The sequence below is a fragment of the Hyla sarda genome, chromosome 11 (genome assembly GCF_029499605.1).
Source record: "Hyla sarda isolate aHylSar1 chromosome 11, aHylSar1.hap1, whole genome shotgun sequence".
Classification (NCBI taxonomy): Eukaryota; Metazoa; Chordata; class Amphibia; order Anura; family Hylidae; genus Hyla; species Hyla sarda.
Genome location: NC_079199.1, coordinates 106917667 through 106972303, shown reverse-complemented (window position 1 = coordinate 106972303; position 54637 = coordinate 106917667). Strand labels below are relative to the sequence as shown.

The 54637-nt window shown below is 44.7% G+C and overlaps 1 protein-coding gene across 1 annotated transcript; it reads left to right on the top strand.

Moving 5' to 3' along the window:
- The first annotated feature begins 17502 nt into the window (after positions 1-17502).
- On the top strand, positions 17503-30644 carry TUFT1 (tuftelin 1). The gene is made up of 13 exons (XM_056545971.1): positions 17503-17585; positions 19548-19622; positions 20099-20206; positions 22794-22880; positions 23401-23472; positions 23558-23632; positions 23731-23838; positions 23933-24061; positions 24546-24640; positions 25198-25303; positions 25421-25504; positions 26970-27070; positions 27227-30644. The coding sequence occupies exons 1-13, from the start codon at positions 17538-17540 to the stop codon at positions 27291-27293; spliced, it is 1155 nt and encodes a 384-aa protein (XP_056401946.1). The 5' UTR covers positions 17503-17537; the 3' UTR covers positions 27294-30644.
- The last annotated feature ends 23993 nt before the right edge of the window (positions 30645-54637 follow it).

Here is a 54637-nt window from a genome sequence, read left to right as displayed (position 1 = left end):
GTACACTCTGGTGAAAACCTTTTTTCTTTTAAATCAACTGGTGGTAGAAAGTTAAACATATTTGTAAATTAATTCTATTAAAAAATCTTAATCCTTCCTGTACTTATTAGTTACTGAATACTACAGAGGAAATTCTTTTATTTTTGGAATGCTCTGTGATGACATCACGAGCACAGTTCTCTCTGCTGACGTTATAATAATAATAACACTTTATTTATTGTTGTCCTTAGTGGGATTTGAACCCAAGTCCCCAGCACTGCAAGGCAGCAGTGCTAACCACTGAGCCACCATGCTGCCCTTAGCATACATTTACTATGCATGGTTGCTAAAATGGACAGAGATGTCAGCAGAGAGCACTGTGCTCGTGATGTCATCAGTGTTCCAAAAAGAAAGGAATTTCCTCTGTAGCATTCAGCAGCTAATAAGTACTGGAAGGATTAAGATTTTTTAATAGAAGTAATTCACAAATATGTTTAACTTTCTGCCACCAGTTGATTTAAAAGAAAAAAGGTTTTCACTGGAGTACCCCTTTAAGGGGTTAAGTGCACAGAGGCACGGTGTGTATATTCAGGGGCACAGTGCATGGTAGTACTATATTCAGGGGCACAGTGTGTGACTGTTATATTCAGGAGCAGTGGATGACAAGTAGCTCATTTTACCCTGTGATTTTTTAACAGGGTAATAATAATGTTCTGCAATAGGCAGTGCCTGCTTCTTACATAGTAGTGTGGTGGGAACCGGGCCTTAGTGTTAAGCTTGGACCTTCACCAGAGAGGTGAACCCTTAATAAAGGTAGCTGAGTACCTTTTCAATAGAGCATCATAAGAGATGGCACAGTTCATTAGGGGGACAGTGACACAGATTTTTATAGGGACAGTGGCACTGTTTATTAGGGGGCAGTGGCATAGTTCAAAAGGGAAGCAAGAAGTTCATTAAGGGCACAGTCTATTAGGGGTTAGTGGCATGATTATCAGTACTGGCACAGGGGCACAGTGTGTGGCAGTTCTACATTCAGAGGCAGAGTGTGTGACTGTATTATATTCAGGGACAGTGGATGACAGTACTCCGATTACAGCCTCCACACCTCAGTGGCTCATTTTACCCTGTGACATTTAAATAGGGTAATAATAATGTTCTGCAATAGGCAGTGCGGTGGGAACCAGTCTGTTTAGCTCGGACCATCAACTGATGGCAGACCAGGTAGCTGAGTATCCCTGCTATAGAGCATCATAAGAGACACATCTTCAGTCTTTTCCTCCGTTAGCTCTTACACACAGTAGATCAGTGTCAGGCTAGATTTCTAGGACACCCTGCAGCAGCCAGGCAGAGTGATAGAGTGATCAATGGAGATGTATAACTCTGCAGCTGAGAAAAACAGATGCTGGGAATTAGATCAAGTACAGAACTAGAGAAGTCTGTCCATATATACAGAATAATGGTAGATGATGAGAATTACACCCAGCATAAAGGACAGGAGAAGAGGTACTCTGCAGTGTACAAAATAAGAGCAGAAACTGAGGATTACCACACAGATTATGGACCAGTGGAAGGAAGATCAATTTCATATCATATTTACAATTGGTCACTACTGTGACCACGAAATTCTAATTTTACCATCCACCAAAATAAAACGTAACTTTTATTGTCTCATTTTAGATTAAAATTGTTTCCACCAATTCACTCTCAGTGTTATGTATCTCAATGCAAGATCTATGCTTGCTACGTATTTAGCGTACTGAAAGGCATTGTGGCTGCAGTCTACTTCCTACCTAATCATTCATGTTGGTGGAATTATTAAAATCACTTACGCAGATATCCGTCCGACATTTCACCACATCAGTGGCTTTGTCAAGGACTAAGGGCAAATGGCGTCCAAACAAGCCTGTCCTGGGTTTTTATAACTCCTATTGATGATGTCACAACTTCCTTTGACCAATCCTCATCACTGAGATAGTTAGTTTATTATTGCTTCATTGGTCAGAATGTGATTGACAGTGTAAATGTCCAAACCTTTTCTGGCATTTCCACCTATCCGTTGCTCCCATAATGCATTTCATTCCTTGCTGACCGAGATTGACACTCCATCAGACCAATTAAACATACTTTTGTTCAGTCCTGCCCATCATTGGAACAGAGTCCTGTGACATGCCTGCGCTGCCAGAGATGCGCAAACTAATAATTGTTTATTCCGTCGCTAAGTGATGTTGCGCATGTCAGCGCAGTAGTGAGCTGTGCGAGCTGTATGTACCGATATGTCATTGTGAGTATCTGCACATGACTGTGCCCCAGGGTTCTGCGCAAAGTGTTAGTCTCGTAAAGCTATTGATTTTATCCTGGTACTTGCATACTCACTCACAGCTCAGCTCACTCAAAGAGGACAGTCCTGTAATTTGTAAAGTTTATATAAAAACTAAACAGAGTGGTCTCAGCACCAGCCACCTGCTGCTGTTCAGAACAAGGCACTTTCCTGAAGGTCTATCGTATTCCCTGGAAGTCACACCTGTAGCCCATCTGGTGCTAGACACACCATATAAAGCAGTACAGTATAAAATATATTAACAGATGAGGAGCACTCACCAGATTCTTGAAACAGGAACTCCTTTATTCCTTATGAAAGGTAATAGCGGATTCACATACAGGGGAGCGAGATGGAATGCATGCGGGGGAATTCAAGCTGGCGATGGACTGTTTGTGCGCCGAGGCAATTCGTCTGACAATAAAAACTATTTTCTAGCATTTTACAGGATTTATATTTGTAGGGTTAACATAGATAATGCAAGGATCATTAAAGATTATTATGAACTATCCTTGTCTCATCATTACTTTGTTATTCTGTATCTAACTGTATGTTATTTAGCAATGTTATTTTTTATCATCTTATTTTATATTAAAAATTATTAATAAATCAAATTGATCCCGCATAGCTAGCTATCATCTCTATTTGGCCATGATGCGTTGCACTTCATATAAGAAATAATTGTATTAACAGTTGGTATTGAAACCTTTCATATTATTAGAGACAATATAATATACCAGTCCCCATTTCCAACGTCACAGGATTTTTTGTTATTGATTTATTCTAATTAGTGCACTAGGGGCTTTGATAATGATCTACAGTGTCATTGTTTATGCAATTGTTACAGGCTAGGGGGATATGGTTATTGTGACTTCTACACGACTATGAGACCTCCATATGATATTTTTATCATATATAGGTGAGATTTGTTATAAAAATGCTGAGTATGTAAATCCCTCATTGAGTGCATGAGGGCTCAATGCTCGAAGCCTATAAATCCAGCGTGCTTCTTCACGCAACAGTTTTTTTTATTCAGATTGCCTCATCGAGGTCCAAGCTTAACTTGGGTAATCCCCCAAAATTGAATTTCCAAATGATTATTTGCACATGTCTCTCATATGTCAAGAAAGTGGTGTATCTGTACGTGTATTGATGGTACTTATGTTTCAATATCCTCCTCCTTAACTCCTGTATTGTCTTACCTATATATAATTTTGGAAACTTGCACTGTGCTGCATATACTACTCCAGTCAACTGACAATTGATGAATTCCCGAATTTCATATGACTGCTGATCAACTGGATTGGTAAACTGTTTTGTCCGTGGTAGGAATTGACAAAAAGAACATCAACCACATGGATGCAACCCTTTTATAGATGACCTCAACCAGGTAGTTTCCCTTTCTTCCTCATAGTAACTATGGACAAGATATTCACGAAGATTTTCCCCCCTACGATATGTAATTGATGGATTAGGTGTTATAACTTCTGCCAATTCTTCATCCGAGGTCAAAAGAGGCCAGTACTTTCTTAGAATATGCAAAAAAATAGATCACTCAGTCCTCAGCATAACCACTCAAAAAAGATTGTACAGTGGATGTGTAGTCTAATATGGAAAAGAATTGTAGACTTCCAGACCAATATAATAATTAAAATGTTTAATACTAAAAGATTAGACAATATTAGACAATGTTAAAATTATGAAAAAATAAATCAATAAATAAAAAGAATTTGCAGCCGCAGGGCCCTACGGTTGCATATTGTAAACAAGAATTATTGTATAAATTCTATCACCGATTAAACCTTGGAGAGTGTAACTGTATGAATAGTAGTATTTTCACTATGATCGATCATGAAAACAGTGTTTGAAAATGTATACAAAAATATATGCTACACAATGTAACAAAATATAGATGTTGCAAAATAAGTAGCAATGGAAATAGCAATATTCAAACAACTGTAGCAGAAATGAACCTGTAAAGAAAAAAAGTGGTGCCCTCTGCGGGTATCAGCGTCCATTCTGGAGGGATGAAAGAATAAATACACAATGGGTATATTGTCCAGCAATGTATCTGGAGATTCTGTGTGGGGGATATTAAGCACCTATGGCGGGATGGCAAATAACTGGAAGTACGGCTGGAAGGACCTGCTGTGCCGAGGTGTTGAAAAGAAAGACACAGGCACTAATGTGCCACTCACCCACTCCGCGATGGAACCGGACCAATGATTGTTCTGCTCTAGCTAAGAATGGCTGGAGCACCGGCAAGTGCAACCGCCGCCGCGAGCTCCCAGCGTCTGACGAAGCGGGTGGGTGGTCACGTGTCTGGCAATCAGCTGATCGGATGGATTCGGCCTGCTCCACAGTGATATGGTGGTTGCGGCAATACTTGAGCGCTTGTGTGAATGGCAGCCAATAGAGGGTCCCCGCACAGCTGAATCCCTATAATGTGAATGCTAGAGGGTAGATCCAATAATCCGGTATAGCCGTTAAATGGCAAGCTGGAATGTCCTTTATGAGAACAAGTCCCCAATATTATGGTGGAAATAGGTGAATCCAGTAATCCGGCAATGAGATGGAACCAATAGTCCGGCAATAGCAAAATGGACAATGGTCCTAAGGGTTAAGTTGTTCCCCACAATGGTTTTGAGGATTAACCAATGTCTCTCCAAGGTAAAATCAAGACCACTTGATCTGTATATGCAAAAATGAAACCAACTAAATAAAATGAAATGAAATAAACACCAAACGTGTTTCGGGGTATGGGAATGAGCATAAACCGCTCCAACCCCTTCCTCAGTGGTGAGTGATATGGTCTAGACTACACAGCCACTGTACAATCTTTTTTGAGTGGTTATGCTGAGGACTGGGTAATCTATTTTTTGCACAACCTTTTTCTTCACCAATTCTCCTTTGGGTGTGAAAATATCTCAGTTAACCTCGTATATTTTTTCTGTGAGCTGCACACATCTATTTATTTATCTTTCTTAGAATAGCAAGAATTTTTTTTATTATTTTGATCGAATGTTCCAATACATCTTATTATTTTCCCGTTTCCTTCTGCAGTTTTAGTTTTTTCCGGTAATAATTGTTGCTGGGGAGTGGCTTTAGCTCTTGCATAGACCCAATGTAAAACTTTTTTGAGATACCCTCTTGTTATGAATCATTTATAGGAGTAATTGACATTAATTTTCAAATTCCATTTCATTACTGAAATTGCTTTTTGCCCTTAAATATTGTCTGACTGAAATCCCTCTTTTGAGTGGAGTCGGGCGGTAGCAACGCCAATCTAGAAAGCTATTTGTAGTGGTTGGTTTCTGATAAATATTAGTAGATACATGTCCTTGGTTATTGTTATAGTCAGATCTAAAAAGTTTAGTGATGATTCCTGAATTTCTGAGGTGAAGTGCATTCCTATGGTGTTAATGTTAAGTGCTTGAACAAATGTTTTAAAGTGATCCTTGGTGCCATTCCAAAAAATTATAATATCATCTATAAAATGTCCCCAAAATAATATGTGCTCAGTGAACTCTAAATGTGTGTCAGAAAAACCAATAGTGTCTTCCCACCACCCTAAGAAGAGATTAGCGTAATTTGGTGCACAAGGAATGCCCATAGCGGTGCCTTTTAATTGAAAATAATAATGGTGGTAAAAAAGAAAAAAAATTGTGAATCAAAAGAAATTGCAGTAGAGTGAGAACAAAGCGATTGTGCAAAGTGAACTGAGTGCCTTTTGTTTTCAAAAAGTGGTCAACTGCTTTTATCCCTAATTCGTGCTTAATATTTGTTTAAAGGGACTCTACGTCTAGGCTGGCGATAAGTGTGCCTGGTGGAAATGTCATTTCTTGTAACTTAAGTACTGCATCTTTTGTATCTCGGATAAAAGAGGGTAAACTTGACACAAATGGTGTAAAGAAGTAGTCCACATACTGACTGATATTTTGAGTTAAATTGTCACAACCTGAAACTATCAGGTGTCCTGGAATGGGGGTAACGCACTTGTGTAATTTAGGTAATGCATAAAAGGTCGCGATGGTCGGCATAGGATTAAACAAGAACTTGTGTTCATCTTCTGTGATCAGATTTTCTTCAGCATTTCATAACAGTTTTTTGAGTTCATCTAAGAATATTTTCTGAGGGTTTGATTCTAATTTCTGATAGGTTGAAGTATCATTAAGTAGCCGCATAACCATGTTTTTGTAATCTTGTCTATTCATCACTACTAAGGTTGCCACCTTTATCTGAAGGTTTGCACACTATTTGATTGTTTTGAATTTCTTTCAATGCCGCCCGCTCATCCTCTGAAAAGTTATTCACTTCAGCTGATCGATGCATTTTTATCTGAGACAGCTCAGCAGAAACAACTTTAACAAAAGTATCAATCATAGAATATTGGGATATCTGCAGAGAGAAGTGAGAAAATGGGGGACTTGCTGTTACTACCCCAGACCTGAAGGTCTTCCAGAGCTCTTATCGCTTGTCGTTCTCTTCTAGCTATTTGATCAGGCATGGTTTCTAAATTTTTGTGGAATTTATGTAAAGAAAATTTGCGTGCGAACAAATTAATATCTTTTGTCCATTCAAACACATCACATTTCGGTGTAGGAGTAAACGATAGGCCCCTTTGAAGAACTTTCATGTGGGAGTCTGTAAGGGGGAACGATGATAGATTGCAAATCTGCATATGATTTGCAGCTATTGCCTCTGTGGAGGGTTGTATGCCCATTTGTCCCTGTCCTTCAATTGGACTCCTGGATCTAAAAAAGGAGTAGTTGGTGGAAAAGTCAAATTTGGTATAGTTAAAAAGGAGTTGGAAAATTGGCATTTGGGATGTTGGTAGACATTATTGGTGCAGCTGTTGTTATCACAAGATGAGACATCATTGGATTGACTTGTAAAACTGTAGATACCGATGGAATTTGCTTTACACCACCATATGACCCAGATGGCCCAGTGGACTGTACTGTATTTGATTGCCATGTTGAATTTTGATAATGAGGTAGATTATTTTGCTGGATTGTATAATTGGTACAGGAGGGATTTGGACTTTTCTCTGTTAGTAACGTCTATTAAACTGTCTTTGTGGAGGTGCTCTATTTGGAGCTACACCTGCTTGGTTCTTATCTTCAGTACCCCGACACTTCTGAATCTTAAATGTCTGTATACCTAGATGAATACTGTTCTTTAGACTTTGGAGTGTAAATCAATCCTGTATCAAAATCTCTTTTGTCACGTATATACTTGCGGTGCTTTTTTTCCTTTATATCAATTTGGAAAGTTTCAATATATGCTTTTTAAGTCTCTGTTCAAATAATCCAAATTCAGGATTAGAGCGAAAATTATGAATTTCACCAATTTGAGTCTCTAATTGACTGACTGATTTTTACAAATGCACTTCTCTCGTATTTAAGTAAGTATTGTATTCAGTTAGCAGACGTTGCCACCCTTGTATAAAATCTAAATCGTTTTGATGTGAATTGGGGGTAATATTTATACGTAATCCCCTATAAACGATTTTTTGCGGTAAGTAAATCTCCAAGCTGGTTATTTCCCACCACGAGCAATAGTATTGTTTATACGTTTTTTCAGAGTTTTTCAAGAGGACAGTCCTGTAATTTGTAAAGTTTATATAAAAACTGTAAATTGCAAGACAATAGTTTTTATATAAATTTTACAAATTACAGACTGTCCTCTTGAAAAAACTCAAACAATACTCAGCGCAAATACTCACAATGACATATCGGTACATACAGCTTGCGCAGCTCACTACTGCGCTGACAGGAGCAACATCACTTAGCGATGGAATATACAACTATTAGTTCGCGCATCTCTGGCAGCGCAGGCATGTCACGGGACTCTGCTCCAATGATGGGCAGGACTGAACATAAGTATGTTTAATTGGTCTGATGGAGTGTCAATCTCAGTCAGCAAGAAATGAAATGCATTATGGGAGCAACAGATAGGTGGAAATGCCAGAAAAGGTTTGGACATTTACACTGTCAATCACATTCTGACCAATGAAGCAATAACAAACTAACTATCTCAGTGATGAGGATTGGTCAAAGGAAGTTGTGACATCATAAATAGGAGGTTATAAAAACCCAGGACAGGCTTGTTTGGATGCCATTTGCCCTTAGTCCTAGACAAAGCCACTGATGTGGTGAAATGTCGGACAGGTATCTTCGTCAGTGATCTTGCATTCAGATACATAACACTGAGAGTGAATTGGTGAAAACAATTTTAATCTAAAAAGAGACAATAAAAGTTATGTTTTATTTTGGTGGATGGTAAAATTAGGATTTAGTGGTCACAGTAGAAACTGAGGATTACACTCAGCATACAGGACAGGAGAAGCGGTACTGTGCTGTGTTCATATATACAGAATAAGAGGAGATACTGAGGTTTACACCCAGTATACAAGACAAGAGAAGTGATACTGTGCAGTGTTCATATATACAGAATAAAAGCAGATACTGAGGAACTCTTTTATTTTATATAAAGTACAAAACATAAACCAACATAACATCCATAACAATGATAATCAAATGAATATAAATAAACCTAATACATAACAAATCATAATAACACAAACACACACAAAATCCCTTCTGGTCCAGGACAACGCACACTACATACCTATATACACACACACTACATACCTATATATATATATACACACACTACATACCTATATACACACACACACACCACATTACTATATTTACACACCAAATCCATATAACTATATACACCACAAACCTATATAACTATATACACCACAACCTATATACACATCACATACCTATACACACACAGAACATATACCTATACAAATTTTTTTAATATACACACACAAATACAATAATCAATAACAAAATAAGAATTTACTTATAATATCCCCCACCTTTCCTATAACCTACAAAATAATATACACAAAATATAAATCAAATATTATAACCTTATTCATAATACTCTTAATACTCCTATACATATATACAACCCCTATACATATATACAACCCTTATACAATATACAACCCCCATACATATATACAACCCCCATACATATATACAACCCCTATACATATATACAACCCCTATACATATATACAACCCCCAAACATATATACAACCCCTATACAATATACAACCCCTATATATATATATATATATATATATATATATATATATATATATATACACAGCCCCTACACCATAACACCAACCCCTCAGGGCTCCGGTTCGATGTCTGTAAGCCGCCTACATCTTTATCAAAACAAAACAAAAATGTCTGGTGACAGCTTCAGCCCATTACCAGGGAGGAGATTACTCGGTTAGGGCACCTAAAAGGTGAACCCCCTTCACAGGGAAGAGGCTGTAAATGCCCCCAACCTTTCATACTCCAAAGAACGAACCTTCACCAGGTCACCGAGAGTGTTCCTACAAACCTCGTCCACGGGGAGGATTTTCTGTCTCGTCGACACTAAACACCTCGCTTGCCACGTGTGATACCTGACCACTACACTGACTAAAAAAAGAAGTGCACCGGTCCTGGACACCCAGATCTTTGAAGGCCCCATAAAGCCACCCAGCATAGGAAAGGGCAGCCAGCCGATGGAAGCTCCCACCCTTTGATATACCTCTATATTAAAAGGGCACTGAAGCAGGAAGTGGTCCATGTCCTCCAGCACACCCCCACACTCCTCCCGGGGGACAACCCTTTTCATCGGAGTTCCTGTACTTCAGATTGCCCCTTACATACAGCTTATCATGGAAGCCTCACCAGGCCAAGTCCCAAAACTTCAAGGGGATCCTAGGAGAATTTAAAAGAGCCAACCCAATCCCTTGATCCCAACCTGGGCAATCCTTGATGGCCAGTGGTTTCTTGAAATGAGTCAGCAAGACCCTGTTATCGAGGATTTTCCTCCACAGAGTTCTTACCTCCCCCATCCCCAGCCCCCACCTCCTGATGACCTTCAGAACCAGTACAGCATAAGTCGGGAGATGCACATGTGGCATGCGAAGTTCCTTCACTTGACCGCCTCTCTCCCATTCCTGGAAGAAAGGCTGAAACCATCTCCTGCAAGAGAATACCCACAGAGAAGCCCTCTCTGTCCAGAGGTTTGATATATTGGCCTTTAAAAAGGTATTCACTAGGAATACCACCGGGTTGACCATACCCAACCCGCCCCGCCTAGTCTCCTCGTGCGGTAAGTCACCTCCCTCTTAATTAGGTTCAGTCTGTTCCCCCACAACATTAGGAAGAACAGACTGTAGATCCGGGCCCAGAAAGGTTCTGGCAAAAGGCTGACATTGCCCAAATAGATTAACAACGGGAGCAAGAAAGACCTGATCAAGAAGACCCTTTCCCTAAAGGTCAAAGACCAACCTTTCCACTGTTCCACTCTTTTGGAGACATCTTCCAGTCTGCTTTCCCAATTTCGCGTGGGGTAATCCCCGGGACCAAATTCGATGCCCAGAATTTTTGCAGATTCCTGGGGCACAGGGAGGGTGTCCGGGAGACAAAACTCAGGGTCTCCACCTCCTAACCAAAGACTTTTGCACTTGTCCCGGTTGATCTTGGACCCGGATGCCTCTGAGTAGCAATCCACCTCCGACATCACCCACTCTGCCTCCCCTTGCGAAGAGACAAAAATGGAGACGTCATCAGCATATGCTACTACCCTTAAGTCAGCCCCTCACCCCCGCCAATGGTCCCCGATCGATCCTTCGAATGAAGGGGTCGATCATGAACACATAAAGCAAAGGGCTTAACGGACAGCCTTAACGCACACCAGACTCCACCCCAAAAGGGCAGCCAACCCAACCGTTTACCAATGGAAAAGTCTCAGCCCCTGCATACAATGTTCTCAGCCAATCCATAAACCCCCCCCCCCCCCCCCCGCAGACCGTATTTCATAAGAGTGGACCAGAGATACTCGTGATCAACTCGATCAAAAGCCTTTGCCTGGTCCAAGGACAGCATAAACCCCTTCCAGTGACCAGCCCGACTCTGCTCCACGGCCTAGTGCTACGATGGGGAACAGAGCAGTGCTGGGACCCCAAAAGGAGCTGGGGTGCAAATTTCACCAACCTGTTGAAGAGCACTTTTGTCAGGGTCTTTCTGTCCACATTGAGAAGCGCTATCGGACGCCAATTCTCAATGCGGGACGAGTCTTTAACCTTTGACAGGATGATCAGAGCCGACCTCCTCATTGACTTCGGCAGAGTGCCCGAGGATAGACACTCATTTATTACTTCGGTCAAGGGGAACCAAAGTGTCCTTAAAGGTCTTATAAAACTCGGATGTTAAGCCATCCGGCCCTGGCGACTTTTTGAGGGCAAGCCTCTCAATCGCCAGCTTCACTTCCTCTTCTCTGATCTTTTCTGTCAAAACATTAAGAGAGGGGTCTACTCCAGACTGGGAAATGGCATCAGCCAGGAAAGCTGACATCCTGCCCCGATCTAGATCCCTCTTCGCCAAGAGGTGCGAGTAAAAGGCTTTGACAACCTCCAGGATCCCCGTTCTGGACTTGTTCAGAGATCCTGTACTATCGATCAGGCCGGTCACTATCTTACAATCCACTGACATCTTACAGCTCCGGCAAGGGTCGGGCAAGCGGTACTTCCCGAAATCCCTCTCGAAAACCAAAGATGCATGTCTATCATGCTGGCATTCTTTAGCAATGATTTCACTCTGGAGATTTCCTCTTAGTCACCTCCAGTCGAGACCAGAACCTCGAGTTTCCTCCTTCGTTCCTGATAGAGGCGATCCCTATTCAGACTCCTAAGGTTTGCAGTCTGGTGGAAGAATCTCGCCGCCCGTTTTTTGAACATTTCCCACCACTCTGACTTAGTGCTGCATAAGTCCAGTAATGGTACCTGGCTCTGAAGAAACTCCTCAAAGGACCGTCTTATCTCCTTGACTTCCAGGAGGGATGAATTCAGCTTCCACAATCCCCTTCCCATCCTGGGGGTCTCTGAAACATTCAAAGAGAACATAATCAAACAGTGGTCGGAGAACTCCACCTCAACAACCTGTAAAGGTGAAGAGACAGACTCCTCCTTCCAAAAAAAACCTATCTATCCTAGACCTGATCTCTCTATCTCTAAAGTAAGTGAACCCGCTGTGACCTGGGTTGTGCCGGATTCTATTCAAGGCAACGCTATCATAATCTAGCCGATCCCTGGAGCCTCCCCTATCACCAGACCTTGTGACAGTATTAAAGTCTCCTTCAAAGATGACCTGCCGGCTAGTAAAAGTAGGGGCTTAATCCTCATAAAGAGACTTTTCCGGTCCCACCTAGACTGTGGACCGTAGATGTTTATAAGCCAGAGCTCTTGTCCCTTCATGAGGACATCTAATACCAGACATCTCCCCATTTCTAGCTCGATTACACGTCTGCATTCTACCTGAGCGGTTTTAAAAAGTACCGCCACCCCGCTATACGGCTGGGCCGCAAGAGACCAGTGAGAGGGCCCATGGCGCCACTCACGCTTCGCCTTATGGATACCGGTTAGATCTGTCAACCTGGTCTCCTGCAAAAATAAAATGTCGGCCTCAATTCGGCCGAGAAAATCAAAGGCCGCAAATCTTGCCGCATCTGACTTTATGCTGGCGACATTAATACTCGCCAGCGTCAACGGGGAGGGTGCCGCCAACATGTGTGATCAAGCTAGACAGCCCTCTTCTTTCCTCCCCCTCCCTTTTCCTTAGTGTCATCATCAGACTTACTCACTTTACCCCTTTTTAAGCACAGAGACATATCCATATTTACAGAATTTACAGAGTTTCCCTCTTTTCCAGAGCTCACCTCCTGCACCCCACCTGGTCCTGGGACAGCCCTCCCCCCCCCCCCCCCCGTTACCAGAGAGGAGGACTTGACGCTCCCAGAAGGCCTCACTTCAGAAACCGGCACCTCGTCCCCAGCCTCCTCATCAGAGGAAGAGATGTTATCCCTGAGGACTTGGTACCGGTTAGGGCTATCTACCAGAGGGGAGGCGGTGGTAGATCCTTCCGCTGGTACCTGGACAAGGGTGAGGGGGACTGAATGATCCCGCTCCAAAGAAGGGGACTCCTTCTCCTTGCTCCTCTTTTTTCTGGCACCCGATTTTCTCTTATTCTTTAGCCACTCTTTGCTCTGCTCATCCATACTCTCTCCTGGAGAGGAGGTAGCAGTGATGGCCCTCTTATCCTCCTCCTCCTCTATATCCAGTCTCCTGGCCTCCTCCTCCTGCCCACCATCGCTCAGATCCTCAGCAGAATCCACCATCTCAGGGTCAGGTAAAGCCCCCTCAGCTGCCACCAGAGGAGTCCCTTCCCTTTCCCTTTGGCGTGCCTCCAAACGCCTCAGCCTAGAAGGTGTCATTCTTTTCTTCCTTGGACCAGCAGTCTCCCTGCCTCCACCGATACCCTCCCCAGTGGAGTCAGCATCTCTGCTAACCCCAGCTGGAGATTCCACCGCATTGGCAAAAGAGAGCGGACAGCGGCTGAAGGGGTGACCAAGGTCACCACACAGGTGACAGCGAATGTCCCCACAGGTTGCGGCGAAATGTCCTAACCCTCCACACAACGCGCACTTCTGGACCTTACATTGTGCGCTGAAGTGTGTCGGGTCACTGCACCTATGGCAGACCTTCGGTTGTCCCTGGTAGAAAACCAGGATCCTGTCCCTCCCCAGAAAAGTGGAGGAGGGAATGTGGGTGACAGAATTACCCGAAACCTTCAACTTGACCATGAAGGTCCAGGCCCCCGACCAGATACCGAATTCATCCCTGTTCTTCTGGGGAATGCTGACCACCTCTCCATAACGCCCAATCCAGGTCATGATGTCTATGCAAGAAAGAGATTCGTTACACGTTATTACCGTCACTTTCTTGATGTTATTCTGGCGAGAAATTGCCAGGACAGCAAAGTCTCGCCACTCGGGTGCCATCTTTGCCAGCTCGTACCGAGACCAAAAGAGCTTGAGCCCTTCAGCCCGGACGAAGCTGACATTGAAAAATGGGGTACCATGAGGATGTATCAGGGCAAAGATGTCACCCGCCCTGAAATCCATCTTGAGGAGGAGCTCAACTACTTTTGTCCTGTTTGGACAGGTATCACTGCCCATCCACCTAAGACGGACCACATTCCTCCTGGTGACCCCAGACCCGGCTGTGGGGAGTGACCATGACTCCTCTCCTTTGCTCTCAGAAGGCCCAAAGGCCGTGCCTCTCTATCCAAAAGGACAATTCTATCCCTCTACACTCTACAGTGATAGATTTATCCACCTTCCGCAAGGCCTCCAGAAAGCGTCTCTGAAGGTCACTATGCCCAGGACCAGAAGGTGCAGGATTCCCATGAGGCCTACTTGCCCCGGCAGCAACGCTGGCATAACTCCTAGTGGGCACCGCTGCCGGGGGTTCAGGTGGAACAACATCACTCTCTACAGAAGCCATACTCTCCCCCCCTCTCACACTCACATCTCCTCCATCCATCCTGTCATCATCATTCCCATCCTCCCTCACTCCCTCTACCCCATTCACACCTCCACTCAGTCCTGGACCAGACCCCACATATGTACATTATTTACAGTATTTACATTATGTACACATGTGACCTCAGCTTCATCGGGTGCTCCTGACCAGTCTTGCCCCGCCCCAATAATAGACTCTGACTGGTCAGGAACCCCCTCCGCCTCCCTGGTCTCAGGAAAGTCCTTTGGGACAGGAGGCCGTCTAGCTGCAGGAACAGTTCCTATTTTGTCCATAGACCCTCCAGTCCCCACGGGTTTGAGGACAGTCCCTTTAATGTTCTCCACTGCTTTAGCAGCCGACATTGCCAGACCAGCCATGGCCGGTTTTATTATCCCTGACGAGGTGCCACCTGCCCCAACCGCAGATGAGGTTCCCCCACGAGATGCCTCTGCAGGTGACACCCCGACAGCAGACACCACTCCAGCCGCAGACTCCACCGCGGAGCCTACTTTACCACCAAGCGCCTGGTGGTGCCGCTTATCTCCGCCCTCGCTACTCATCTACGGTACAGGGACCAAAGCTTTACCACTGCCCGCCTTGCCCTGTCCCGAAGAAAAGCAGCCTCCCGCTGGACTGCTGACCTCACCAGACATGTCCGGCTTCACAGCCGAAATCGCCCCGACACTCTTACCGCTACTACAAGCTGAAACAGTGTCACATGACTTTCCCGTAGGGACCTCCATACTCTGCCCCCTGCTCTTCCCCTGCACAGAACCCACCGCAGGGCCCTGACTAGGTGGAGCTAGGGAAAGGGGGACATAGGAAAATGATACCGACTCACCCCCCTTCTGGTCATTCCTTTTCCTCCTCTCCCCATCATCCAGTACAGGGTCTTCTCCGAATGTGAAGCACTCCATGTGTACTGGAGACTCCATCTGCCTGATGACGGCCATGAGTCTCCCCCCGGGGTCACTGCTCTCCTCCTCCGAGCTCCTCCTGGATCCTGATGTTGAGGCTGGTGGTCCTTGTCCAGGACAGATCCCACTCTGAGACCCCTGCGATGAATCCTGGATGTTAATGGGGTCACTATCCTCCTCAGCAGGGGGGTCACTCTGGCTTGGCCCCTTCTGCCCCTCAAACCTCTCCTGGTTCAGCAGCTTCTTCAGGAAGGGGCCGCTGTGTGTCTGAATGTCCATCCTTTTTCTCTCCAAGATGTTTATTTCGGACTTAAGCTTTGTAATGTCCATATTAGCCTCTGCCCGCTTGCTCCCGGACGAGGTGTTTGCCCACACTCGGGCGCATCTCAGCTCCTCATGCAGCCTGAACAGTTCTTTGCCTTTCTGCTTGTAGGCCTGTGTATAATAACAATCCTGGAGCTGTAGTCGCTGACAGGCTCCCGGGGCCTCCGCACGCCCCAGCCCTTCACCTCCATATATCCTCCTGAAGCCTCGCGGCTTAGGTCAGGGTCCAGGGGGGGGCAGGAGAAACATTGCTGCTTCCCCCACCAGGTCTCCTTACCCCCTCCGAACAGGCCGGTCGCTGTGCATCCTCCATCCCCGCCGGCCTACTCCGGGAACCAAAAGCCTGGGACTTGCTTTCCCTCTGCATCCCAGAAACCCGCTCCCTCCCAGGGCAGAAGGGAGCAGGAGCCTGGAACTACCTGGATCGCTCCCAGCAGCAGCACTGACTCTAACGAGACACCCACTGATTGTGTTCACCTGAGGATTACAGTCAGTATACAGGACAGGAGAAGTGGTACTGTGCAGTGTGTATATATATATATATATACAGAATAAGAGCAGATACTGAGGATTACACCCAGTATACAGGACAGGAGAAGTGGAACTGTGCAGTATATATATACAGAATAACAGTAGATACAGAGGATTAAACCCAGCTTTGAGGACAGAAGTGGTACTGTGCAGTATATATATACAGAATAACAGAAGATAGAGGATTACACCCAGTATACAGGACAGGAGAAGTGGTACTGTGCAGCAATATGTATTTGATGTCATCCTTGGTGCTGCAGGGGGCCGTCTGCTACCTGCAGACAGGTGTGTCCCTCTTTGGGATCATCCCTCCCTCAGGCTGACACAGTCCTTATTAGGACAATCTGTCCTTTCTGCTGAGAGCTGAGTCATGGGGCCGCCCTCAATCCTTCTCCATGTAACACCAATGCCTGGTATTAAGCCGCTTCAGAATACCAGTTTATCCGGTATGCAGCGTAAATAGTGTGACATCATGCATCATGGAGCTGGCAGTGAGGTGCCCCACGCTATCACCTGAGGTGAAACCTCTTATACTTTTTAAAAGATAATGGTAAATGCTAAAAGCCAGTAAGATTTCTAAAATGCTGTAAACCAGGGAGGCCTGGCACGGCAGTGACCAAACCTCGTGTGCACCACCTGCACAATATAAGGGACATGCTTCGTAGCTGCAATAGATGAACCCAAACCAAGTGTATGATGGCTATAGTGATGAGCAGAGGCCAGATCCCTCTGCAGACACTGCTCTGGCAGGCTCTTGGTTAAGAGCTGCTGCTCCACAATGGAGGGGGCACAGTATCACCCTGTCCAGGTGTTGCCAACCTTGCCATGCTCCTTTGGCTCCCGATATATTCCTGGCAATGTTTGCAGGGTTTCCTGAGATCTCAGGGATAACTCCGCCCTGAGTGTTCAGGGCCAATCATCCAGATACAATAGTACAGGTCCTCCCAGTGACGTCAGCAGCCTCTTATAGAGAGACTGTTCAAGCTCCTCAATCATTGTGAGCAAAGAGCGACCATGAATGGCCTGTGCACCCTCCAGCAGCTCCAGCCGGAGCCCGAGCAGGTTAGTCACCAGAGATAAATACATGCTATACAATATACTGCCACAGAATATGTTGGAGCTTTATAGAGGCGGTTCTTTTGGTGGCCTGTACATCTTTCTATATAGATCCTACGTGTGGAAGTCATTATTACACTGTGGAAGTTGTTCTTACCTTGTAGCACTGTAAGAGTTGTAGTTGTTCCTAGACTGTAGTCTCCTAGTAGTAGTTATTAAACTGTATCGCTGTGAGTTTTTGTTACACTATCATTGTGAAAGTTGTTATTGTTAAACAGTATCACTGTGGGAGTTGTTGTTACACTGTACCTCTGTGAGAGTTGTAGTTTTTCTTACATTGTAATGCTGTGGGAGTTGTAGTTGTTCCTCTTACACTGTGGGATTTGTAGTTATTGTTATATGGTATCGCTGTAGGAGTTGTAGATGTTACAATGTAGCATTTTAGGAGTTGTAGTTGTTGTTACTCTGTATCACAGGAGGAGTTTTTTTTAGTTGTTACCCTGTATCACAGGGGGAGTTTTAGTTGTTAGCCTGTATCACAGGGGGAGTTTTAGTTGTTAGCCTGTATCACAGGGGGAGTTTTAGTTGTTAGCCTGTATCACAGGGGGAGTTTTAGTTGTTAGCCTGTATCACAGGGGGAGTTTTAGTTGTTAGCCTGTATCACAGGAGGAGTTTTTTTTAGTTGTTACCCTGTATCACAGGGGGAGTTTTTTTTAGTTGTTACCCTGTATCACAGGGGGAGTTTTAGTTGTTAGCCTGTATTGCTGTGGGAGTTGTAATTGTTGTTACACTGTATCGCTGTAAAGAAGCTGTCTTCTGAAATATGGGCACGTCCACCTGTTTGTTGCCTGTAAGGATAGATAATGTGAGGTTTAATGCTATGGGGGGGGGGGGGGGGCGGGGTTGTCCGTAAATTTTAGGGACCACTGGAAATGATACTCTGCAGCCATTTTATAGGAGGTAACCTCTGGGGATCTATGGCCTGTAGACCTCCACACTGTGTACACTGATCTGCAGAGGATCAGGAGTCCATTTATTACCTGCCTGAGGTGTCAGCACCCCCAGACATCACATCCACCCTCAGGAATGTCTGCATTCCTGTGGGAAAGGACTATTAACCCCTGCACTACCTGTTCATACATGGACATTACACGGTAATGGAGATAACATTCTGGTGTCTACTTACACAGTATTGTGATAAATATCATCACCAGGAATAGGGATGGGAGTGGGTGGCTGATCCAGAGGGGGAAGGAAGAGGAGAAACTTTCCCAGGCAAAGCAATATGGTTGGTGAAGACTTTTAGTTGCTGTTAAGAAGTTTATATAACAAGGTACACAAAGGGAAGTCCAGTTTGGGATCCTAATAGAAAGTAGTATAAAACATTTCTTTTTGCATCCACTATTTATTTGTTTTGGCTGAAAATACACATCTGATATGCAAGGTGTGAATCAGCAGTAAGAACTGACCAGCTGAGGTCAGTTATGAGGTCACCACGCAATGTCAAGTCACTCTTTGTGCCTAAAAGTGGGGTCCTGAGTGGGGGTCGATGACGGGTTCATAGTAACAGGGCAAGGAATGGGGGAATCAGCCTACAAGAGTTACAGGAGGGGTAAAAGGGTGGTGGAGACAGGACAATTGCTGCTTGTCTTCATATAGGTGAACATCAGAGGAAACCAGCAATTAACCCCTCTCTGTCCATGTCACCACCTATTCTGTTACAATGTTAATTACATGTACTCATTGAATGGTCATGATGGGCATCTATGACTATCAACAGTGACCTATTAAAGTGTGAGCTCACTGGGCAAGGGATGAAGTTTTACTGAGTAAAGTGCATTATGAGTTGAGTCATTGGGTGAATGTGTGGGGAGCGGGAGGATTGTGGCTGTAATTCCAGTTATATAGGTGAATCGGTTGGAGATGTTGGCTGAAGGGTCATTTTAGTGTATGGTTTTTGCCTCTCAGGACAGCATTAAAACGCTGCGTCTGACCCTACGGGACGACCATTCTCCCGAGAGGACGGACACTACTAAAGTAAAGGTGAGTCAAGCCACAGAAAGTTATTTCATATACCGTAAATACAAGATGCCGTTTCCTAATCTTTTTAATATTCTACTCAGTTCAGGACTGCTGAGTCCCCACCATTGTATCTAACAGATTTACCATTTATTCTTATCTGCATCGATCTGTAGCCATGTGGAAAAGGAGTATTTACTGCACAACTGGGCAGACTTGTATTGTATGAATGTTAATTGACAACATCTATAGTGTCTATGATTGTGGCATTCCAATGGTGAGTGAAGGGTTTTCACCTGTCTGGGCTCTTTCCCCAGTACACAACGTCACACACTGTTGATGTTATGATGCAGATGCCACATATTGACATTTGTCCATTGCATAGACGTCAGAGATAAAGCTAAATTTACCTCCCGTTCCCTGTAATATCTATTACAATGAGTGATATAGACCCTCCCTTGTGTCTACAGCTATCACTAAATATTTCTTGTTGTCCTCAGCCGGTGGGACGTGCCTTCGCCCTCATCTCCTCTCGCCCCCTCCGGGGGTCCCGGCCCCTCAACTCTGAACTGATCAAATCCAAAGATGGAGATGAAGAGATCATTAAGGTATGAGCCCTCCCACTTCTGGGGCCATATAATAAGAAATAACAGGGTTTGTCTATTTCCTGGTCATGCGTCACATACAGGGAACATAAGTTAGGTGGAGGCCGGTTATGTCACTGAGGAATGTCAATGTGATTTAAATGGATAAAGATTACATCCTCCTGCTGAGGGTAATGGAGATCCGCACACAGGAAGATTTATTATAGCTTAGATCCCGCCACATTGATCTCAGATAAAGTATCACGCAGACATATACCTCGTCTCCGCTCTGGTGGGGCCCGATGAGATGTATAATAGAGGTTTAGGTGTGCCTGTACACACACAAATCTGTTTGCACACTTACACTGTTGTATCGGTAGCTATGACTACTCTATTCCACACTGGGAAAATGGAGAACAGTCGTCTGATTCAGGTTTTCAACCTAATTGTATTTGTTACATGGTAGAAATAAAGGAGAACTAGTCACCTGGCATCACACATATTGGTTCTGCACTGGGTCACTATACATTGAAAGCACCATGAATGTCCCCATATATTGCCCAACCCAATGGGCCTGCTGGGGAAGCGACAACTTTTAGAAAAATGCTGTTTTTTTTTACAAAAAACCTGCAGCACTCCTTATGTGTAGTACTTTAACTCAGTCCCATTTACTTCAGTGGAACGGAGCTGCAATACCAGATACAACCTGTGGACAGATTTTTTTTTTAAATACTGAGCAACCCCTTTAAAGTCTACTGACCAGCTAATGCGTATTGTGCCCTCCCAAATTTTCTCTGACAACAAATGTTAATTTCCCTTGCACAATCTTTTGGTTATGGAGGTACGCCGTCCGCAGGGGTGTCTGGGAGAAGTTTTCTTCCATCGCCTTATTCAGTTTACATGCAGTAAGAGGGATCAGGAGCAATAGCTACAAGCTGACATATATGGCCAGCTTAAAGCAGAGCTAAATTTCTTTCAAAAACCGCTTCCCGTCTGTCTCCAGGTTGGGTTTGGCTCTGCAGCTCAGTTTAAATGAAGTGAATGGAAGTTGTAAAACCACACATAGAAGGCTGGTATGGGGGTGATTTCACAAGTATAAAAGAGTAAACCAAGTAAAGATAAGAGTGGTCTCTGTTTTTCCAAAAGGCTGAGATTTGGGAGGAGGATTTATTTTGTATCGTGGTATTCAGCTGAATGACGTGTGGACTGTGCTAGGTGGCATGGCATCACTTCCTCTATTCCGTAGAGGACTTGCAAAAACTGCACCCACTCCCACCGTATGAAGTGCATACAGGAGCTGAGCACACTCCATACTCACGACTAATGTTGGACATGGTTGATTTGGCTGATGTTCAGCATTAACCCTTTAGATACAGCAATTAAAGTTGATCACCGCCACTAAATGTGGAAAATAGTAGCTGAGGATTGCTCAGTGGAGCTGATCAGGTCCACTGCAAGATGGGCGGAGGGTCCTTACGTGCCTCTTTCCTATCTAATCAGCGCTCCAATAGTGCAAGGAGTCTCAGCAGTCTGTAGTAATGGATAACCCTAATTGTTCAGTGTGTGTAATTGCAAGATTACATGTAATAGTCCCCTATGGGGACTAAAGAATAGTGAATAAAATGTAAAATATATATGAATAAGCCTCTTCCCTAATAAGTCTTACTTACACCCCTTCTCCCATTTTTCAAATAAAGTTATGTAAACAAAAAAAGTGATATGGCTGGATGCAGAAGTGTCTGAACTATTAACATAATGTTAAATAAACTGCAGGTCAATGGAATAAACATAAAAAATATCAAAATCCAGAATTGCAGATTTTTGATCACCATACAGCAAAAAAAAGAAAAATAAAAAGTCCCATCAAAAACAAAAATGGTAAAAAAAACAACAAAAAAAATTAGCCCTTATACAGCCTCATATACAGAATAAAAGAGTTATAGGGTCAGAAGAGAACCATTTTAAGCATAACCATCTCTGAAGAAAATTATAAATTTTTAGTAGTAAGATAAAACCTATATAAAACTAGGTATTAATTGTATAGACCTAGAGAATAAAGATAACATGTTTTTACAGAAAAGTGCACTGTGTCAAAATAAAAGCCCCCAAAATTTGCAAAATGCCATTTCAAAATGTGTTCAACGTAGATTATGTGGTAAAATGGTAATGTTTTTACAAAGTACAACTGGTGGTGCAAAAACTAAGCCCTCATGGGTCTGTAGGTGAAAAACTGAAAGTGTTACGGCTATTAGAAGGAAAGGAGGGAAAAAAATTTAGCAATAATGAAAAATCCCTTAAGGGGCTAAGGTCAAAATCATGTTATGGGCCGATGACAAATAGCGCCCTGTCAGCAGGGAGGACATGACTGAGCGGTCAGTCTTTGTTTACAGCTTATGGGGCTAAGTGCAGGCAGCATAAATGGGCGTGGTTGACAGCCAGTGGCAGGTGTGGCCCAGACGGTCATGGAGAGCAGTGTCACAATCATGTCACAATAAAACTATGACATAAGTCAAACAAATTAATTTCCAAAGTAGAGCTGTTTGTTGTTATTCATGGGGACAATGAAAGGAGCACATTTACCTATTAATAACTGTGCTGTCCTTTTCTCTAGGTTTATCTCAAAGCTAAAGCGGAGGACAAGAAGAACCATGAATGGAATGTCAGCCAGCTGAGGAACGAGGTGCGGCAGATACAGGAGGTGAGGACTAACTACAGACAGGAGACCTTGTCCAATCACAGTCAGAAACTAGATGCCACCAGAGATTGCAAATGTGCTGCACAACACAGGCTTTCTGCTTCATCCTGGGTCTTCCTTAGAAGCGTTTTCATAGGGAAAGGTTGCAAAAGGTTTTCTGATGTAGTGGATATGCCCTGCCAGCAACTTTTAGGCATCATCCATGGAAGGGTGGCATTAAAACTTCAAGATCAATGGCAAACCCAGGTTACATAACAATATACCACAGCAAGGATAGTGAGGGTTAATCCTCTGTCCTTGAGAGTTGTTCTATACAGCTTGCTCTGCAGTAATGTATTACAAGCCATGAATTATTAATTCATAGGGTAACATACATCCTGGGTTTTAGTCAGGTCAGGAAGCTTTTCATAGATTCTTGGGTTGTATTACACTGGATGACTTGATGCAAAATGGGTGGGGGCAGCAATAGAGGTTCGATATTCTTCACACAAGCCTGCACTCACTGTGTTCTCTACTCCTCTAGGCTCGGACCTCTTTGAAGCTCCTAAGGGAAGACCTTGGTGCCTCTAAACATGAAGGTCACCAGTCAGACAAGGTAAGCTTTAGGTTTTCATACAACTCTGCGCTGCTTAAATACTGACAGATGACCTCTCCTAACTTGCCCTTGTCTCATTATATAGGGTGATAAGATGGAAATGCAGCCTGGGGGAGGACTTACTAGTACAATGTGGTCTCAGACAGCAGCAAATGAAGAGGTGAGCAAAGGAGTCTGAAGTCCTATATTCAGAGCCAATCTATATCTCGATTTCTGAAGTGACTATTGTACTGATCTGGATTCCTAATGTGACTGTAGGAATTGCCACTGGATAATGGTAAAAACATGAGGGAGATGGCCCAGAAGTTGTATGCCAGACTTCAGGAAACTGAGAGGCGGCACTCAGCAGATCGCAAGAATTACGAGGTCAGAGCTCCACCAAGTCCATGTACCTGTGTATCCCAATTACTTTCTAACAATTTAAGTAACTTCTTTCTTCATAATATTCTTCTGGAATTAGGAAAAACTGACTCACTGGCAACAGGAGGCTGAGCAAAACAGCCAAGCTCGTGTAGAGGCACAGGCGATGGCTGCGGAGCGTCAGAAAGAGGTGGATGAGCTGAAGAGGCTGATGTCCAACATGGAAAAGGTAACCAGTGTAGTTATTTAAAAAAAAATTCCACATTTCGTTATCATTGAGATACATCAAACAGTGTGGTGGGGGTGGGTTTATGATCTGGAAGCCTCATGATTCCAGGTGGATGAGATAGCAATTGTCAGTAATGCACTTGAACTACCTTGCAGCTGGTTGGAAATTTCCAAGGCCCACTCTTCAACACATCAATAATTTACACATACTATAAAGGTGAATGTTTGCTTAATCTGCACACAGAGTTATTTGGGAATCTGATGTATACAGCAATAATCTTTTGTATTTTTGATAACCAGCCAGACAGGTTACTAATCCTGTAATCTGCTGTTTGTGCTGCCAACATTAATCAGTTTCATGAATATGACTGTTAACAGTAAATCCCATAAACATACTGGTTTGTCACGAAGTGCTATGGTAGAGGCTCACATCCATATGCAGTGTCTAGAGAAGGCCTATTGTATCACCGATTTCTGTTCTACAGGAGCACCAGCACCTGCGGCAGACTGTTAAAGATAATGAAAAGGAGCTGGAGAACATGAGAGAACAGAATCAGCCAGACACAGCCCTGCAGGATAGGTGAGAATATCAAGGGGACGACCTGGATCTAAAGCAGACACAAAAATTTGAAATAAAAATCAACAGTGGCAACAACCTATGGCAAACAATAAAAGGGGTAGTTTATCATTGTACTTCTTATCCCCTACCTAAAGGATAGCAGATAAAGGTCTGATTTTGGGGGAGGGTCCAACCACTGCAGTCCCCCATGATCTCCTGCATGATGCCCCGGCTCTCCTTGTGCACCGAACATGCAACTCTATGGGTGAGCTTGAGATACACGAGCGCTGTACTTGTGTATCTCCAGGGGAACCCATACTGGGTTGCACCCCACCATACCATAGGATGACCTTGCAGAAACTTGCAGTTCTCTCTTTACAGGGCAGGATACAAGGGTACCTCTATACTTACATAGCACATAGGGACACAGGGCTTGAATATGCTGGGTTCACCCTTCCCATGGGTTCATAGCTTCTGCATGCGTAACTCTATGGAATAGTGGGTGACGGACACAACCTCATTGTGCTGCCTATAATCTGAGCGACACAGACGTTTCATTTTTTTTTTTTTTTTTATAGATGTCAAGAATTGGAGAAGACTGTGTGTACTCTGAAGGAGAAGATTCACCACCTAGATGACATGCTAAAAAGCCAGCAGCGTAAAGTGCGCCAGATGATTGAGCAGGTAACAGAAAAGGCTTCTGCATATGGTTTAACATCAGAAAGGCAGTTAATGTCCAGAAGCTACTCCATATCACCTACTGCAGTCAGGGAATCCCTTCTGATGTAATTTTATTTTCAGCTCCAGAATTCCAGGACGGCCACACAAGAAAAGGACTCACTTATCCAGGAGCTGCGGGAGAAAGTGTCATGGCTGCAGGCAGAGGTGAGTGGTGTTCTAGACCCTAGGACATGTATGTGGGTGGTCTTCTAGGTCCTGCAGTTTATTCTAAGGTGTTCTTGAAAACTACAGTAGTAACACATTTCTGGTGGATTAATTCTGTCTGGAAAAAGAAGTTCCATCTTATTGCGTAGCATTTTATTTACCCTTTATGCTCTACCTCTATATTTGTGTTTTCCAGTTATAGAAAAGCACCCTATTATCAGGAAATGATTTCTGGCTTTTTAGTCCACCATACATTATGCATAGTGGTTATGTTTTTTGAGAAGACCAACCCCACAAAATACTTTTTAATGCATTATTATTAGGTGATTATTATTATTATTATTTTTTAAGAGGTTTAATTTTATACCTAAAGATAATGCTGAGGTTTCTATTACATTTCTGTCCATAAGGCTCATAAGTCGAATACTTTTTCTGTCTAGGTTTCATGTCCATAAAGAAATTGGCACATCTTCAATTAAAAAGGCCTATTAAATGGGCCAATGATCGCACTCTTTACAATTGTTCATTCCTGATTTGTGCCGCTGTAACCTTCCCAACAATCAGACAACAAGTAGTAATGGTATCTTTTATATGGACATCAAAATAATCATTGATTGGCAGCACATCCTCTATGTACACAACAATGTATGTCTATGGGAGAAGGATATGAATGTGTTTAATCACACACTTCCTTATGTAGAAGGACCATAACCATACAGTGAGCAGTAAATATCAGTGCTGGAGCATTATAAAAAGTGGCTGACATCAGTAGCATATATAGACCATTCTCAGCACTAGAGATATGTTACATAGTAAGGACTATGGCCGACATTTATCATTGTCTTTAGACAGTTTTTTGTGCTAGAAAAGGCGGGGAAAAAATTGCACGCAGGGTTTATTTGCGCCTTTTGGTTTACACAATTCTGCTGATTTTGAGTTGCAATCCACTGATTTTGGCAATACACTTTATATAGAAGGGTATTATCAACTGCGCCTTTTTGTGAAAAGGCGCAAAGCCACTGAAAAGTCTCTAAAACTACACCAGCCCAGACTTAGCTTTTTGGTGTATGTGAAGAGAGAAATTTCTGAAAATGTGACCTGCACAAAATTTATCAAATGCACTGTGACCATAAATAAATTTGGGGCACACAAAAAAAAAAAGGAGTAAAAAAATGCTTCACTTACACCTACGATGATAAATGTCGGCCTATAAGCGGCAGGGAGGTTTCTTCATCTTTCTAGAATGCTAGTCAGCCTCTCTCCAGCCTGAAATGGCTGATAACACTGACAAATAGACTGTACTCCTGTGCAGCAGATGATTACAAGTTTTCATGTACCTTTGACAATTGATACAAGGAGGTAGAAGCTGCTATTACCCAAGTCTTTTGTGTTGTCGTCATCTTGTATTACTCATCGTAGTCTGCAGCTCAGAATGACCTCGTTTCTTTTTTGTTTGCTTTCCCAGAATCTTGAACTACAGGATAAACTGGAACATTTTCTATCCAACCAGCCAGGACACACATCCTACTTGCCAAGGAGCTACTCCAGGCCCAACCTCCAGAACGTGTACGTTCCTCCATACAATGAGTATACACAGATACTCCACTGATACTTCCAGGATAGGGCCCTTGTGGACAGGGCTAAAGAGATAAATGTTTGGTTTATGCGCAGCGTCCATTACTATTCTATGTTTTCCTAATGTTGAATACTTTGTCTTGGCAGCAAGCGAGTGTACATCCCTGCAGGAGCTGGCCGCCCATTACCACTTATCAAGCTGGTGGAGACATGAAGTGCGATCACTGCTACAGCTGGACCTGTCCTCTTATTTACAGGCAACTTTTAGACTAGGAATGGTAGAGATCTTTCTTACACTTCTCTGGTGGATCACCCACCTTACAGTGCATCCTTGTGTAATGAGAAGAATTTACCTTCACCTACCTATAACCTGACTGGACAGAAGTGAGGGGGGGGGGGGGTCTTTAATACATATCAAAACAACCCGTGGGACCTCTAGCAGTCAATATGGAAAATATTTGCAGTGATACAGAGAGGATACTATGGCTGGATGTACTGTCAGGTGACTTGACACTGAAGAATACTGTGCCTTTTACTTGTTAACTAAACCAAAGACAAAGCTTCTGACTCCCCTGGCACACTACCCACCACTAAATAAACAAAGGTGCTGACGTCCCCGTTGGCAGGAGGCACATTAACTGCTTCCATTCCATGTGGAACTGGAAAGACTGGGAATGCTCCAGGGACTGTGCTCTTGCCAAGGTGTCTCCTATAACCTTCCAAGTTTATATAATCCTCCTCCTCTAGTACTGTACATTACAGATCTGCATGCTTGCAGGAAGGACATGAGTGTTGGGTAAAATGTGGAGGACCCGAGGCTGATCCTGAATGTCTTATGCCGATCCCTTGTACTTTACTAGACTATTAATGGCTGCGCCTTACACTAGTATCATAGTCTGTAGCATGTCAGGATCTTAAGAACACTGAGGTAGGCAAAGCAATATACTGTAACTAGCAGTAACCTCCAGGAAGTGTATGCTGGGACCTGTAGTTTCAACAGTAATGGAGATACAAGTTTATCTAGTTCACAGATAACATCCAATGTATTATAAGCCTGTAATTTACACAATAAGGGCTAAAGGCTGCGCCTCATCCATACTACTGTTGAGCAGTGTTGTTGGGGTTTGTACTTCTCCTTGCCTGCAGCTAACCTTGCATGTACATATTTATTTAGGTCTTTGCACCTTTCCCCGTCTGATGTGTTGTATTCTACCTGAAGGTGTAGATGCACTTGTGTAGTATTGAATAAATTATGTTATTTAAGGCCGGTGAAGCCTCCTGTCTGTGCGGGTGACATGTAAGTACATGATGCTTTGACTGGTTTCGTCTGCATTACACGCCCAGCATAATTAGTGTGTCACACACCCACACCAGAACCCTGTATTCTCAGCTGCAGGCATAAGTAGGAAATGAGGACCTGGTGCTCTATAGAAACCCCAAAATGGTCATCAGCAGCTTGCTTCCATCTCACGTCCCAGAATTCCTGAGGACCACCGTGCGATCTGCTGACAGGAGTGGCAGGGAATGGGAAGAATTTCATTCAGATGACTCCTCCAGTCATTATATTGGGGAACTGTTATTTTTAGCAAGTCACTAGCCTCTTCAGCAAAGTGTCTCTCAAGGTGTGGCGACATGTTTTTATTTTTCAGGGTAGTGTTGAGAACTGAATATCAAGTAATGTTCTATTAATCCCTCAGGGCAGGGCGCGGGATAATGGAAATACAGGGATGGGTGGTGTTGGCTTATAAGTTTCCCCAGTTTGTGGTTCCATCTGCTGATCATCTGGGGAACTGCACATTGCTATTCTGTACACGGGCAGAGCTGAACACGCTTGTCACTAAGTGGGTGGAATGCTTTCCCTAAGCATTTTTAGGCCCCTCTGGTGTTTTTCCTCACCCTGAAGAGGAATTTCTAAACCAGTGTTTTCAAAACAGCGTGTCTCCAGCTGTTAAACTATTTTTCCCATTATGTGCTGACTGTGTGGCTCTCTGATCTGGTCAACAGGGGGGCAATACCTACCAGGGGCCCCTTTTATTACATCTATGTTTTCACATAAACTTCTTGTTTCCAGGTTGGAAGAGTATTTATTTATATTTTTTACTGGCCATAGAGAGACACAGCAACTAATTCTGTATAGACCTGGGTTCATCATTCCATCCTAATCTCCAGAATGATCACGTTATGGACATTGGACAGTGAACTGGCGATGTTGGGAGATAGGCGTCAGCGGTTCGGTTAATTAGTGATGTATTTATAACAGGGAAAGGGCTGTAAATCGCATTGTTCCATGCAAAAGTAAGGGTATGTTCACACGACACCTGTTTATGGCATTCCATTAATTATTATCTGCACTGTAATCCATCTTGGGGCTGATTCACACCTGAAATCCAAGGGTATGACACGGATCTCACAAAGGACTCCGATGGGAAAAAAATAATAATTGAACAATACATCACCAAATGTACGGCCTAAATAACTAGGCAAAGTCTTGAATCTCTGCTGGGTATGCTGCTATCTTTTGCGGTTTAGGGTGCGGTTTAACTGCAATCTACTTTGCATGTTGCTCATGGAAAACAGGTAGTATGGTTGCCAAAACAACCATAAAAATGCCTTGGTTCTGATGCAATGTTGCACTCAAGCTCTGATCAAGGATCTGAACAGGGGGGAAAAAAGTAAAAATGTTTTTCAATAAATTATTTCCCAATAAAGCCCTGTATTATAAAAATTGCTTATTCAGACTTATGAAATGTAATGAGAGCCAATAATATACATACAGTGATCCCTCAACTTACAATGGCCTGAACATACAATATTTAATTGTAATGTGAAACCAGACTCAACATACAATGGTCTTTTCTGGTCCATTGTAACTACACTGCTCAAAAAAATAAAAGGGAACACGAATATAACATCCTAGATCTGAATGAATGAACTAATCGTATGAAATACTTTCGTCTTTACATAGCTGAATGCGCTGACAACAAAATCTCACACAAATTATCACTGGAAATCATCAACCCATGGAGGTCTGGATATGGAGTCACCCTCAAAGTGGAAAACAACACTACAGGCTGATTCAACTTTGATGTAATGTCTTTAAAACAAGTCAAAATGAGGCTCAGTAGGGTGTGTGGCCTCCATGTTCCCGTATGACCTCCCTACAATGCCTGGGCATGCTCCTGATGAGGTGGCACTCCTGGACAGTCTGTGGTGCAACGTGGCGTTGGTGGGAGCGAGACATGATGTCTCAGATGAGCTCAATCGGATCCAGGTCTGGGGAACGGGCGGCCAGTCCATAGCATCAATGCCTTCCTCTTGCTGGAACTGCTGACACACTCCAGTCACATGAGGTCTAGCATTGTCTTGTATTAGGAGGAACCAAAGGCCAACTGCACAAGCATATGGTCTCACAAGGGGTCTGAGAATGTCATCTCTGTCAGGCTACCTCTGGCAAGCATATGGAGGGATGTGCGGCCCCCAAAGAAATGCCACCCCACACCATTACTGACCCAACGCCAAAGAGTCACCCCTGATGAAGCCACTTGAGATGTAATGCGCGCGGGGGGGGGGGGGGGGGGTATTGGGGGTTCCTGTGGCCCCGCTCCTGCTCCATCATCTGTATCACTGGCTCCTGCTTGGTTTGCTATGCTTATATTATGGGATGGATGCTCGTGTTCATTTCAATTCTTGGCTAGACTATGTGTGAATTGTTATTGTTTTTATTGATAATTTTATTCATATTATAGCCTTGAATATCTTTGTCAATTTTATATATTGTTACACATGAGTACTTTAAGAGCATCCATAATCCTTATTACATACTTTGTTTCACATTTATGCAGCATAGCAATTGGGAGCTCTGTGTATTATCTACCACCATATAGCAAGACAGGGTCATACCTTGGAAGTGGGGGTGGGGGGGGGGGGAGTTCATGGTCCTGCTCCGAGTGAGCATTTTTAAATTTTAATTGTCTTTGTGACCATTTGTTTATGTATTTGATACGGAATAAAATATTTTGTTATAATTGTTTATTTAGTGGTGTTCTCTTTATAGTCAGTGGATTCTTTTCTGGGATATAGTTGTATATACTTCCACTGAAAGTAGCACCCCGTTGCAATATTGTGGTTGAGCCCCCTATCTTTCTTTGTATGCCACCTCCAAACCGGTCATGCTGGAGGATGTTGCAGGCAGCATAACGTTCTTCACGGCGTCTCCATACTCTGTCACATGTGCTCAGTCTGAGCCTGCTTTCATCTGTGAAGAGCACAGGGTGCCAGTGGCGAATTTGCCAATCTTTGTGTTCTCTGGCAAATGCCAAACGCAAATGTGGATGTCAGGCCCTCATACCACCCTCATGGAGTATGTTTCTGAGCGTTTGAGTGGACAAATGCACATTTGTGGCCTGCTGGAGGTCATTTCGCAGGGCTCTGGCAGTGCTCCTCTTTGCACAAAGGCGGAGGTAGCGGTCCTGCTGCTGCGTTGTTGCCCTCCTCCACGTCTCCTGGTAGCGCCTCCATGCTCTGGACAGTACGCTGACGGACACAACAAACCTTCTTGCCACAGCTCGCATTGATGTGCAATCCTGGATGAGCTGCCCTACCTGAGCCACTTGTGTGGGTTGTAGACTCAGTCTCATGCTACCACTAGAATGAAAGCACCGCCTGCATTCAAAAAGTGACCAAAACATGAGCCAGGAAGCATAGGAACTGACAAGTGGGTTGTGGTCACCACCTGCAGAACCACTCCTTTATTGGGGGGTGTCTTGGTCCACCCATTTCCACCTTGTCAATCAGTGTTTCCTGAGCGGACAGTGGGATTTCAAAGCAGTGTGATGATGTCTGTGTGATGTGTGTATGTAATATATGATGGGGGGGGGGGGGGGGCAGTGGCGGGTGTATGTATAATGTGTGCATATGTATGGTGTGAGTGTATATGTGTATGACGTATCTGTGATGTGTGTATGTATGTGATGTATGATGTGGGGTGGGCAGCGGTGTTTGTATGATGTGTGTGTGTATATGTATAGTGGGAATGTATGTGTGATGTGTGTATATAATATATGATGTGGGGGGGGGGGCAGTGGCGGGTGTATGTATAATGTGTGCATATGTATGGTGTGAGTGTATATGTGTATGATGTATCTGTGATGTGTGTATGTAATGTATGATGTGGGGGGGGGGCACTGCCGCCACCAGTTGTGCCATCTAATTTTCTAGCCTATGGCTCTGCAGCTGACACGGACCAAAACTACAACTCCCAGCATGTTACACAATAACCTTAACTGTACTACTATACAGTGCAACATGCTGCAACACCCACACAACCATAGGCTGCATCAGGGCATGCTGGGAGTTGTAGTTATCTAGTAACTAAATGCAACTTCCAGCATTTCCTGACACAAAATGCACCAAATAAACTGGAGAAGCAGAACACCCCCCAGTAACACATAAGTCCCTATGAAGACTGAAAAATAGTGATTAAAATATTTAAAAAAGTGCGTATATATGTGAATAAGCCCATTTTCTAATAAAAGTTTCCAATTTTCTTTAAATAAAAATAATGTACAAAAATAAACATAAGTGGTATCGCTGCATGTGGAAATGTCCAGGCTATTAAAATATGATGTTAATTAAACCGTATGGTGAACGGTGGAAATGTAAAAGAATAGTTCAGAATTGCTCATTTTTGGTCACTTCATATTAGAAATTTTTTATGGTGATCAAAAAGTTACATCTAGACTTTTCTGGGCTTGTCTGGGTGTAAGAGGAAATACAACTCTCCCGCCGCTAATAGCCTGGCATGCTGCGATCACCGTGGCCGCTATTAAACCATTATATCACCTAAGTTGACAACAGTGTCTAAAGGAATCTTATAACCATCCCTGGTGGTCTAGTGGGGGGAAATCGTACTATTTTGGTTGAAATTATTTTATCTACCAGGACAAGTGGATTTTCTTGAGGGACAAGTAGATTGTGTTCGGCTTTAGTCCCTTGGACAAGTATTTATATTTATATATATATATATATATATACACATACATAAAACAGATCCCTTACTACCCCCCCCCCCCCGCCCCCCCTTTCTGTCTACCACATTATTTTTTATCTGGGAATTCTTTTAAGGAAGACGGTCAGCTTGCTCCCCCCCACTCTAACCAGCGGTATTGGCCTCTGCCTATTCTCCCCGCTCTGTAATGAAGAGAGAGAGGCAGAGGGAGGGGAGAATTATTAATGAGCTGGGTGGCGCTGCGGCCAATGACGTCAGAGTGCCAGTTACCCTGCCTGTGCCAGTTAGCAATTAGTATATATGGAAAAATGAAGATTTCTGCCGAACAGCCAGGCACCGTAGGCATAGTTTTTTCCTTCTAAAAATCATAACTCTTATATTTCCATCCACAGACCCATATGAGGGCTTGTTTTTTTTTTTTTTTTTGTATGATCAATTGTCCTTTGCTATAACATCACTAATTTTACCATAAAATGTATGGCACAATAAACAATAAAAAAATTGTACACTTCACAGTAAAAATGACATGTTTTTTATTTTGTGGGTCAAGATTATTAAAATGATCCCCAAAGTTACATGCTTTTCTATTACTGTACTGCTTTAATAAAAAAAATCTCAAACCTTTTAAACAAAATTAGTATGTTTAAAATCCCTTTTTTGACCACCTATAACTTTCTAATTTTTTTTAATATGGGGTTGACGGAGGGGTCTTTTTTTGTGCCATGATCTGTAGTTTTACTACTTTTGCATATATAACTTTTTAATCGCTATTTTTTTTTGCAATGTGAAGTGACAAAAAAAAAGTAGCAATTTTGGAGTTTACTGGACTATTTTGATAGTTTGGATATTTAGGCACGTGGCAATACAAAGTATGATTTTTTTTTTCTGCTTTTTGAGATAAAATGGGAAAAAGGGGCTACTTAAATTTTTATTGGGGAAAGGGCCCATTTTTTTTTTGTTATTTATTTATTTTTTACATCCCCATAGGGACAATTTACAGCAATCCTTAGATTTCAGATACTGAACAGTGCTATGCAGAGAAGACGACCCCAGAAAGACGGCTGGAGCAGGTAAGGGGACCTTCCGCTGCCTTGTTGGATGATCGGATCTATGCGGCAGTGCCACAGGCGATCCGATCATCCATTCAAACGCCTGCATTACCGCAGATGTCATGATCTGTATTAATCCCAGCATCTGAGGGGTTAATGGTGGACATCAGCGTGTAAACTGATGTCCGCCATAACCGGCGGGTCTCTGTCTGCTGATAGGACCTGCTGTGCATGATTTGAGCACGTAAAATGTATGTCCTGGTGCGTTAAGCACCATCGCATCAGGCTGTCCATTTTCCTTAAAGGGTTAATATTTACTGTATACTTTCATATATTTCTCTTCAATATACCTGTGTTACTAAGCATTCCCACAAAATGTGACAATGCCCAGCTTTATCTAACCCACATCTATTACACTTGCTGTTCCTCATCTTCCCTATTTATTCCAGGAATATTGGTGTGTAATATAATCGGTAAATAATATTAAACTGTATCAGTTGGTGTTCCATATTTGGGGATACACATACAATATTGGAGGATATAGTATCCCAACTTTTTTTTAAATCAATCTTATTTCATCTTGCCAGTATTGGTAACTATTATGTTTTAACCACTTAGGGACCAAGGGCGTACCTGTACGCTCGTGGGAATTTCGGTCCCCGCCGTGCACCAGGCGGGGACCGGACCGGGATGCTTGCTGAAATCATTCAAGAGGCATCCCATGACAATGCCCAGTGGGGTCCTGAGACCCCTCCATGTTGGCGATTGCTGCAGATCGCCGGTGAATTCTGCAGCGATTCCGGTCATATGGGTCATACGTGTGACCTGATGACCCGGAGTTAGAAGGCGGTGTACTATACACCGCCAATCACCTCCTGTAGCTGGGGGGCGACCAATAGCAGCCGGCAGGGAAGGGGTTAATGTCCCATTCTTTCAGCTCTGCTAGCCCACCGAGTTCAGTCAGCGGGCAGAGCTGAGAGAAAGAGCCAGGGACCCCCCTCTGCTGAGATCTGTGCCCCTCAGGGCTGAAGAAGTGTCCTAGAGTGTCCAATAGCTCAGGGTGAGTTATGTGCAGGGACAGGTAGATGTAAAAAAAATTAAAAAAAATCATCCCCCCCACCCCCCAATAGGTCCTCAAGGGTCCGCCACAGATTTTGCAGTGGGACCCGGGCCTTATTAAGGTTTCAGGGTGCAGCATTTGGCCCCCTTTTCCCGCTGCAGCGTTTTTTGTTTTTTTTATTATAATGGTGTGTGTGACTTATAATCACACACAGTTATAAGGTTCGCACCAAACACATACACTACACACTTGACTTTGTCAATCTAATGGTGGAGCAAACAAACTTGTACGCCCAACAGTTCATTGCCCACCACCCTGATTCGCTTTTGGCTAGGCCCAATGAATGGTACGCCATCAATGCAGCCGAAATTAGGACATTTTGAGGCCTCATGCTGCCTATGGGCCTGGTCAATAAAGTGTCATGCAGTACTGGAGCAGTGAGGTCCTCTATCAGACCCCACTTTACAGTATGGTCATGGCACGGAGGCAGTCTGAGGCCATTCGGAAATGCCTTCATTACACTGATAATGCGACATGCCCCCCAATAACCATTTGTCGCTCCTTCCCTTCTGAGCCCTCTACTGCGCCCGCCGAACACTTTACATGGACATATGAGGTATGTCCTTACTCTTTTCAAATACAAGTAAAAATGTTCTCCTTTTTACCCCTTGCATAAATTCAAAAATTGGGTCTACATGCGAGTGTAAAAAATGAAGATTTTGAATCTTACTGAATGTCATTTTGAATACTTTGGGGGGTGCAGTTTTTATAATGGGGTCATTTGTGGGGTATTTCTAATATGAAGACCCTTCAAATCCACTTCAAAACTGAACTGGTCACTGAAAAATTGTGAGTTTGAAAATTTTGTGAAAAATTTCAAAATTGCTGCTGAACTTTGAAGCCTCTGGTGTCTTCCAAAATTAAAAACTCATAAATGTTATGATGCAGACATAAAGTAGACATATTGTATATGTGAACCAAAAAAACATTATTTTGAATATCCATTTTCCTTACAAGCAAAGAGCTTCAAAGTTAGAAAAATGCAAAATTTTCATTTTTTTGATCAAATTTGGGGATTTTTCACCAAGAAAGGATGCAAGTTACCACAAAATGTTACCACTATGTTAAAGTAGAATATGACACGAAAAAACAATCTCAGAATCAGAATGATAAGTAAACGCATTCCAGAGTTATTAATGTTTAAAGTGACAGTGGTCAGATGTTCAAAAAATGCTCTGGTCCTTAAAGGGTACCTGTCATCAATGAATACATATTGTAATATATCTTCATTAAAAAATATTAATATTTATACCAGTTTTTTCATTTTATACTTTTGGCCACTAGGGGTCTCTCTTCTATGCCTGGTCTGCAGGCAGCTTCCTATGCTTTTCATAGTAAGAGTACAGCTTTTAGGACTAATGCTGATAGGGCACTGGTCCTTCCACAGGAAGTTCAGTACTCTCAGATCAGGACTCTCTCCCAGCCTGGAGCAGCACTGTGAGCTACAAGCCTGCACATGCCTCTCATATAACTGAGGCCAGTCACCTCCCCCTCCCCCTGCTCTGTGTTCTCCCTGCCCCTCACCACACGTCATCTTATACATTGTATTATCTCACTGCACTCCCTGCTCTGTGCCCCCCCCCCCTGACACTCATCGACACTCATCTTAATTACTGCCTCTGTAATTGCTCCCACCGCCCCTGGTTCTCAGCATTGACTTTTTAGTGCAGAGAGACACAGGAGAGAGAGAGAGATAGAGGCTGCCGTCCCTCCCCTGTACTTAGTCTGTATGCACACTGCAGAGCAGTGCTTCCCAACCAGGGTGCCTCCAGCTGTTGCAAAACTACAACTCCCAGCATTCCCGGACAGCTGTTGGCTGTCTGGGCACGCTGGGAGTTGTAGTTTTGCAACAACTGAAGATACCCTGGTTGGGAAAAACTTCTGCAGAGCGAGAGCAGCATACAGGAAGACTGGCAGAAGCAGAGTCCCGGCCAGGCTTCATGTGACATCATGCCTGCCGGGACCCGCCTTCTTCCACCCCTCAGAAAGACAGTGCTCCTGAGCTAATGAAGAGGGATAAAAAAAAGGTATTTCCACAGCGTTTTAAACCTCAATAAACACAAGGATAGGCATAGTTAGAGTAAGGGAGAGATGGGGAAGGGGACCAGGGAAAGTTTAGTTGATGACAGGTACTATTTAAGGTGAAAAAGGGCTCAGTCCTTAAGGGGTTAAGGATCGGGGATGCAGGGCGTATGCATACGCCCTCCATCCCCAAGAGGTTATAGACCAATCCCATTTTCACCTTAAGGACCAGTGCATTTTTTGCACTTGTCACTAAGTATTAATAGCTCTAGGATTCTTTTACTTTGTGATTCAGAGATTGTTTTTTCTTGACATAGTCTACTTTAAACATAGTCGCAAATTTTCGTTGATGCTTGCATCATTTCTTGGTGAAAAATTCCCAAAAATGTTTTTCTAACTTTGAAGCTCTCTGCTTGTAAGGAAAATAGACATACCAAATAAAATGTTATATTGATTCACATATACAATATGTCTACTTTATGTTTGCATCATAAAAGTTGACATGTTTTTACTTTTGGAAGTCAGAGGGCTTCAAAGTTCAGCAGCAATTTTCCAATTTTTCACAGTTCAGTTTTGAAGTGGATTTGAGGGGCCTTTTTTATTAGAAATACCCCATAAATGACCCCATTATAAAAACTGCACCCCTCAAAGTATACAAAATGACATTCAGAAAGTTTGTTAACCCTTTAGGTTTCAAAATCTAAATTTTTTAACACTAACATTTTCTTGTAGGCCCAGTTTTTGAATTTTTACAAGGGGTAAAAGGAGAAAAAGACCCCCAAAATGTGGAACCCAAATTCTCTCGAGTAAGGAAATTACATGTGAACATAAAGTGCTCAGTGTTCCCCAACCCCCGGGCCGGTACCGGTCCGTGGATCAAACGGTACCGGGCCGCCCGAGGAACTTTAAATAATTTCACTGTGGCGGCCGAGGCGCAGAGCATTGCGCCCTCCCATTGTGTGACAATAGCGAATGAAAATTCGCTATTGTTACACTGATCCTCCTCCTGGCCAATCAGGGAGCGGGTCCTCCTGCTTCCTGATTGTCCGAAAGGCAAACCCCACACCATTGGCCGAGGAGGAGGCGCCGCGGGAGGACTGAGGACTCGAGGTCGGAGGCGCGGGGACTGAAGGGAAGCTGCCGTGAGGTAAGTGCACAGAGGAAGTGGGTGACAGTGGTGGGTGAGGGAATCACAGTGTGTATTTCATGTCGCCTACCTAGTGGCTCTTGCATCATACAGCCTGCTATAGTACAGGGTTTGCTCAGGCACCCGGCCTGGGGTCACGTTATGCTAGGTCTTGCTAATAAGAAATACAGTCACAAAGTATAATACATGCTCAGCATTAGGGCTGGGAGGTATACCGGTTCATACCGAATTTTTTGGGCTGCACGATATGAATTTCCCCTCATACCGCAATACCGGTTGGGCCCCTCCCCCCCGGGAATGTATTATCAGCCCAGTGCAGCGCTGTGCCCACATCGGGGGAACTAATCCTATGTGACCCGCCAGCGCTGTTCTGCCCCCCCCCCCAATTAATGACCAGCCCAGCGGGGTACTACTCACAGATGTCACATTCAAGCACTGCCCTCCTCCTCTTTGTTGGGGGCCGCCGGGCGCTGGAACTCTATACTGTGCGCCAGTGGTCTCCATCCTGCAGACCTCCAGATGCTGCAAAACTACAACTCCCAGCATGCCGGGACAGCCAACGGCTGTCCGGGCATGCTGGGAGTTGTAGTTTTGCAACAGCTGGAGGTCTGCAGGATGGAGACCACTGGCGTGCAGGTTGGAGACCACTGCTGTATGCTGTATCCCTATGCCCGGGCTGTAAAAGATTAAGAAAATTAACTTTAAACTCACCTACATCGGCGACTTACACTGGGGACTGGAACGCCGGACAGCCGTCAGCCTATCATAGGCTGAGCCCACTGTCATGTAAGAAGCTCTGGCCGGCTTATTACATGACAGTGGGTTCAGCCTATCACTGGCCGGGGCGGGACATCGCTCCGGCCGGTGATAGGCTGACGGCTGTCCGGCGTTCCAGTCCCCAGCGTGTGGCCGACGTAGGGGAGTTTAAAGTTTATTTTCTGTATCTTTTGCAGCCCGGGCATAGGGATACAGCGTACAGCAGTAGTCTCCAACCTGCGGACCTCCAGCTGTTGCCGTTGGCTGTCCGGGCATGCTGGGAGTTGTAGTTTTGCAACAACTGGAGGTCCGCAGGTTGGAGACCACTGGCGTACAGTGAGTTCCAGCGCCAGCGTCCCCCAACAATGAGGAGGAGGGCAGTGCTTGAAGGTGACATCTGTTAGTAGTACCCCGCTGGGCTGATCATTAATGGGGGGGGGGGGGGCAGAACAGCGCTGGTGGGTCACATGATTTGGGGGGGGGTCGCTGAACACCGTGCGCGGGTCACATGATTGGGGGGGTGAAAATACAGTTATGTACCGTGGAACCGCAGAAAGTTAAAAGAATACCGTGATACACATATTTGGTGATACCGCCCAGCCCTACTCAGCATTAAAGGAGAAGTTTGGGGCTCACAAAAGAACAAACATGCATTCTAGTGAGTTAAATAAAATAGATCACTTTATATTCATTTTTTGGTGTAGCTGTATTTTATTTTGAAGGCATGTTTAAATACAATTAAATTAAAATTATTAAATCAAAACAAGCGGGCCACAGAAAATTATCAAACGTTTACCGGTCCGCGGAGATAAAAAGGTTGGGGAGCACTGCACTAGAGGACCCAGAAGTGAGTGAGTTTTTCTGAAATGGTTTTTGGTGGGCATGTAACATTTAGGAAGCCCCTATGGTGCCAGAACAGCAAAAAAACAAAAACAAAAAAATTTAAATAAAAATAAATTATTTAAAAACCCCAACCTGGCATACTGTTTTGGAAACTACACCCTTCAAGGAACGTAACAAGGGGTAAAGTGAGCCTTAAAAACCCTCAGGTGTTTGACGATTTTTCATTAAAGTTGGATGCGTAAATACATTTTTTTTTCTTTCACTAAAATGCTGTTTTTCCCCAAATTTTACATTTTTATAAGGGATAATAAGAGAAAATGCCCCCAAAAATTTGTAACCCCATCTCTTCTGAGTATGGAAATACCCCATGTGTGGATGTCAAGTGCACTGTGGGCGCACTACAATGCTCAGAATAGAAGAAGGAGTAATATTTGGCTTTTGGAAAGAGAATTTTGCTGAAATGGTTTTTGGGGGGGCATGTCACATTTAGGAAGCCCCTATTGTGCCAGAACAGCAAAGAGAAAAAAAAAAAAAAAAACACATTGCATACTATTTTGCAAACTACACCCCTGAAGGTACGTAACAAGGGGTACAGTGAGCCTCAATACCCCACAGGTGTTTGACAAATGTCTGCTAACATTGGGCGTGAAAATAAAAAATTCACAAAAATGTTTCATTTTCACAAGGGGTAATAAGAGAAAAAGCGTATGGAAATACCCCATATGTGGATGTAAAGTGCTCTGCGGATGAATTGCAATGCTCAGAAGAGAAGGAGCGCCAGTGAGCTTTTGGGGAGAGAATTTGGTTGGAATAGAAGTCGGGGGCTATATGCACGGGGCCAAAGCCCCCGTGGTGCCAGAAGAGTGGCCCCACATGTGACCCCATTTTGAAAACTACACCCTTCACAGAATTCAATAAGGGGTGCAGTGAGCATTTACACCCCACTGGCGTTTGACAGATCTTTGGAACAGTGGGCTATGCAAATGAAAAGCAATTTTTTCATTCTCACGGATCACTGTTCCAAAAATCTGTCAGACACCTGTGGGGTGTAAATGCTCACTGCAACTCTTATTACATTATGTGGGGGGTGTAGTTTCCAAAATGGGGTCACGTGTGTATGTGGGGGGTCCACTGTTCTGGCACCATGGGGGCTTTGAAAACACACATGGCCTTCAATTTCACACACACTCTCTCCCCAAAAGCCCATTGGCGCTCCTTCTCTTCTGAGCATTCTAGTTTTCCCGCAGTATGTTCTTACTCACAAGAAATGTGGCTACTAATTTTTTTTTTTTTTTGGGGGGGGGGGGGGGGGGGCTTTTTTTCCTACTTTCTCCTGAGCAATTTCTCCTTTGGCCTTGAAATACAACAGGGCTTCAAAGCGAGAGAGCGCCATGTGCATTTCAGGCCTAAATTGGGGATTTGCTTCCGCCACCAAAATAGCCTACAGCAGTGTTTCCCAAACAGGGTGTCTCCAGCTGTTGCAAAACTCCCAGCATGCCTTGACAGTCACTGTCTGTCTGGCAATACTGGGAGTTGTCTTTCAACAACTGGAGGCTCTGTTTTGGAAACAGTGCCGTACAAGAAGTTTTTTGTTTTTATTTGGGGGGGTGGGGGGTTGGACTGTGTAAGGAGTAGGTGTATATGTAGTGTTTTACTTTTTATTTTGTGTAGTGTAGTGTTTTTAGGGTACCTTTACACGGACAGGGGTTTACAGAGAGTTTCTCGCTGGGAGTTTGAGCTGCGGTGGAAAATTTGCCACATCTCAAACTTGCCGCTGCAGTTCATTTATTTAAAGCGCATGCATTATCGGCAACGTAATTGCCGATACCGATAACTTAGAAAATCGTGAATATCGGCCGATAATATCGACAAAACCGATAATCGGTTGATTCCTAATAACTACAACCCCCAGCATGCACAAGCTACCAAAAGGCATGCTGGGAGTTGTAGTAGTTCTTTCTGCTGTTGCATAACAACAACTCCCAGCATGCCCTTTTGTGCATGCTGGCAGTTGTTGCTATGCAACAACAGGAGGCCAGCCTTACCTCCTGCTGCTGCTCTGTAAGATCCTCCTGCCGCTGCTGTCTCTGCTCCGGGGGCCCCAATTCTGCCGCCAATGCCGGGGATCAGGGAGCCCCCACTCCAGGTACTCACTCCCGGCACCCGTTCTCTCCATCCGGAATAGGGGCGGAGCGGGTGCCATTAGGAACACCCCCACAGCATGAGACCTGATTCATTGGCCGGTAACGGACGATGAATCAGGTCGATCGTGAGGTGGCACCAGTGCCACCTCACTCCTGCTGCAATAGAGTGATAGGTGCCGTGTCGGACGGTACCTATCACACTTTTTTCCGGGTCACCGGGGACCCAATTGACCTGGAATCGCCGATCTGAATTGAGGGGTCCCCCCAAGGGTTTGCATGAGGTGCCTGCTGAATGAGCTCGCTGGGCGGGGACTGGAATTCCCACAGGCGTACCCTTGCGCCCGTGTTCCTTAAGGGGTTAAAGGGGTTATCCATGAAAATTTTTTTTTATATATATCAACTGGCTCCAGAAAGTTAAACAGATTTGTAAATTACTTCTATTAAAAAATCTTATTCCTTTCAGTACTTATGAGCTTCTGAAGTTGAGTTGTTCTTTTCTGTCTAAGTGCTCTCTGATGACACGTGTCTCGGGAACCGCCCAGTTTAGAAGGTTTGCTATGGGGATTTTCTTCTAAACTGGGCGGTTCCCGAGACACGTGTCATCAGAGAGCACTTAGACAGAAAATAACTCAACTTCAGAAGCTCATAAGTACTGAAAGGATTAAGATTTTTTAATAGAAGTTATTTACAAACCTGTTTAACTTTCTGGAGCCAGTTGATATATATATATATATATATATATATATATATATATATATATATATTTAAAAAAAAAGTTTTTTCCTGGATAACCCCTTTAATGTCCTTGAAAGCGAGCCAACAGGGAAAAAATGAATCTAAGCAATAAGGGATAAAAACGGACAGTTATATAACCAACCGGGGAGATTATGCATGAATTTAGGACATTTTTTTAGATACTGTATAAAACAGAGTATCATAAGAGGAAAGAGGAGTTAGAAAAATACCTTGATGGAGTGAATCTATCAGTATCTGAAGACTAAAGGGATTCTTTTATTGGTCCGTTTACAGAACTAAATATATTGGAGATTTTCACAAAAAAATGCTCTGTGTGTCAACAAAAATTTTGTACAATATGTCACGATAAAAACAATATATAATTTGTTTGGGTACATTACACGAGAAAGAAGAAAATGGCAACTAAACCCAGATACCTCAGAAATGTAAAAACAGCCTTTGTCCCGAATAACAAAAAAATGCTCAAAATGTCCTGTCTTTAAAGGGTTTACAGTCGCTGCTGTGTCCTGGTTGTTTAGGGACACTTCAGTAAATTACCATTCTTTAAATTTTTCTTTCATGCATTCTGAAAGTAGTATTGAAAACAACATATAAAAAGGAAATATAGGCTGGCAGCAGCCACATGACATAACACAGTAAGTACAATATTGTGCAATAACACAAGGCAATCTGATCATCATAGTACAGTAATAGCAACAGAACTGCAGTGGAGGTTTGAGAGGACAAACGTGACGCTCCAGCACCAGCTTTATGAACAGAAAATGGAGCCTAAGGCCATGTTTACATGGCGGAATTTCTGATCGGAATTCTGAGGGAATATTCCACTGCAGCAGAGTCCCATTGATTTCTATGGGACTCTGCTGCACTGTGCACATGCCAGAATTTCTCGCTACAGGTGTTTCTGACGCAGAAATCCTGATTATGGTGTGTCTATTCTTTCTGGAGTATTCCACTCAGTAATGCATGTGATCTGCCATTTCATGACACCATAGGGATGAATACTGCGCGGTGTGAACAGCGCCCTCTGTTACCTCAGGAATGAGCAATGTACAGACCCCATAGGTATTAACCTAGAGCTATGTACACCGTCCTCTATTCCCTCAGGGATGAGCCATTTCCGGACCCCATAGGGATGAATACTGCGCGGTGTGAACAGCGCCCTCTGTTACCTCAGGAATGAGCAATGTACAGACCCCATAGGTATTAACCTAGAGCTATGTACGCCGTCCTCTATTCCCTCAGGGATGAGCCATTTCCGGACCCCATAGGGATGAATACTATGCGGTGTGAACAACGTCCTGTATTACCTCAGAAATGAGCCATGTCCAGACCCCATAGGGATGAATATTGCACAGCATTAATATAGAGCTATGTACATTGTCCTCTATTACCTCAGGGATGAACCATGTCCAGACCCCATAGGGATGAATATTGCACAGCATTAATATAGAGCTATGTACATCGTCCTCGATTACCTCAGGGATGAGCTATGTCCAGACCCCATAGGAATGAATACTGTGCGGTGTGAAGACTGTGCCATGTACATTGTCCTCTAGTTACCTCAGGGATGAGAAATGTCCAGCCCCCATAGGGATAAATACTGCGCAGTGTGAAAACTGTGCTATGTACATCGTCCTCAGTTATCCCCTCCGGGAATAGCCATATCCGGACCCCATAGGGATGAATACTGCCCGGTGTGAACACTGTGCTATGTACATTGTCCTCTCACCTCAGGAATGAGTCGTATCCGGACCCCATATAGATGAATATTGTGTTTCCCTGAAAATAAGATCTACCTATAAAATAAGCCGTACCAGGAGTTCTATTTATTAAGTCATACCCCCTAAAATAAGCCATAGTGGTAGGTGTGGCTTATTGAAGGTAATGAAGACGGTCATCTGCCCCATTTTGACAAGTACCGTAGGGATGTTCCTATACCGTGCAGCTGGTCCTATGTCCCAGCTGATCAGCGTGGAGACACAACCTCTGTGCAGCGGAAGCTCTCAAGTCCTTGCAGTTGCCTAGCACTAGGAGAAAATTAAAGCCACTTCCTCACAGTACTCTATGGTGCATCCGCATGGGAGGGAGAGTACCGTACAGCAGTGGATATGGTAATGTAGATTATTGTACCATTGCTGCACCCTTCTTACCGTAATAAATGTCACGATGCCGGCTGGCAGGAGGTGGATCCTCTGTGCCAGAGAGGGATTGGCGTGGACCGTGCTAGTGGACCGGTTCTAAGTCACTACTGGTGTTCACCAGAGCCCGCCGCAAAGCGGGATGGTCTTGCTGCGGCGGTAGTGACCAGGTCGTATCCACTAGCAACGGCTCAACCTCTCTGACTGCTGAAGATAGGCACGGTACAAGGGAGTAGACAGAAGCAAGGTCGGACGTAGCAGAAGGTCGGGGCAGGCAGCAAGAATCGTAGTCAATAAGGCAATAGCAGGAGGTCAAGTACACAGTATGGACAAACACAGTAACGCTTTCACTAGGCTCTAAGGCAACAAGATCCGGCAGGGGAGTGCAGGGGCAGAGATCAGATATAGTCTGGGAGCAGGTGGAAGCCAATTAAGCTAATTGGGCCAGGCACCAATCATTGGTGCACTGGCCCTTTAAGTCTCAGGGAGCTGGCGCGCGCGCGCCCTAGAGAGCGGAGCCGCGCGCGCCAGCACATGACAGCAGGGGACCGGGACGGGTAAGTGACCTGGGATGCGATTCGCGAGCGGGCGCGTCCCGCTGTGCGAATCGCATCCCCGACGGCCATGACAGTGCAGCGCTCCCGGTCAGCGGGACCGACCGGGGCGCTGCGGAGAGAGAGACGCCGTAAGCGCTCCGGGGAGGAGCGGGGACCCGGAGCGCTAGGCGTAACAGTACCCCCCCCCCCTTAGGTCTCCCCTTCTCTTTGTCCGGTAACTGCCTTCCCTGGGATGAGGACACCGGGAAAGAATGGAGGGTTTCCTCAACGGCAGGCAGTACGGCCGGAGTGGGAATGGGGAGGGAGGGCAGAGGGCGAGGCCTGGCACGGGGCAGTGTGACACCAGGACGGGGGCCATGAGGAGGCACCGAGGCTTGCCTGACTGGACTGGGAGGGGGGGAGAGGCACTTCTTATGGCAGGCAGAGTCCATAAAGACCTTAGGGAGACCGGATACAGGGGGAACCACAGGGTCACGGCAGGGAGTACTGGGAACCGGTTTAAGGCAGTCCTTGAAACAAGAGGTACCCCAGCTCTTGATCTCCCCTGTGGACCAATCCAGGGTTGGGGAATGGTGTTGAAGCCAGGGTAGTCCAAGGAGAATTTCGGAAGTGCAATTGGAGAGGACCAAAAACTCAATTTTTTCGTGATGAGGTCCGATGCACATTAGGAGGGGCTCCGTGCGGTAACGCACGGTGCAATCCAACCTGACTCCGTTGACCGCGGAAATGTAGAGTGGCTTGACGAGACGGGTCACCGGGATGCGGAATTTATTCACCAAGGAATCCCGAATAAAATTTCCAGAGGCACCAGAGTCCAGGCAGGCCACGGCTGAGAGGGATTGGCGTGGACCGTGCTAGTGGACCGGTTCTAAGTCACTACTGGTGTTCACCAGAGCCTGCCGCAAAGCGGGATGGTCTTGCTGCGGCGGTAGTGACCAGGTCGTATCCACTAGCAACGGCTCAACCTCTCTGACTGCTGAAGATAGGCGCGGTACAAGGGAGTAGACAGAAGCAAGGTCGGACGTAGCAGAAGGTCGGGGCAGGCAGCAAGAATCGTAGTCAATAAGGCAATAGCAGGAGGTCAAGTACACAGTATGGACAAACACAGTAACGCTTTCACTAGGCTCTTAGGCAACAAGATCCGGCAGGGGAGTGCAGGGGCAGAGATCAGATATAGTCTGGGAGCAGGTGGAAGCCAATTAAGCTAATTGGGCCAGGCACCAATCATTGGTGCACTGGCCCTTTAAGTCTCAGGGAGCTGGCGCGCGCGCGCGCCCTAGAGAGCGGAGCCGCGCGCGCCAGCACATGACAGCAGGGGACCGGGACGGGTAAGTGACCTGGGATACGATTCGCGAGCGGGCGCGTCCCGCTGTGCGAATCGCATCCCCGACGGCCATGACAGTGCAGCGCTCCCGGTCAGCGGGACCGACCGGGGCGCTGCGGAGAGAGAGACGCCGTAAGCGCTCCGGGGAGGAGCGGGGACCCGGAGCGCTAGGCGTAACAATAAAAATACACCCCGATCCAAATTATTATGCAAATTCTATTTAAAGGAGTACTCCACTGGAAAACATTTTTTTTTTCACAAATCAACTGGTGCCAGAAAGTTAAACAGATTTGTAAATTACTTCTATTTAAAAATATTAAATCTTCCAGTACTTATCAGCTGCTGTATGTTCCAGAGGAAGTTCTTTTCTTTTGGAATTTCTTTTCTGTCTGACCACCGTGCTCTCTGCTGACACCTCTGTCCATTTTAGGAACTGTCCAGAGTAGGAGCAAATCCCCATAGCAAACCTATCCTGCTCTGGACAGTTCCTGACATGGACAGAGGTCTCAGCAGAGAGCACTGTGGTCAGACAGAAAAGAAATTCAAAAATAAAAGAACTTCCTCTGGAACATACAGCAGCTGATAAGTACTGGAAGGGTTAAGATTTTTAAATAGAAGTCATTTACAAATCTGTTTATCTTTCTGGCACCAGTTGATTTAAAAAAAAATATATATTTTCCAGGGGAGTACCCCTTTAAGTGTCACAAAGATTAAATATTTAGTTTTTCAGTTTAGCTCATGTATGGCATTGTGTCTCAGGGCTCTTTTTATCACTGAAAACAATCTCGGACACCTGTGATAATTAGATTGCCAGGTGTGCTCAATTTAAGAAAAACTACTAAAAGGTGGGTGTTCCCCATTATTAAACAGACACCAATTTCAAGCAATAAGGGGAAGAAAAAGGATCTCTCTGCTGACGAAAAGAGTGAAATAGTTCAATGCCTTGGACGAGGTATGAAAACATTAGATATTTCACAAAAACTTCAGCGTGATCATCTCACTATTAAAAGATTTGTGGCGGATTCAGAGCAGACGGGTTTGTGCAGATAAAAGGTGAATTATACTCACCAATAATTTGTTTTCTGGGAAGTCTCCACGACAGAACCCTGAGATTGCCTTCGCCTGATTGGACAGGGAAAAACACAGAGGTTAAAAGACCCCCTTCCTCTCCCCTCCAGTGTATTTATAAAGAACACCAAGTAGAAAAGGAGAGAGAAAAAAAAAAAAAGGTGGTAACTAAAAACCAGCACCAAAACTATCAAGGGTGGGATGTATGGGTGCTGTCGTTGAGACTTCCCAGAAAACAAATTATCGGTGAGTATAATTCACCTTTTCTCTAGTCGTCTCCACGACAGCACCCTGAGAAATACCAAAGAATTATTAGGGAGGGACCACAGCACCTAGGACTTTACTTCCAAATGCCATGTCTTGACCTGACATTATGTCAAGTCTATAGTGGGGAAAGGTATGCAACTTTTTCCAGGTAGCAGCTTTACAGATCTGTTCCACTGAGGCTGAAGCTTTTTCTGCCCAAGAAGAGGATACTGCACGAGTTGAATAAGCCCTAATCTCTGAGGGGGGGGGGGGGGGGGGGGGAATCTTTCCCACTAGCTGTATAGGATTCTGAGATGGCTAAACAAATCCACCTAGAGATAGAGCTTTTAGAGGCCTTCCTGCCTCTATTAGGGCCTGCAAATTGTACGAACAGGTTCTTATTGTCAGGATTCGGCAGGCGGGATGGTCTTGCTGCGGCGGTAGCAACCAGGTCGTGTCCACCGGTAGCGGCTCAACCTCACTGACTGCTGAGACTGGCGTGGTACAGAAGGACAAGGCAAGAGCAAGGTCGGACGTAGCAAAAGGTCAGGGCAGGCAGCAAGGGTCGTAGTCAGGGGCAACAGCAGAAGGTCTGGAACACAGGCTAGGAACATCCCCAAATACGCTTTCACTGGCACAAGGCAACAAGATCCGGCAATGCTAGGAAGGGGAAGTATGTTTTTATAATGAGGCCGCAGGTGTGAGTACTGATTGGGCCAGGCGCCAATCAATGGCGCACTGGCCCTTTAAATCGCAGAGAGCCGATGGGCGCGCGCCCTAGGGAGCGGGGCCGCGCGCGCCGGGACTGAGCCGACGGAGGACAGGACAGGTGAGGTGACTGGGATGCGGGCCGCAGGCGGGAGCGTCCCGCTACGCGGGTCGCATCCCCGCCGGAGACAGTAGTGCAGCGCTCCCGGTCAGCGGGTCTGACCGGGGCGCTGCACGGAGGTGAACGCTGCGTGCTCCGGAGAGGAGCAGGGACCCGGACCGCTCGGCGTAACACTTATCCTTCCTCCAGGTACTGGTAACTTCTATGTAGTTAAGGACAGCTCTCCTGACATTCAAAAAACTGAAGGTCGCTCCTGCTCATTGTTAGGATGAGCACAAAAAGACGGGATAACAATATCCTGGGATCTGTGGAAGGAAGAAGCAACTTTTGGAATAAAATTTGGGTCTAGTTGAAAAATAATATTATCCTCTAATACTCTGAAATAAGGTTGTTGAATGGAAAGAGCCTTGATCTCACTAACCCTTCGGGCTGAAGTGATGGCTACAAGACATACTGTTTTGATGGTAAGAAATTTTAAGGAAATAGGGGGAGATTTATCAAAACCTGTGCAGAGGAAAACTTGCCCAGTTGCCCATAGCAACCAATCAGATTGCTTCTTTCATTTTTCACAGGCCTTCATAAAAATGAAAGCAGCAAGCTGATTGGTTGCTATGGGCAACTGGGCAAGTTTTCCTCTGCACAGGTTTTGATAAATCTCCTCCATAGAGTCTAAAGGTTCAAAAGGAGCTTTAGTTAGGGCTAAGATGACCGTATTTAGATTCCAAGGAGGAAAATAGTTTTTATTCTGGGTCTTAGTCGATCCATAGCCTTTATGAACCTAGATATATAGATATCTTCTCCCAGTTTGGTCTGATAGAGGACACCTAGGGCTGAGACCTGTACTCTAAGAGTGTTAGGAGAGAGACCCAGATCAAACCCATCTTGGAGAAAGTCAAGAATTTTAGTGATATTAGGAGAATCAAAAGAAAAAGATGACCCACACCAAGAGGCATATTTCTTCCAAACCTTAGTGTACATTTTAGAAGTAGAAAGCTTACAACTTGCCAAGAGGGTATTGATCACTCTGAGAATCCCTTTTTTTCTCTAGCAGGAACTTTTCAGAATCCAAGCTGATAGACTGAGGTTCTGAACTTGTCTGTGTAGGACTGGTCCTTAAGAGAGCAGGTCCTGGTGAGCAGGGAACATAACTGGCTTGTGTAGGCTCATGGACTGTAGCAGAGCAAACCATCCCCTCTTGGGCCAGAATGGAGCAACTAAGATCACGGTACACTTCTCCCGACTTAACCTTTGAAGGACCCTGGGAATTACCGGAATAGGAGGGAAGGCATGTGCCAGACTGAAGTCCCATGGTTGGACTAAGGCATCTGTCACTGTCGGATCATCCCTTGGATTGAGGGAAAAGAATGCCTCTGTTTTCCTGTTTTTTCTGGGGGCGAACAAGTCGATTTGGGGGATACCCCATCTCTCTGTTATCAAGCTGAAAGCCCATTCTCCTGGGTCTAGGGTCTGTCTGCTGAAAAAGTCCGCCTGTAGATTCCAGACTCCTCTGAGATGTACAGCTGTTATGGATAAGATTGTCTCTTCTGCCCAAGAAAAAAATGTTGCCCGCTATTGACAGGAGATGGCTGTGTCTGGGACCCCCTTGATGACGGATAAAGAATACTGCTGTGGTATTGTCTGAGGGAAGAAGGATGTGTCTGCCTCTGCGAGATTTTTCTAGGTGTTGGAGGGACAACCATATGGCTAGAAGCTCCCTTAAGTTCGAGGATTTGTGAGCTAGAACAGGTCCACATCTGCCCTGAACTGTTTGATCCTCTGTGTAGGCCCCCAACGCCATGTGCTGGCATCTGTGGTGATGACTAGGGGATCTTCCTGAAACCAATAAACCCCCTGACTTAGGTTTTTTTGGGAGCGCCACCAAACTAACAGATCTTTTATTTTTACAGGAGTCAGTATATTCTTCTCTAAGGAAAACAGGGATTTGTCCCACACTGCTAGGAGCCATCTTTGTAGTGGTCTCGAGTGAAACTGGGCCCACCTGACTGATGGGATGCAAGACGTTAAGTGACCCAATACTGACATTGCATAACGGATTGAGCAAGACCTCTTTGCACAAAATTCCGCTATTAGCTGCTGAATCTTCAACCTCTTTGCTGGTGGAAGGAAAGATTGTTGAAGATTCGAGTCTAGGAGGACTCATAAGAATTGTTTTACTGGACTGGGAGAAAGATGGGACTTTTCTAATTTGAGAATCCAGCCTAGATCCTGAAGAACCTGAATGGTCCTGGGAATGAGGACCTGTAAACGAGGAACAGAATCCGCCACTACCAGAATGTCGTCCAGCTAGGGAATAATAATAAATCGACTCCTTCCTCAGAAGGGACACCACCTCCGACATCAGTTTTGTAAATATGCGGGGGGCAGAAGAGAGCCCGAAGGGCAGGCAGACAAACTGGTAGTGACGGATTCTGCCCTCCCAGGAAACGGCAAACCTCAGGAATTGCTATGATTCTTTGTGGATAGGCAGATGGTAATAGGCATCTTTCAAATCTATAGTTGCCATTACTGAATTTTCCTTTATAAGAGGTACTGCTGATTTTACCGTTTCCATTTTGAATTTTCAGTACTTTACAAATTTGTTCAGGGGTTTCAAATTTATTATGGTTCTGAACTTCCCACTCTGTTCTTTTACCACAAACAGGCGAGAGTAATGTCCCTGTTTGAGTTGATGAGAGGGAACTTGGACAACCGCACCCAACTTTAATAAATCATGAACCCCCTGAAGAATCTGCGAGGAATGATTTGAGGTTAGAGTCATTACAAATTTTTGAGGAGGAGGGGAGATAAAATCTACTATGTAGCCTTCCTGTATGATTTTTACATTTTACATTTTAAAGCTTTCCAATGGGGGGGGGGGGGGCAAAAAAGGTTAACCGAGCCCCCACAGGGATGGTGTCATTGCTTCTTGGTATCTGATTAATTCTGTGTGGGATTGAGAATGAATCCTCTACCTCGGCCATCCTTGCTATAAGACCAGCACCCTGTCTTTCCTTTCCCTTCTCTATAAGCCTGACCTGGTTGGCATAGGAGACGAAATTGAGTCTTCTTTTTTGGTTCTGCCTTCTCTAGAGGAAATCCTTTTTTATTATCAGATGCTTTAGCTAAGATGGAGTCTAACTCGGGACCAAACACAAACTGAAGTGAGCATAACTTAGTTTTTGATGCTAGATCCCCAGACCAGGATTTTAACCATAATACACGTCTTGAGGAGTTGGATAATACTGTTGTACGTGCAGATAATCTGACAGACTCAGCAGAAGCATCTGATAAAAAGTTTGAGGCCATTTTGAGGAGAGGGAGAGACTCAATAATTTGTTCACGGGGTGTATCCCCTTGAAGATGCAGGTGTAATTGATCATGTCATACACCCAGGGTCCTAGCAACACAGGTGGAAACAACACTAGGGCGCAGAAGGGTCGCAGCAGCTTCCCAAGTTTTTTAAAGACTTTCAGCCTTCCTATCCATGGGTTCTTTTGAGCTGGGTAAGGAAGTGAGTTTTGCTACCTTCGCAATAGGGATGTCTACTTTAGGGATAGTGTCCCAATCTTCAGAATCCTTCTCATCAAAAGGATGAAGGAACCTTTTTCAGGTTTGGACCATTCATCCTTAAAGGAGTAGTCCAGTGGTGACTCAGTGGTGAGCAACTTATCCCCTATCCTAAGGATAGGGGATAAGTTTGAGATCGCGGGGGGTCCGACCGCTGGGGCGATCGCCCCCAGCCCGCAGGAAGGGGGCGTGTCGACCTCCGCACGAGGCGGCGGCCGACACGCCCCCTCAATACAACTCTATGGCAGAGCCGAAGCGCTGCCTCGGCAATCTCCGGCTCTGCCATTGAGATGTATTGAGGGGGCGTGTTGGCCGCCGCTTCGTGCGGGGGTCCACACCCGCTATCTGGGCAGAGAGTCGGGGCCCAGTACAGAGACATCGCAGGGGGCCCCAGCGGTCGGACCCCCCGCGATCTCAAACTTATCCCCTATCCTTAGGATAGGGGGATAAGTTTTTCACCACTGGACTACCCCTTTAATAATTTTGTGAATGTTGCTATGGACTGGGAAAGAAAGCATTTTTTTTTTTTTATTATCTCCAAGCCCTCCAATAAGTTTATCCTGAATTGTTCTAGGTTCCTGGACTACTTCTATACCAAAGGTGGATCTTATGGCTCTTGCTAATTCCTCTGTATCCTCTCAGCTAAACAGGAAATTTCGGAAACCAAGGTCCTCTTCTACCTCAGGACCTTCAACCACTTCTTCTTCAATGTCCTGAGTAGCGGTACTTTCCTCTGAATCAGAAAAGGTCATTATCTTAGGCTTTTTTGGCACCTTAACCACAGCTGAGGTAGAAGCATCAGGTTGAGATGATCTAAAGGCCTGCATCTCTGTGAGGATAAGCTGCTTGATTTCTGTCATAAGGTCAGGGGTTTCTTCCTTAACTAAACTGGCCAAACATTTTTACAAACCGGCTTCTTTGAAGAAATAACAGTCCTTATTACATAATAAACATTTTCTTTTAGTATGTTTAGGTTTGGGGACAGTAATATCCTTTTCTCCCTGAAATGAAAATAAGGGAGGAAAGGATCAGAAAAGAACAACCGTAGATAGGCTCTGGGAAAAACCACATAGACCTCAGTACTCACGGATCCGGGATTCTGTAGTGTCTCACCCTCAGGGATTTTTGCTGGTGTAGCCATCCTGGATTCTGGAAGCTCCATGCAGCAACCTGAATGAAGCAGGAGACGCTAGACTAAGGCTCCTTTAATAGAGGGCCCTGTCTGCACTCCGGAAGCTATCCCAATTTGAATTTGCCTGCCTCCAAATCCTATAGTGCAAGGAAGAGCTTCAGCGAGAACGCCGGTTTCTGCGTGGCGCAGTACATAGGATATAAAGCAGGTAGATAAAATCAAGGGTAGTTTATTCTCCCATCATGCAACGCGTTTCACTGCAGCAGCAGCAGCTTCATCAGGAATTCATCAGGCATTAAATCCAAATCTTATAGGACAGGCCGGTCATGTGACACTGCCCCCGCCGGAAGTGACGTAAGACGGTGCGCAGAGGACTGGGAATCTGGCCGGAACTGACCCCACAACACCGGAAGTGAGGTCAGATGCCGGCTGGCACTGGGATCGCTTCCACGGGACCGGAATGAAGGCCCCGCGCGACACTGGGAAAAAAAGGCAGCACAGGAGCGGAAGAGAAGCCGGCCCCCTGATCCGCTCCCTATTGCCCCTACTCTGCATCAGCCCGACCTGGACGCCGCAGAAGTAGGTAGGAAAAATATAATAAAAAATAAACTGTAACGCGGGATCCGTCTCCCGCACCTCTCAAGTTGCCTGCCCGGATCGGGACAGGGAAAAACACTGGAGGGGAGAGGAAGGGGAGGGTCTTTTAACCTCTCAGTGTTTTTCTCTGTCCAATAAGGTGGAGGCAATCTCAGGGTGCTGTCGTGGAGACGACTAGAAAAATGCACATTGAGGAAGATTTCAGCCAGATCCATGCATCGTATCAAGAGAGCAACTGCTAAAATACCATTATATA

Bases quoted from the DNA above. Each gene is read 5' to 3' on its own strand.
- TUFT1 (XM_056545971.1), top strand. From the start codon at position 17,538: ATGAATGGCCTGTGCACCCTCCAGCAGCTCCAGCCGGAGCCCGAGCAG. The intron at 19,623-20,098 runs GTGAGTCAAGCC...TGTTGTCCTCAG, and splicing joins CGGACACTACTAAAGTAAAG to CCGGTGGGACGTGCCTTCGC. The intron at 24,062-24,545 runs GTAACCAGTGTA...TCTGTTCTACAG, and splicing joins TGATGTCCAACATGGAAAAG to GAGCACCAGCACCTGCGGCA.